At 39.9% G+C, this 72089-nt stretch overlaps 1 long non-coding RNA gene across 1 annotated transcript; it reads left to right on the top strand.

Annotated features, from left to right (window-relative positions):
- Nucleotides 1-2099: 2099 nt before the first annotated feature.
- On the top strand, nt 2100-7623 carry LOC116783003. Its single transcript, XR_004355429.1, has 3 exons — nt 2100-2184; nt 6294-6445; nt 7476-7623. It is a non-coding gene; the product is annotated as an uncharacterized LOC116783003 (long non-coding RNA).
- Nucleotides 7624-72089: the final 64466 nt, after the last annotated feature.

Raw genomic sequence — 72089 nt, forward strand, 5'->3', positions numbered from 1 at the left:
AGGCACTACGGTGATAAGCATTTTAAGTCTGCGTGAAAGAGCAGAGAAGAGGTGCATCGTAGGTAGCATCAGAAGCACGATCGGTGTGACAACTGGATACAGCTCTTTTGCTGCACCTTGCTGAAGCCTCTTGTCCCCTGGCCAAGCCGCACCATTTGTCCTGGCCGGCTGTTGGCAGTGGGACGGAGAAACATGCAGGGTGAGAGCTCTTTCACAGAATGTGTACTCTGTCTTGCGTGTCCTAGAGCACTCAAGGGATTAAACAATAGGAATCACAGGCAGAATTAGCATTTTAATGGGGAACAATGAGTTTGAAAATTCCCATAATTTGGCCTCTGAGCACCATCTAAAAAAAATGCAGGCGCAGGGGGACGGAGACAGAGAGACGGAGAATGTGCTCTGCCCAGACTTATGAGAAATCCAGCCTGTGTTTTAATGAGGGATGGGCTAAAGTAAGTCAATGCAGCTGACCTTGCTGGAGACACATTTTCCTCACGCTAAATCCTGACATTTCAGACCTGCTTTCACACGTTCCATGAATAGATGTCATTACTCATTATCACATTTATCATTACAAGTCTAAAACAATGAGGTGTCAACGAGGGGAAGGATTAAAATAGGCTTTAAAACTTTCCCCCCCACACGTTCCCAGAAAGTACCTGGCATAGGTCATCATGTGGCAATGTGTTCTCGGAGGGGAAAAAGAAGCCAAGCTTCTCACATGAGAAACTGTTGCTTAGAGGTGTTATTTTGCTGAAATCAAAACTTTCCATTGTCCTTTTTCCTTCCAGACTAACAGAAGACATTGAGCAGAGCTTGGAGAGATTATAGTCAGTCCTTCCCTGTGCTAGTGGGTTTATTCTCTACTTCACTGCAGGTAGCATCTAGCACAGAGTGCAGATCTTTCCTCCTGTTTTGGAGCAAAGTCAATACAGTATTCATTTGTGGCAACAAAGTACATTACAAATAATAACTTGACAGTCAGTTTCTGAACTTGTGGTGAACTGTCACGGGACAGCGAGGTTGAATGGAAAATGGCACAGCTACTGAGATGTGGAAAGGGTGAATACCTGTCATGCAAAACTAGAGAGGCTGGAAATATCTCCTTACATATACCGCTCACTAAGCCTGCAGACAGCCCAGACACCCTGTTTCCAGGCAGAGGTGATGCTCAGAGTGGATCACAGGAGCCCTGCCCACCCTGCCCCATGTGCCACCTTCCTCTGCTCTGCCAGAGAAGCTCCATCCATTGCCCCACAAGCACCCTGGTTCTGGGAAACAAGTTTTGCAAAGAACTCTTCCCCCTCCCCTTTTTTTCTTTATTTAATACCATTTGGGTTTTATTATTTGTTCATTTTGGGTTGGTTTTTTATGCTCAGTCAGTTCTTGTTCTTGTGGCTGCCTCACAACGTGACCAGATGCACAGTGGTGCCAGCACAAAAGGAGAAAGAAAAGAAATAAGCAGGAACTAAGAGAAAAAAATGGTGGTTAAGGAAATACAGGGAGGTGTTGCTGTTATATAGCTTGTGTAGTGACTCCTAAGACTATTCTACCATCCTAAATCTGGTGATAAACACCATGTGCTAAGAATGGGAATCATGCCTTTAGAACTGCTTTAATAATTTTCTCATTTTTAATAGAAAGAAAACTGGCCTCTCACAAATAGTAAATCCTGCTATTTGCAAATGAACTTTAAAAAAAAAAAAACAACACATCAGGTAATAGAATTCTCTGTCATTTAGCCAAGTGCAAACTCAGGTGAATAAGATTGCCAATTATCAGTATAATTTTGAAAGAAAGGTATTCAGAACTAATTGTATGCTTCACTTGGATAGCCAGTCTATCACTTTGTATTTGCAGTCCCTTCTTCTATCCAACTGACAGTATTATGGCTTCTCTTTTTTTTTATGGAATTTTCTTATTTGAAAAAATCAAAGCCTTAATAAAAGAAAATCTAGCCTTCCCAAACTAAATCACTCAGTTTTTGATGCCTCTCCATCAGGACCAGCAGAGCAGTCAGGAGGGCTGCTAAACTTAACTTTGTTGATGATGGTTGGAAACTTCTTAGTTCTCTACACATGTGTAGTCACAGAACCATGGAATGGTTTGGGTTGGAAGGGACCTTAAAGATCTTCTAGTTCAAATCCCCCCAGCCATAGACAGGGACACTTCCCACCAAACCAGGTTGCTCAGAACTCCATCCAACCTTCCCTAGTCCTGATGGTGAAATTGTTTATCATTTCTTTCAGTGATGCAAGGAGCTTGATTATGCATCACAGCGAGAGAGGAGAGAATAAGAAGAGAGAGGGACAGAGAATAACTTTGCTTTGCTCATGTACTCCTCAAGTGCAAACCTAAAATCCCCAGAGCACTGGCGGATCTATTTTGCTTCCTCCTTCCTCTAGCACTTGCATTACTCAAGTGATAAAGTGCTGTCTGCCATACTGACAGCAGAAGAGGACCTAAAATGGCTTGTGTGATCCAGCCCATGATGCAAAAAGCTTTCACTGGGAACGGATAATGCCCACACATGTGCAGAATATCATATTCACGTCTGTATATTTTACACCATAAAATGTCCAAAGCAAATGTCACTATGTAGACTAAAAGAAAAGAGACATTGCTTGATTTTGCAAACAGTTTGATTTCTGTCTACTGATCACAGAATCATAGATTTAAAAGGCCAGAGGGACCATCATGATCAGTTAGTCTGACCTCTTGTATCACACAGGCCAGAGAACCTCACCCATTAATTTCTGCCCCAAGACCATAACTCCTGCTTGTGTGAATGTAATTCTTTTGTAGACAGACTTTTTTTCAATGTCCAGTCCCATGACTGCTAGTAAACAAGACCTTGGCAAATTTGTGCTAAGGCTATAACTGTCTACTGGAGGATTTTTTTTTTCTTTTCTGGGCTTTTTAAAAACTTCTGAATGCCTTTGCCATCATCTCTGACAAATGAAGTTCTGCACTTAGTCTGTCAGCAGTTAAAAGCACAGCAATACTTGTTTCTCCAACTCCCACCTAACCCTTGATCTCTGCCAAGGTGCCAGGTTTGGTGGCAGTTTCTAAAACACAGAGAGTTTTCAGCTCCAGACTGGACAGACAAGTTAATTCCCTTCCCATGGTCCACTGAACAGCCATCAGGTGGTGATAAATTTCAGCTGCTGTTCACCTGCACTGGCTTCACTTTTGTAATTGCAACTGAAATATTGTAATGTTCTGCTCTGAGCTGTATTATTGGTGCTTTATAGCAATTAATTTCCCCCTTTTAAATTGTAGGCAGAATTTACCATGTTATGTATTAGCATAAGACACGGTATACTTAAGTTATTTCACGGAAGCAACAAAAATGCCTTTAAAAGTTTAAAATCTGAGCTGTGTAGAACATACCATGGTGAAGATCTTGTGGTATATTACCTGAAATAACTCAAGATAACTCCTATCACTACGCTTTGCTACCTTCCTTGCATTTCCTGTAAATTAATCTTTAGTTTCCAACTGTTAATCTGTGGAACTGCAATGTACAATATAAATGGGACCTTTTAAAAATAGCACAGTAATATAATGAATTAAAATGACAGTAAAGAAAAAAAAAATCTTACCATTGTGCCAGAAATCAGTTCAATATGCTGGCTTAGTCTTTTTTAAATGAAATTGAATTGATGAAGTTAAATGCAGTTCTTGCACAGAAGAAAATATGTCTGATAAATATTTATGTGGTAACATATATTCCCCATATATCCATATGATTGAAACTTGGCATATCTTTGTCATTTTTATGCAAGATACAAACAAACATAAGATTGTTGTGAATGAACAATAGAAAAATTTTGTCCCATATACAGTTATGTTTATGAGAAGTTAACAGTATGCTCTTACCCCTTCTATCTGAAAGTTACGTTAATTTTCAAGGCTGTGACTTTATTTAATTAGAAATACAGATGATCAGCAGAGTTGATATCTTTGCTGATAGTTTATTATTTGTGTATTTTGCACAAAAGAAATGCACACCGTCATACATTTCCACAGGGGAAAATGCAAACAGGTGATACTTCTTTATGTTCTCAGCCCTCTGCTGCTCAGCTCTCAGCCCAGAATTCTGTCTGAAGACTTTTCTCAAGGCCATGTTCCCAGTGCTTCTTTAAGCTCCCTCTGTATTTTCTACTGCTTCTCTTTCAGTTTCACTACAACGTTACTCAGCAAAACCTTCCTGACCATTGCTGCTTTTGTTCTGAGGAGTGGCAGGCCATAGTATTTTGCTTAACTATCTTCTTCTACTTCAGCATTTTATTTTCATGCTGGAAAGCAAAGATTTATTTCAACCACTCTTTTTTTCAGTGTTACATCTGAACATTGTCAATGAAGCATGAGAGAATCTATATTAATATTTAACCTTTGTACACCACTTTCACGTTGTGCTCACAAAAGACACTAGAGAAAAGAGAAATGAGAAACACCTCTAGAAAATATGGCATAAAACAAATACCCCATAGAACCTAACACAGCACTTTTATCCATACCTAGTAGTAGTTTCACTTTACTCACCGCTGTCCCAGTTAATTGTTATCTGGACAACATAAGCAAAAAAATAATTACTCAAATTACTCAGTACCATCTAATGTCCACGCTCACAGGCACGGATACCAGCCCTTACAAATCCTAATGCCATCTTGCACAGTAAAAGGCTGTAGGATGGAGCCTTTGTGTATGGGTAGTGTTTATATGCCTAGATGGGTTCCCTTGTTACTGGAATCTTCCCAGGGATTTCGTTTCGTTCCTGTCACAGTTGTTCAGCCCAGATGCAGATGTTGTATTTGGGCTCTGATGCTGCAATTCAAGTCCACAGTCTTTGACAGAAGCAGAGAACAGTTGAAGCAAAAAAATATGTGTGGGAGTACCTTCCTCTTGTGAACAGGTTGAGGGATTTGCCTGTGGTGGAGAGGGAGAAACCATTCATAGGAATTAGGAAGATAAGATAAATTACTGTCCAAAGATGGTGTTAATTACCTCAATCAACTAAAACTTAGTCTGTAATCTTCCATGCCTGCAAAGGTCTCATCTTGGATCACTGACACGGTAGTAACTAAATAACTGCATCTCCTAAAAGTCAATGTTGGATGGAATTAATCTAAATTTAACTGTCTAAAAATCAACTGTCTATTCTATACCCAGGCTCAGCATAAAGGAAGGTTTCCTCAGCAGTGATTGGCCATAGTTCCTGTAGCACTCTCTTACAGCCTAGACGCATGTAAGCTGGATTCCTCTGTTTAAGATGATAAGGTGAGTGGTACCTCAGCACTGGTGTATATTTACATGGCAGTCAAAGAAACCAGCTTGCATGGGTACCATGAGCAGTCTGCCAGTGGTCTGTGAGTGATGTGCATTTCTGGTGTCCTGAATTTGAACATTTAGAGGTGTAAAATTCTATTTACCTTGGATTTGAAACTTTGCACGGACGTATTGTGCTTAAACTACTGCTGTTTGTTGCAATGGCAGGGAATGATTCTGAACTCTGTATTGATTTGAACACATTGCTTTTGATTTTTGTTGCTAGTTGCTATATCTGAGGTAACAACTAGCTTAGGAATAACAGGCATCTGTAGGCAAAAGTGAGAAGGAATACTTTACATTATTTGTTGCTCTATTCATACTACTTCATGTGACTGATTGTAATTTTGCTGATATTTCAGGGTTAGTCCCTATTAAAATGCCTTATCTGCCATAAGGCTGCTCTCCATGATCTCATAACAGCTCTGAAGTTATTTGTTTGTAATCATAAGAATTGGTAAAAGGAGGAGGGCAGCAGGCACCCGAGCTGATACGTGAAGTGTCAGTCAGCTTTTGGATCACCATTTGCCACGACAGCAGTGGGAAGGAAGAAAAATGGCAGTCGCAAATTTATTTTAATGTGTCCTGCAACCCTGTGATTGATTAGAGGAAAAACAGATTGTTTCACCCTTTTTCCACAATTGGATTTTCTGGTTAAATCCAGAACTGCCGAAGTGCAATAAAACACTTTCATGAAGGCAGTAATCTCCCTAAATCTTCAAATTTCCCCCAACCCCCCTCCCCACCTCATTTCATACACAAACACAAACCAAAATGATACATAAAAGCAGCAAAACTGATTACCATCAGCAGAGTTTCCTTTTTAATATATTAGACCTTTAATCTTTTCTTAAGTGTTGGCCATTAAAATTATTAAACTACTTCCCCTCCTCCTGCCAATGTATATTTTTTGAATTAATAGACCGAGGTATTTAAAAAACCTTACTGCATTTTTTCCACAGCTCTCCTGGGGTGTTTTGTGGTGTAAATTTTGCACTGTTTAATGAAGTTATCACTTTCTGCAAAGCCAGTGGCTCCTGTAAGCTGCTGGCTCTGCTTCTTCCCTCAGTTCTTACTGGGAGCCCGGGAGGTCGAGAAGGTTCTCTGGGCAGTGGTGAACAGGCACAAAGGCCACTCTCTCTCTGCAGTCATCTTCTGGGAATGGTTACACAGGGGTTTCAGAGCTACCTTTTGCTTCTCCTTCAGGCTCATGAATTCACTGAACATTGGTCTTAAGACTACTCACTACCAGTAGGTTAGTATTGGTTAAGTAATTATTATGACAGCAAATAATATGATTATTTACACACCTCCAAAAGAATAGAGCACTGCAGGCTCCATAAGGGTGGTAGCAAACAGCAGCAGGTCAGGCAGGTCCTTTTCTTTGCAGGGTAACTAAAATGACCAGCAAAGATGCTCCAAAGTGACACAGGGTCTCAGGAGACCCTCTTGAGAAGTCTCAGGGATCCACAGGCTTTTCAGAAGGATGGAGGACCTGCTTTTGAATATCACTCTGCCTGAAGGAATCTCTGTGATGGAGCTACCCCAAATAATTTGTAACTTTTGAAAATACTAACCATTAATAAACTTAACACTACTGATCACAAAATAAGCGTTAGCCTGTATGTAAGTGAAGTCAGTGCTCTCACACTAGGCTGTAGAACAAATGACAAGCCTTTCTGCAGCTCTTCATTTAGTATAAATCTAGTGCCTATGTCTGACAGAAATTAATAATGCAGTCTTGAAATATGAATCATGGAAAATGAGCAAGATAAGTTCTTTTACTAAATAGGCCACACACTGACCACAATGACTTCTGCCCTACGCTGTCTGCTCTAGATTGTCTGCTCTCCCTGGAGAGCAGTGACTAAGAACCGGGTGCTGTGGGAAAAATGTTTGGGTGTAGCAGCTGAGTTTCAGGATGTTGTATTCTGATCTTGTGAACATTTCAGCAAATGAGTAACTACCCACACTGGAGCAGTCCCACTGTAAAGAAGTCACTTCTCCCTTATATGTTTGCAAACTCAGGGTCACATAAGTACTCGACTTTGTCTACAAACAAAACTTAGTCAGTTACTTTTCATTTGTGGCTGTCAGTTTATTTCTCATTTCACTCAAAACAAGTAATGCTCTTATTTAAACAGGAGCTGAGAGTGTTCCCCAGAAGGACGCCGACAAAGAGCCAACCCAGCTAACACAATGTCTGAGTTACAGTCAGCACACATGGAAAGTTGCCCCGGTCATTTATTTTGAGCAAGTTCAGCAACTTGGCCCATCTTTCTGAATAGTTCGCTTGTTTGATACAAGTAATGAAAGACATTTCACTTATCTTAATTGCTTTACTCGTGTCTTCCATATTCCTGTAATGGTCCCTGATTGTTCAGCCTTAGAAATTAAATGTATTGTGTGCTGTTATTTCCACAGTTACCCAGTATGAGCAGTTAGGTAGTATCACTGATAGGTAGATGCTAGCCTTTCACTTTTAAAAGTCTGAAATTCAGCTTTTGCATTAGATTAAAAGTACAAGCAATGGTAGCTGGATTAATTTAGCTCTTTGCTGACTCCTGTAACAAAGCAACCAAACCAAATGGGCAGTGTAATCAGTTGTCACTAACTGTATTGATAACTGCAGTTCTTGGCTTAACTTACAGGTAGATAACCTTGTATGTGATCAGAGAAAGTTCACTTTCAGTTAAAGCAATTGCTTTCTCTTCCCATGAACAGCTTTGGGTTAGAGATTTCTATAACAGGCATGCAGAGCTACTAAAGTTAAGTGAAGACAAAAAGACAAAGTGACAAAGATCTGGTTTCCTCCACCAGCCTACAGGAGAGTAGGTCATGCTTGTTCAGGAAAACATGCAAAAGCTAGGAAATACCAGGATCAATGTTGCCCCAGTAACCTTAATATGGCTGTCTCTATGTATGCCTCAGTTCCTTGGCCCCTGGTACCTGTATGAGGTGTGAATCAGGGTTCTGTAAGACAGGGAAATGTTGAGTTTAAAACCTTCCCCAAATAAAGGGTTGCTAGGACAGGTTCACAGGATTAAAACAAAGCATCCCTCATGCCCTTGTGTTTGGAGATGCTGGACTTACTGTAGATGAATCATTTTCAGCAGAGACATCCTTCCAGCATCTGCAGTTCTGGTCTGCGTGGTGGAAGCCTGGTGATTTTGAAAAACATCATGACATTGGGTTTTGTAATAGAAAGCATGTGGCATCTGTGGTGATACAATGATCTGGAGGAATTTCTGTGGGAGTTGTGGTCATTGGGATGTTTCTTTTTCCTTAGAGCCAGATTGCTCTAAGAGTGAGGCTCACAGAAGAGTTTTACAGCTGTTTTCTCTCTTGTGCTTCACATTAACCACAATTTTTTAACTTCTCAGTGTGCTCCATAGGTGGCTACACTTGAGAGAGTTCCTTTTTTTCCCCCAGTTTATTTAAAAAAAATTGGGTGATTTCACTGACTGGGTTCAGAGAGAGTCTTCACAAAGAGCTGCCACAGCTTGACTGGTAAATTGCAGTGGTCATTGCCATAGAGGAGGTGAAAAAGGGAGAGATCAGGAACCTGCTAAGCAGGCTTTTCTGCTGGAAAAAATTATAATGTGGAACAAACTATTCATTTTTACTTGTGCTCTCACCTGTAACTTTAATTTACATCTCCAAAGATACAGTCCTGTGCTGGTACTCAAATAGCAGCCTCTCATCTAGCTCATGAGCACATTTTACCCAGACCTCACCTTAGCAGCAGCAGTCTGGGACTTGTTACCACTACCCTGCTCCCTCAGAAAGTGGCTGCAAATTGTGAAGGCAGAGCAAAACCAGTACATTGCTTCCTGCTGATCAAATCTTAGTAAGAATTAACAGACCTTAGAAGAATTTCCCAGCAGACCTCGGTAGAAATTAATTAAGTACCCCTTCTCCACTGGATTAACCAAGACAGTCTCTTTCATTTAGTAATGAGAACTTCTTTGATATGGAGTCTGGGTGCTGCAGCCCTGTCCCTGCCTAGTCCAGGGCCCTGCTGAGCCAGCCACCACCTTCATCCCATCCCCATCCCATTCCCAGGGGATACCTTCCTGTCTGGGTTCCATGGTGTCCATGGACTGTGGGGCTGTGGCCAACTCTGGTCACCATCCCCAGCCCAGCCTGGCCCACCTTGCTGGGGTCTGCAGGATGGGGCTGGCCAGGGAGATGTCCTCATGCTGCCTCCTGGTCCAGACCAATACCCCCACAGCAAAGCCATCCGTGGAAAGATCCCTCTTATGTCAGTTTAATTAACTAATCATTTTGCTTTAAGGACAAGCCGAAGCTCTAAGAAGCACCCAGCTTCTCAAACCTCCTTCTGTGTACAGTTGATATTGCCTGTGAATGATGTTTTCTGTAAAAAAATCAGGCACAGAGCTGAAAGAGTCTGACTTCAGGACCTGTGACGGAATGTCACACTGAAAGGAGTGAGCAGGTGTCAGTTCTGTGGGTGACACTTGCCAGTCCTTGAAAGGCAACAGAAATCAAAGCATTTGGCTGCAGGACTTCCTGGAGTCATGGGAACTTCCTAGCAGCTGTACAGATACTCTGACTCCCCGTCCTCATGTCCTTGAGGCCACAGACATCGATCCTCCCCTTGATTCCCAGTGCCATGGCTGCACCTTCATCTCTCCCAGTTCTCCCCCTGGGCAGAAGCCAGGACAGAAGGCAAACTAGAGGAGCAGCATTACTGATGTCTCCCTTTTTCTACTGCATTCCTAATGAGGAACCACGCATTGCGAAACGTTTCCTTCCTAAACTCAGCTGACCCTTTCTAGCCAGGTCCGGAGCTCACAGTGTCACCACCAGGAGACTTCCGTGAGGAGGTGAAAAGAGGGCAGATGGCTTCTCTCTAGGTTTTGCCTTTCCTTTTGGCTCCTGTTCATCCTCATCTATCTTACAGTATAAGGGAACGCAAAGGTCTCTGAACAGGCTACCTGGAAAATTCACTTTGTGCACTGGAAACTGGAGAAAGGAATGCCTGATTCATCACCACACTGCTGCCAGGCCGAGGGCAATATAACACCATGAAAATCAGCTGGGATGAAGCTGGAATAGAGCTACAGTGGATCAACACAGAGAATAAACAGTCACATCATTATATTTATACCTGAGGCTCTTGCACATCAGAGGTGCTCCTTGCATCACAAAGCAGCAGCATCACACTTGAAAGTACCAATAAAACCACCTCTTGGCACAGCCTGCCCTGCCTGGAACAAAGAAATACAGCAATCCGGTGTGTGCAAACAGCCTGGTTTTCCTTTTCAGAGCTGCAGGCTTGTAATGTATCGCCACTCACTGTCTTTATTCAACAAGAATAATGTCAAATGCTCTTCTGGCAGAAAAAAAGGCAGACTTTGACCACACATTAACCCCATTAGTATGGTGTTAACTTTTGACTTTAATTCTGGCACAGTGTTAGAGATATTTAAAAGCAGAACAAAATGAAAGGAAATGTTAAACACATTCCTCTTCCTCTTGAAAATGGGAACGATAATTTCATGGTAATGTCACGAGATGGCTGAAAAGGTTTCATGTCTCTGTATCTTTATACATAGAGTGTTACCAGAGGTAACCTGGGCAACTTGCAAACAACAACTGAAAAAAAGGAACATGTAACAGAGCTTTTAAAACTTTACCCCATGAAGTCATTTCAGATGCATATCTTAGGAGGAATAAAGCTATTATTACAGTAATACATTCATTAATGAATGAAAATATACTGATGATAAGACCATATAATGAAAAAATATCATTAATTATTAAATTTCTTATATTGTAATTTATGTCAGTACTTTACATACAGAGAAATCATTCTAAGAAATATTTGTTTGGGGAGGTAAACCTCCCAAAGAGGTATAATTTTGGTCTGCGAAAGGCTACATATGCTGCATCCAGAGGTTTAATATTTGGCATAATGTTATTTGCAGCTTCAGCTGCAAAAAGTGTCTGAGAAAATTAGGGGCCATAAATTACTAATAACATAAAACTTCCAATAGCCAAACAATGGTTTCTTCCAGCAATGCGATTACTATAACCAAAGCCAATACTCTGATTTTCTAGGACTGCAAGATTGTAGATGGATAAACGTGAGGCACATGAAGAGAGATGTGCTCAGCACTCTCTTAAGGTAAGCTTGAATTTTATTTTTCGACGGTTGCATATATTTACTGAAGGAGAAATGTGGAGTCAGCGGCAATTGCATGGAGAAACCATTATATCCTATGGCTAGTAAACTTCAAATATGCCCCAGGAGACTGATTGGAAGTTACCTACAGTTCTCTCATTATCACAGCACTTTGCGTCTCTGGTGACTTTTGTCATGGTAAGCAGATTGCAGAGGAGTGAGTGCAGGATGAACAAATCAAAGCACACGAGCATATTTTATGAGATACCCACACTTCATCTGCCGCAGCGAAGCGCAGGAACAAACACTCTTAACTCTTCTGTAGCTCTCGTTGTTTGTTCTCCCTGCATTGGTGATACCTGGCTTTGACAGGATTACCCCACTGTGTCTATTTGTAAGTACTATAAAAATGAAAAAGATGATCCACACACAGCATTTTCTCATTTCCCTTAGTAATTGAACGGGCAGAGGGTGAGCTTGAATTCTTCGCGCAATGTCCACATGGTCCACACATCTAATAGAGAGACAAAAAGGCAGTCCAGCTCTCCAAGACCTTTGCTGAAGTTTGAGCATGTTCTCATAGAATACCAAGCTGGTCACATCTGTCACACCTTCTAGTCCATGCTGGAAGCTGTGCCAAGGGCATGTCCATGATGCAGGGAACTGAGGCACTGATAGCTTGTCTCTTTTCCTGCTGCTGGAGGCTCAGCTCAACTGCTTCTACAGGAAGGGCAAGTAGTCAGCATGGACATGCTGACACTGAAGGTTTTTAGGCCAGTAGGCCCTCCTTCATGTTAAAGAAGAACATCTAATCACTTTTTTTCTTTTTTTATTGTATGAAGAGGGCATTTGTTTGAAGTTTATGTGCACTAGGAGCAGATTATGTTATTTGGATGTTAAAATTAATGCAGTTTTTTTCACCGTCAGACAACATAAAATGCATTCCTTGGGATTTCTCTGAAGTTTCACATCACATTTGTTGTAAATTGCTTTAAATAACAGAGATGAGAAACGTGGTTTAATGCATCACAAGAATTTTAGCTGAGATAACACAGAAATAATGGATATTCCTTTAGAGTCCCAAAATTTGTTACAGTAGTATAATTTATGCTGCAATAAATGAAATATTAGGCTATATTCAGAATATAGACATTGTAGAGATATACTGTAACTGATTGTTTGTGTCTCAGAGCTATGATCTAAGAGCCTTAACAGAATAAAAAAGTAGCAGAAGGGAGAAAAGGGTGGCAAAAATATCTCAGCAACTAAAGTACGGTTCATAGCCAAGCATTAAAAGCAAGTGTCTCACCACTTCTGATGTTGTCCTCTCTTCATGGGCACCAGATCAAGCGATGTGGTGAGTAAGAAATCACTCTGCTCCCTGTCTCTTGGCCAGAATTGCACCAGGCAGTACCAGCCTGAGGAAGGCTGTGGCCATCTCACCGCTCAGCTGCTTTTGTGAAACACTCCTGGCTGAAAGCTGAGAGTGTTTGGTACGTGCAGAACAGCAAACTCCATTGTAGGGCTTTTTTTTTATTTTCAATAACTTCTGTTACAGTTGCTTTCAAAGACCAAACATCAAAATCTTTCACTTAATATTCCAAACACCACAAAAGAAATTTAGAAACTAAACACAGTGTGTATGCTTTTTTTTATTAGCTTGGAAATGCAGCTAGTGCAGTGTGGTGGGTTGACCCCAACTGGAAGCCAGTTGTCACCAAAGCCGCTCTGTGACTCCCCTCCTCAGCTGCACAGGGGAGAGAAAATGCAACAAGAGGTTCATAGGTTGAGATGAGGACGGGGAGAGATCACTCACCAATTATGGTCATGGGTAAAGCAGACTCAAATTGGGGAAATTAATTGAATTTATTATTGATCAAATCCGAGTAGGATAATGAGAAATAAATCTTAAAAACATCTTCTAAGTTGCTATCTGTCCTTCCTGGGCCTAAAATTATTCCTGATTCTCTACTTTATCCCCTCCACTAACATGGGGAATGGGGGCTGCAGTCAATTCATCACGAGTTGTCTCTGCTGTTCCTTTCTCCTCAGGGGGAAGACTCCTCACACTCCAATATGGGATTCCTCCCAAGGAGCAGGCTGCTCCATTGTGGGTCTCTTCCATGGGGTCACAAGTCCTGCCAGCAAACTTGCTCCAGGGTGGGCTTCTCTCACCGCAGTTCCACAGGTCCTGTCAGGAGCTTGCTCCAGCGAGGGTTTCCCTTGGGGTCACAGTCTTCTTTCAGGCACATGCTCCTGCTCTGGCGTGGGGTCCTCCATGGGCTGCAGGTGGATCTCTGCTCCACCTTGGAATTCCATGGGCTGCAGGGAGACAACCTGCCTCTTCATGGTCTGCACCAGGGGCTGCAGGGGAATTTCTGTTCTGGTGCCTGGAGCACCTCTTCCACTTCCTTCTCCACTGACCTTGGTGTCTGCAGGGCTGTTCCTCTCACGTGCTCTCACTCCTCTCTAGCTCCAATTTGCTTCTGCATAATACTTTTTTTCCTTCTTAAATAATGTTATCCCAGAGGTGCTACCACTGTTGCTGATGGGGTGGGCCTTGGCCAGTGGCAGGTCGGTTCTGGAGCCGTCTGGCATTGACTTTGTCGGACACGGGGAAGTTTCTGGCAGCTTCTCACAGAAGCCACCCCTGTAGCCCCCCTGCTACCAAAACCTTACCACGAAAACCCAAAACATCCAGCTTCTCAGTTCTTCTTTGGAAATCCCTGGACAGGAAATGTTGACTACAGAAGAAGCACTGGGGAAGCAGTTAATCCCTAACGTGGGCGCATCTCTTAAGGGCAAAGGAAAACATCTGTAGTAATTCAATATGGTAAAAACAGTAAACATGGTATAAGTTGCAGCTCCCTTTCCTGAAGTCATGAGTTTTCTGTTTATTTTCCTTGTCTTTTCTGTTACTTTCTTGCATTTAGAGGAGGAACAAGTAAATGCTATTTAGGATTCATGTATCAAATGAAAGCATTGCGGTTAAAGCCTCTAGATAAATACATGGTCTAGAAATAAGCTTCCAGACAGTTCATACATATCTTTCATATGATTGTTTAAGCCTAATATTTTTTTCCTCAATAAGGTTAATATTTTATTCCATTTTACCTCCCATAATTCTTCGGAAGCACACCATAAAAATGTGACAAGAGGTATCCAATTTCCTGCTAAGAAGTCGGGGAAGTCATTGCAGGTCCATTGAGTTAGCTCCCAAGCACTGATTTTCTAATCATACTTGGAAGCATATCTTCCTTCTCTTCATTAGTGTGAGTAATTAGTAGTTAATAGGAATATATGCAGCCTCAAAGAAGGCAGTGCAGAAGCTTTTCCATCCTAGATCCTCCTCAGTGCAAGCAGAAATACTGATTAATGCAGTTTCTCTTCTGATTCTCCTCTGCCCTCTTTCCACAAGCACTTCTCGGAATCCACATCTTCACTGTCTGGTCAGAACCATGTCCATTCTGCCACAAAAAGTAATTCACACTGACCGTGTGTCAATCCCCTCACAACAAACATGTCCCAGCCTGCTGCTGGTGGCCCAGTGCACTCTGACACAGAACCTCTCCTGGCCCCAGGAGCTGTCAAGGAGCCTCAGGCTGTGGCAGGGTACAGTGTGGTGTCACCATCATGTTTATGCTCTCACAACAGGGAACTGCTTAGTGGGGATACTGCTGATTTTTCAGCTCAGTGTGCTCTTAATCATAAAACATAGGTCCATTCACCTCTGAAATACCAATGTAGGAACATAAAGTGTAAATAAATGCAATGCAATAGGTGGAAAGCTGTGGCAGGAAATCTGCAGTATATGAGAAAACTGTGGTTTAAACCTGTTTCAAAATGGCTTTTTGTAGTCTCTTTGCTAACTCATGCTTTCTTCTTCCCAAGACCCCCCACAACAAGTGTTAGCCCATGCAGGAATGTCCTGAGAAGATATCCTGAGGTGTTCTCATTGGCCCCTTTTAACCCCTTCCTATTGGTTGTTAACCCCTTCCTGCAACCTGTAATTGGTTACTCTGTGAATCCTCCTAAGCCTATAAATGTAACACCCCCAACAATAAACTCTCTCTTGCCTCCTCTCCACACCAGTGTGCTGTCTCTGTGCCTGCCATGGGGCCACGTGAGTGGGAGGAGGGGAGAGCACCTCTCCCCTCCAGGCTCAGGACCTGAAGAAACCCCTGGCACTGGAGTTTCCCCCCCAATCCACTTAAGCCGTCGGAAATGGTTCCTCAGATGGAAATGGAACTAGAACTGGGCCGCCCCACATCACGGGGGAAAGAGATCCAGAGAAAGCAGCATTTATTTTCTGTAGTTTTTTTCCCTTTTTCCTGCTCTTTTATGACTTCTCGCCAGGTACTCCCTATTTCATCTCTACTCTCATGCTCTTTCATCTCTTTCCTATTTTCTTCCTCAAATATGCCCATTTTGTATGAAATACAAAACAAAGTGTTGACCCATAAAAATAACTTAGGGGAGTTTACTACTAGTCTGTGGATCAGTTTCCAGGGAGCAAAAACTGATCAGGGGTCAACCTACCAATACGAAAAAGGGGCTGGTAGCCATCAAAGAAAGTCTTAGAAACCATTCTAGAGAGCTGAAGCAGAAATAATAACATGTTGATTTCCCAAATGAGAGCAGATTCCAGAGGCTGATGGAGAGCCACAAGCAAGAAGGAGAGGGGAGAGGAAAGAGCCTGGAAAATTTGAGCCTCAGCCTAAAGAATTCTTCAGAAAATGAGGAAATAAAGGCATGGGGATACATAGATGATCTGCATTATTTTATCTAGATATATTGTCTCTGTCTCATGTTAGTAAAAGAAAGAACAATCAGTCCAGAGTCTCTTTTGAAAGGCCTCTATGTTATAAGATTTAATTGCTATCTAGGCATAGAGAGGTTAAAGCAAACTCAAATTGTCCATGTAACTGAGATTTGGGAAAGGGAAGTCCTCAGTTCAGGATTGCTTTACAAGACTCTTCTCACACAGGGCACCCGTACCAAGAAGCCGCACATTGGAGAAGGCAAGGAAAGAGTGGATTGGACTCCACCCAAATCAATGACAGCTTTGAAGTGGACCAGTGTAAAATTAAAACACTGACACTGACCTATCCAGACTCTCCTATTACCTACTTGCCTTCCATAACAGGCCTTGTCCAGCTTAAGGAAGAAATGAGTTGGTTATTCACCTTTTCCTTGGGGGGATCTCATATGTCTGAGTTCGCAGGCTGCACATGGATGATCATATCACTGAACTGTTTTGCCCCATGCCTGCTAATTGGAATCTACACTGAAAGTCGGGAAGTTCAGAGTGGCTGAGGTGCACTCAGATCCACTGTTGTGTGAGTGGTTGCTGGCCCTAATACAGGCAGAAGCAAAAAAGAGTCCAGGACCTATAGATCAGTTGGTAGTGTACAAATGGTACTCAAAAACTGGAACTTGCTATGGCCTCATTTAGCATTTTGATTAAGTTTCTAGTTAACAACCATTTAAACCTTTAAGCCTGTTGAAAACACCTGTTGAAAAAACCTTTGTCTCATGTCATTCTTCCCAATTGTCTCTCAGTAAGTTGCTTTCCAAGAATCTCCAACCACAAAGATCTGTTTTCCTGCTGATATTTTATAGATGAGCATTTCCTACTTTCCAGCTGATGTGAGACCCCCTCAGATGTGCCTGTGTACAGGATGGAAAGCCAAATTCTTTAACCTCAAGAGTGGTCTTGCATGAGTTAGAGGGTTGTGCTTCTGACTTTTTCTTCATTACCAGTAGGTCAAGTTGATCTATCTGATCAAAAGTAGCAACTCCTTCTCTGAGAATCTTTATGATTATAATTATGCACCACTTAATGTTTCCTCTGCCAGATTTGTCTCCGTATGATCACACTTCATGCCAGTGTGAGATATTTTGTGAAGAATTCATAAGTACTACAGCCAATACATTCCTAAATCCAGCCACACTACTTCTATGATACTTCTCTATTTAATATCCACTGTTGTATCCCATCCATATCTGAGCTCTCTTGTCATCTATGTTACCTTGATAATAATTAAATTATTAATATGCTATGGCCGTTGCTTAATATGATTTGCTTATTCTCTCTTGCCTCTATAAATTGTCTGTTGTCAGAAACTTGCCATAAACTATTTGTATCATAGATTAAATTCTTACCTGTTTTTTTGGCATATAGACCTAGGAGAATACTTTTTCCTACCCATAGAAATCAGTTACAACATCAGCACCAGTTCTGGTTTATGATTATAAAGCAGGGGCTGAAACCAATTGGTGTGGTTGGTATTAAACTGTCTTGGTGCCTGCTGGAAACTCAAGGTTCAATTACTAAGTAACATTGATATCAATTGTAGAACACCGAAGATTTTCTTATTTGTACTATCGAGCAGACCTCCTCACCATTCAGCACATCATCTTTCAAAATGAAGACATCCTTATTACATTGCATTTGGCCAGCAATTCCTGAGACATCCTGATCCTTCTTATTCATTGGCCATCACTTTATTTTCTCTCTGACAATAGTTATTTTTCATTGCTGGAACATAGCCATGCTCTAAATGTAATACACAAATTTGTTCCCGTGTTTAATTCTTAAATATTTTGCTATTTTAGTATTTTGCAAGGTACACAACAAAGCCATATCTCAATTATGATAAGGCTTTTTTTTCCCCCAACCACCCTTCTATCTAAAAGGATACTAAACTTTATGGAAACGGTCTCTTGAGAATAACTCCTGCATGAAAAGCCCTGTAAGCGGCACAAGAGCTCTAACTCCCTGGCCCTGCCTGTCAGGGGGGAAATACAAAGGCAGGAATTTATTGTGCCTTACAAGTTCTTTGCTTTGCATCACTGTTAGTAGGTCATGGGAATCAGAGCCCTTGGGTGTCTCACCTTTGTGGCACAAGCATGTCCAGTTGAGTGCAGAAACTACGAATGTTTCGCGTTGAGAAACAAACACATGTTGCCGTCGGGTCCCAAGGTAGCTGCTGCAGACATTCCTTGTTATTATTATTACTATTACTGTTATTATGGTTTTTGAAGAACTGTCATTTGTGGGGTAATTTTCATACACCTGAAACTGTCAACACAGACGTACCTGGTTTTTGTGTTCTGAAAACATGACAAGGCCTGTGTTTGTTTCTCACATTGGCTCGGTGCAGTTCATCCAAGCCATTCAGAATGCATTCAGTACACCATTATTCTCTAATACTCAACTACGGTCCTTAACGAGAAATTAAAAGCTCACGATTTAAGGTATGCCCAGGTTAGCTTCTGCCACTGCAACTGTTTTAAGGATCTGGATGTGATCTACATTTATGTTTGCTTGATTTCAAACTCTTTAATATAGAAGCACTTTTGCCAGGCTTTACAATTTGTATGGCTGTCGTGTCCTTTGCCAGCAAGCCTGGCTTGAAAGATCACCACCCTAACAAAAGAAATCTACAAATGTAACAAATTTAAGATGTAGAAATTTCTCTCGCCTGCTCCATCATATTCCCTTTGGTCCTATTTGGATTCTTTTCTAGCTGAGAACAGTACTGTCATGCATCCAGATACCATGATGGTAGGTGCATACAAATATTTTAAATGAAAATAACCAATACATCTAGTCAGTGGTAGAAAAGTATTGAATAAAGATGATATACTTTGGCCAATGATCACAGGAAAATTTCTAATGAAATGTTATGTGGTTTCTAGGATCAGTGGAAAACGGGCCTAGGGTGTTAGAATTTGGGGGTTTTTTTTGGTTTAAAATTTTGCCCAAAGGGTAGGTATGCAACAGTCAAGACAGCTTACACTCTGTGGGCAGACAAGTCAGTATGGCTGAGATTGGAACCTGTTAGTCCGTAGCACTGATTTGTTTGAAAACAATATTATTCTATCCCCCAGCAGAGTAATAATTACATATAAAAGAAGCAAACAAAAATTAAAAACCTACTTCTCTTAATCTGAACCCCCGCAATCCTACAGAGCTAGACTTGAAAATTAGGGGATGATGGAATCCCAATTTCCCAAGCAAATTCTGTTTTGATCTGTGAGCTATGTGGTGCAAGGGATGCCACTGTCAGAACAAAGATCAGCAATTCCAAACAGATTTTTACAAATAGTACTAGAACCCATACTGACTAGAGGAAACCTGTGATTGCACAGTCAACCTTGGTTGTGTCATTTTCCAACTGTTGAGTACTTTATTTTGCAGCTTCATTTTAATTATAGTTGCTATGGTTTAGTCCCAGCCAGTACCCAAGCACCAAACAGCCACTTTCTCACTCCATCACCAGCAGGGTTGGGGAGAGAATTAGAATGGTAAAAGCAAGAAGACTCGTGGGTTGAGACAAAGTTTAATAGGGAAAGCAAGAGCCACACACCCAAGCAAAACAAAACGAGGATTAATTCACTGCTTCCCATGAGCAGGCAGGTTTTCAGCCATCCCCAGGAGAGCAGGGCCCCATCATGTGTAAGGGTGACTTGGGAAGACAAACGCCATCACTCCAAACATCCCCACCTTCTTCCTTCTTCCTCCCACTTTATACACTGAGTATGATGTCATATGGTCTGGGATATCTCTTTGGTCAGTTGGGGTCACCTGTCCCAGCTTTATCTCCTTCCAAATTCCCATGCACCCCCAGTTTCCTCCTTGTCATTGTGGCAGCATGAGAAGCAGAAAAGGCCTTGGCTCTGTGCAAGCTCTGCTCAGCAATAACAAAACCATCTCTACATTATCATCACTGTGTTCAGCACAAATCCAGAACACAGTCCCACACCAGCCACTGTGAAAAAAATTAAGTCTACTCCAGCCAAAACCAGCACAATAGTGAAATTATGTAATTTGGAAGTGTTGTTTCTTGGGAATACTTTAAGGTAAGGTTAAAATTAAGTATAATTTGTATATATGATGTACATGTTCAAGAAAAGAAAATGGGTTAAGTTCTTTAATACTTTTAGCTCAGCTGTAGCAGAAGCGAGCTTTAGAGAAAAAAGACACTTGTGATGCTTGAGGGTGTTTCTTTTTGCTGGATATCAAAGGCTTACAACAAACAGTAAAGCTGTGAGAGATTTGTAATGAAAAAATCACAAGACTCCTTTACCATGGAGCGTATTAACTAACCTGACTACTAGGGAGGATACCACTTTCTCTGTAACAGTCCTGTGAAAGTTGCCTGTGTTACTAGAACAAAGAATGGCAGCCTGGTACACGTATTACAGTAATGAAAAATTACTGACAGCTTCAAAAAGTCAGGCTGCCAGTTCTGCTAGGGGCAGAAGCTCTTGCCACAGCCCTTACCAGCCATGGCTCCGTGACACAGGTGCCAGAGCCATCACCTGCTGGATCACCAGGTAAGGCAGATTTAAACCAGTTTAGAGATCAGTACGAGGAGGCACAGCCAAATTAGCAGAAGCATGCAGTAGTGATTTTCTGCCAGCACGTGTCACTGGTATTCTAGACAGCTCCCTGCTTGTCTGCCCTGTGCATACCAGGCCACCAGCCCTGCCTCACAGCAGGAATATTTTGGGGCAGTTCACTTAGACAGGGCCAGCTCTCCTTTTCCAAGGTCAACTGGTGACCCAGGAAATAGCTTCGTAAAAAGTGCCATGCCACCAGCAGGCCAAAATGCCCCGGGAATCTTGGCATTACAAGTGCCATGTGCTATTTTTGCCTCTCTCTTGAGCAACTGAAATAGCAGCAGCAGCAGCATGTGTCTGTGCCTGGCAGGGCCGGGAGAGTGATGTGGCTGCACTGAGGCTCGTCATCAGCTCCCCGTGTGCACTGTGGGCCATGTAGAGGGCAAGCACACACAGGTCTGTTCTGCAAGAACTTCTCCAAGGCAAGGGAAGGACATGTGAAGCTTTTCCCCAGCAGAGCTGATGTGCAGCAGCACATGCAGCACCATACAGCAGGTTTTGGCCTGGAGCTTGGTTCTGGCTAGGCTGCGATGGCATCTGCTGTAACTGCTGCATGTAGACGTAATGGCCAAGATCTGATGTCAGTGTCCAAAAAGAAAGAGGTGCTGCAAGGCTCTGGAGCCTGCACTGCAGGGTAGGCAAGAGCTTTGGGCAAAAAATAGATCAGGATGGAGGGGTGAAAAAGCTTGCAGCCTTGTTGTGGCCATGATGATAGGGAAAGGTAGCATGTGACTTTCTAGCATGTGTCTTTCCAGAACACTAGTCCTGCCAGAATGGATTTGAACTAGAAAGGTCTTTTCTTCTGTGATATTTTTGATATAGGTGTAGAAAACCTAAACCTGAATTTATGGCTTAGGGGAACCATACATAGCTGCATTGACCTGTCAATGCTCAACACCACTTGCCTCCTGCATGTTGTGGACTGTGAACTGCTACCAAAGGAGGACTTGAATATATTTGCTGTTGCATCCTTTGCTATAAGTGATACGTTGTCTGCAGGCTGGGGATACAGCTGGGCTGCTGTGTCTCCGATTACTGCAGCTAGACCTGGTGGATGTTACCTGTATGAGTTCTGCTCAAGAACAAATCTTCCCCTTGAGGGTAGCACATCACAGTGACACAGCTTTTTAAGGAATCTCCTCTGTGGATTTGTTCCCAGAAATATGAAAACCTAGAAAAAAGAGAGATAAGAGCTTCTCCAATTCAGCTGTTCCCACAAAAGAGTAATCAGCTCACCAGTCCTGACCATAGGATCAAAGATACACGTGTGAACTGTTAATAGCAGTATAAGTATATAGATGTTGCTGAAAACAAGCAGAGACTATTTCTCCCAGGCTTATAAAACAGAGCAGCTTTAATTCTCAGCTCTCTGAAGCCTAAGTGTCTGGAAATTCCAAAATTAGAGATGTGAAAGTGGTGTGCAAAAAGTTCAGAATTGCTGTATGAATACAACAATTAGAAGTGTTGTATGAATATCAGTGTTTGTATGTCTTATTTCTGATCTAAATAATATTTAATGATAAATCAGGGCAACACTAAGCAGGACGAGTAAGAAGGTCATTCTGGGGCCGTGGATTTTGTCCAGGTGGTACTGGTGATGAGGAGACAATGTGAAATGCTCACCTCTGCTTTACATGTTATGCCTTGTAGGAAGCCCATAATGTTATGAAAGAGTTAGTGACCCGGCAAAGCTTTTAGGAAAGGGTTAAGAGCTGTTTTCATATGCCACACAGCCAGGAGGGGACTTAAAGAAGGGACTTATTTTTCTCAAGAGTTATGAAAATCCAAGGAGGTAAGAAAATCCCTGCCAAGGTGGACAGGTGAATTTCTTTTTTGTTACCTGTGCTCAGAGCTGTCTGGATTGTTGACAGGTTTTGTTTGCTTCATGGTCATTTTCCTCTCGAGTTTCTTTGTAGATCTAGAATTATTTATTTCCAGTCAGTTATACCTTTTTTTAAAAAACTTAAACACAAATATTATAACTGTATTTCTGGTGTTGTCACAAAAAAAACCTCAAAACAGCCCCCCAACACCCACCCTCCCCCCAAACAACCAAACATAAAAATGAAAACAAAGTGAGAATTCTATAATAAAACTAGAGGGAGCAGTGGCAATCTATGGAACTATTTATAATAGTTAAAATAAGGGTATATTTCTAGCCATGTACACATGCAGTTAGGCTATTCCCTGGTCTAGAGGTGATGCAGGTTTAGATCTCTTTGCAAGCACAGGTAGTAGAACTAAGATCTTCTGTGCAGGAGCTTCTCACTAGAAGGACATAGAGTGGGTTTCTCTCAGTCTTCACTGTCCAAACTATTCCATTTTATGTGCAAAATATAGATAAGTTTTGATCAAGTTACTCATCCTTTCTCTTGGTTTTTATGTTCAAATAGGATCACACACTGAAGTTTTAGCCCACCATGACTAAATCTCCACAAGCACTGATTCTCCAGATCTGGGACTTCACTTGAGCAAGCTGAGCCCCCTTGTTGCCCTTCCGTGCACCTTCTGGAATTTCCTTCCTTATGGCATCAGGCCATGGATGCAGAGATGGGAAGCAAAATGTAACATTCCTCACCCAATACTTGGAACACATCTGTGATGCATGCCTGGAGCTGGGAAATATTTCTGAGTCCCACCAGGCTCTCAGATCACATTTCTGCACCTAATCTCAGTCCTGGACCCTGTAGATAGCAGGAGCTGATGGCACTATTGCAAGGGCAGGCACTACCTGATCTACACAGGAGAACTGAGCTCTGGATCTTCTCCTGCAGAGTCCAGGCCACTCTTGCCTCCTTAGTGGGCTCCCAGAAGGACCACATGAACCCAGAGGCAGGTGACCCCATTCCCAGTGGTAGCATGGGGGTGGGCAGGCAGCGTGCATAAGGTGGAGCAGGGGAGAGGGGGAGGTTACATCCCCCCTGGCTGTCCTGCTAAATCCACACCTGAGTTTCATTACGTTATTGCCTTACAGCTGACATCTAATTATGTATGCTCACAGAAGGCCTGGACTTTTGAACCCCAGAGCAAAGGTCAATTTTTGCCACTAAATCAAGGTGGCAGAGGAAACATATGGTCCATGGTTGATCCCTCCTCCCTGTCCCAATTTATTAGAAACCAAGGATTGATTTTTGGGAACAACTGTCTTTGCATCTATTTTCTGTGTATTTGGTATTTAGGGTCAGTTAGATCTCTCCAAAAAACCCCCAAAAAACAAACCCAAACAAAACCACACATAGAACCCTCAGCAAACCTTTATGCACAGGTTTCTATTTAGGTAGCTGATATTCTGAATTTTTTTACTTCAGAGATCATTTTAAGCTGTAGTCTCTGACATTGCCTTCTGTTGAAGCCTGTTACTGTCCTTCCTTGCAATCCCTCTACAATTTAGTAAGTTTTCATCCTCTATCCATATTCCATTGTGACTGCTTTTGGCTCAGATCCTACACTAACATGGTCAAGAAATGCGAACATGATAGGAAAAAAACCCCAGTAGGTGAGCTAAAAGTCCTTCTCTGGGTAATTTGTATGCTCTTCCCAACTAGCTGTAATAGCATCAAATCTAAGTGATAAGGATACTGCTAAAATTGCTTTAATTAACGTCAGTTTTACAATCATAAATCATTATTAATTCCCATGTTAATTTTTGGAAACGGCCTAGATTTTTTTGGCCATTGCCGCAGTTTGTCTGGAACTTTTCCCACTCACAGACCTTTGCTTGTTCTTCTTACTCCTGTCCTGATGTTTTCACTGTCAAGTTGAGCTTCCATCTGGCCTGAATGTATGCACAGTTACTTTCACTTCTTTAACCATGACCTAATTCCACCTCTCTCTGTGCCTGACCTTCTTCTAATTCCAAAGGTAGATGAGATGTTGGAAGTCATTGCTGCCCTGCCTTTCAAGATTGATTGGCAATTGTCTTCCCATATTAGTGCATTATTGCAATTCAACAATACTACTGATGTCTACAGAGAGAGCACATCACTAATACATCTACATAGATTAAGCTATTCCTTTTAAATGGAATACAGCCACCAATTTCACTGGGAGTTCCTGCTTCCAGAAGTGTTAATGAAGGTGAATAAAATATTTAAATTACTTAACAGCTCATATATTTTACTAGATGTTGACTTTCCGGTGACTATTTATCAGGCCTTTCTTTAATTCCATTTGGGAGCTTAGACTAGTTTGTCTTTGCTGTTTTATACGTATTGACAAAATTCACTTCTGCTGGAGGCAATCCATTCTTTAGGAAGGATTCTCCTATGGTTTCAATTCTGATTTCTATTTATACACTTCCCTTAGTTAACATTATTCAGCCGCCCTGTTTGCTGTGTCATTTGTATGCAGAAGATATTCGGATATCCTCTCAGTCCCTTCAGAGCCTACAGAGAAGTTTGATGTTTTGTGTAATTGCCTCTGTGATATTTAATCATGGGTAACTTCAAATTTTGTTAAACTTAACACAGACAAAACTGAGTTGCTATTGATTAGTTCACTGGCGCAGAGGTCTCAGGTGTCATCTGTGGTAGTTTCCATTTGTGGTAGTTCTTTTATCCTTCAGATAATGCTTGTGACCTTGAGGTCACTGTGGATTTGGTGCCTGCTTTTGAAGCCCACATCAATCATGTAATTAAAGTGTCTTACTACTGTCTTTGGAATCTAGCTGGGCTGAGACCTATGCTCTTTCTAGCCCACTTGCTAAAACTTTAATCCATACTTTTTTTGTCTGACTTGGCTACTGCAGCTCTTCCATATGCCCTCCACTGTTTGCATTAGGGACACGATCTAGTTATTTAAGAATATACAGTGAATTAACCATGTTCATTGAATTCCATTCTAAGCAGAGGATGTGTTTTTAAAACGTGACTGGACCCTGGGTATCACTTGGCTGCTTCTTAGCGGTGGGCTTTTAATGATATTTCATTTAACAGGATACTCTTTCCAGACGGACCAGGAGAATTTTACATGCGTCATATCAACTTGCAGTGTTGTTTTTCAACCTGTTTCTGAATATGGATGGCTTTAAAAGATTAGAATTTCGAGACTGCTGTCACTTCATGTTATTAAATGTTATCTGTTTGGCAGGTTGCAGCAGCATTGGTTATGATTCCATTACGATATTGTCTTTACTTGCTCGTCGCTTTGGGGGCTAAAGTTTTCCAGACCGGTGCCTACTAAAAGATGACTTGTTTCAGTTTCAGTAGAATTTATTGGCAACACTCCTTTTTCTCAAACAGATATTTTTGCCAATACAGTGTCATAGGCCACATTTTGCTTTCACTTATGTCTGCAGAGTTCATTGGGATTGTACAGGATTAACAGAAACCTTGAGCATCACAGAGAGTTGTAAGACTTTTAAACAATCCAGATAAACCAATACAAATACATATGTAAACACTTATCTAAGTTTAAAATTTGTTTACCTTTATTTAGTTCAAGCTGAATGACAGTAGTCTTAAGTCACACTGAAACAAATCAAAATAAGAAGTGATTCGGCCTATTTTCCTGGGATAAAAATCATGCTATGTATTTGTATTTTTAAAAAGTTTAATGTGTAAACAGAGCTTACCATCAGGCTGCTGCCACATACACTTAATTATGGTTCATATCTCTTCTAAAAAGTGAAGCACAAGAGGTGAAGTATACTCTGACACACAGTGAGTAAAGATAAAAGCTAAAATACATAATCCCTGAAGAAGCAGGACAACAGTTATATGTATCTGAGATAATTCCCCTTAAAATCTCTTGAAAGGAAGAGTAACATGGAACACCAAGTGGATTATCAACCATGTGCATGCCATGGTGTCCAAGCAACGCACCTCTGCTTCTATTACCTGACACAAAGAATGACTTCTGGGAGTGCAGGAGACAGAAAGCTGTCTAGCATTCAAAACCAATAGAACTGAAAGTGGTACAGACATTTTATTTATTTTTTTTTCAGTTAGGTTCTGTAAATAAGTGCCTGAAACTATTCATTAGCATTGCTACATGCAGTCTCAGTGTTCATAGGGCAGCCAAATGGGTGAATTTCACTGCAGCAAACTGCTACAGGAAAGATTAATTTGCGCAGAATTAAGTGGAGTAGTCCATTGTCTGCCTTTGCTGTGATGCTTTTTGTCTACATGCCCAATTGTAACCCAAGGCTGTATAGGGAATGCTTAGATGGGAAAATCAGATGTATGGGATAAACTAAATGTTTTATTTATAGCGAGAACATTAATATACAACAGGCTCTGCACTATGAGTAAGGATGGTGTAAAGGCGCTCTGGAGCGGCTTGTTCCTCCCTGAAATGTGGACTTTCATCTCTGACAAAGAAGTGCTGGAACACTCTCTGAAGTTGGATGCTCTTCCTGAGTCATTACAAAATTGTCTGGCAGTCACTGCAAGTGTTAATTGCTGCAATGAGAAGATAACTTAACCTACCTCTCTAATTAGAGAAAGCACACTGGCCCAAGCAAGGGAGGTGGCTGAAGCTTTACCTAGTTGTCTAAAATGGATCCCAAAAGTGAAGAGATTAAATTTTCAGTACTTGAACAGCACTGCCTGCTTTTCTTATGCCCATCTACAGCCTTTGTCTGGAGGGTACTGGACTTGGAGAAAAGGAGACGTGTCCTCAAACTGCGAAGAATAAAAGAAACCTGAATTTAAGTAATTTTCCAGACAAGAACTTTCATGCAAAGGTTATTCCAAAGTCTCTAGAGAAGTTCAGGCTTTGTATTGAAGTTGCAAAGCTTTATTTAAAACTTGTGTAAGCAACCAATTTTTTATAATTCACCCACAAATGCAGCTAATTGATTTTAATTTGGCACACCTTTGCTCAAGGGTATATAGCAAAAGATGAAGAATTATTCCAAAATATTATGCTAAAGATATTACTCACTTCACAAAGTGTTGCAAAATGAGCTTCTTCCCTTTCCCCATAGGCTCACAAAGTTTGCAGGAGCCATCCCAAAAATAAGAGAAGAAGCTGTCAGTCTTTTCCCACCACATAATGCAAGGGTCAAACACAAAAATAAAGGGGGTGTAACACGAAGAAATATTTATTCTGCATTATGATGTGCTGGTTTTTGGCAGCAGTGAAATTTCAAAGAGAATTACTTTATCTCTAATATGGACATGAGTAATAGATGGCAGAATGTACTGAGACTTATATAGGCAGATTTATGAGGCGTGCCAGAAAACAATGGCCTGCTGAGTTTATTTAAAGCCATAGATACTGAGCAAGTCTGCAGCAAGGACTGGAGCATTCGTTGTCCTTCTCGCAGTAAAACTGTCTCAGGCTTGCAAAGGTGAGTGTAACACCACTGACTCCTACCCAGAAGAATCTGGAGCCATTCAAACCCTTTAAAGGCTCCAACTGCAATTTGAATGTGCTTCTTTAGTGAGTAGGCAGCCCTTGGTTTTTGAAGCAGAAGTCTGTATCTGTGAGACTTCTTGACTTGGTTGTCTGTACAGTGAAACAGAGCTCTATATAACTACAAACATCATTGCAATAGATTTGGAAGATGGCTTGCTCACTTTGGTCAAATTTAAACACTTGGCCTCTAGTCTGTTGGCACACTGATGTTTATATCCTCTAGTGAGTAAAAAACCAACTTTGTGTGGCTCCAGAAAAACATGCCCTAGGAAAACATGAAAAAACTTCAGCACCCTGAGGAGGAATGCGGTGTTCAGCTGCTGCATAATGTGGAGAGGTGGAACTCATAGTGGAGTAACTGTGCAGTAAAATATTCAGAACTCATAATGTTTCATGGGGCCAATGCCCCTGGGAAGAGAAATAAACTCTTTTCTATGGCAGAGCAATAAATATTTATATATCGTATTGCCCAAAGACCTCCATCAGAAGGGGCTGAGAGGGAGCTGAGTTTGCAGAAAAGAAAGAGATGCAATCCTTCTCTTGCCTTTACGACCAGAAGATACAGACAGGCAGGGAGGAAGAGCTTTTTCCCATCACATTTAAAGAAATTAGAGCGTGGGGGAATTTGCAGGGAATTTGATAACTGTAAGTATTGCAGGAATGTTGTTTTTTACCTTTCTTTGTCTTCACACTGCTTAGGAGTGAATCACATATGATCTGTGAATCAACGCGGATGACAAATTCACAAATTTTAGATTTTGACAGAGAGAAAATTGATTGTAATTGAGGATTTTTCTTGCAGAATCTAAGTTATCCAAGTAACTGCTTAACCCCGAAGGACAGAAGTGAAGGAATCACATCTCTCTTGAGCACAGAACATAAAATTTCCCAACTTTCACAAATGCCCATTGACACAGTCTCGTCTTAGAAGATCATAATTGGTTGAGAAAAATAAGAGAATCCAAGATTGCAGGGAAATCATTCTCACCCACACAGACTGTGTTAAAGGCATTTTCCAAAAGAACAAGCCTCGTATACTTAAATGTAACACCCACAGCACCTATTCATAAGGTACCACATGAAAGAAATAAGTTTCAACTTGATTTTCTACTTTGGGGAGTTTAAGCTATCACCCTAAGACATCAAAGCCGCCCAACTACAGGCTTAAGTCAGACAAGTGAGGTCTGGAGATTCACAGAGGATCACAAACAACGCATCTCCCATTGTAGGCATGAGAAGAGACATCCTTTGCACATCTAGTGACTCTCAAGGGCTCTTCAGATGTTGATGAGGTTGAGACGTGTGATGTTCATCTAAATTGTTCACAATTTATAGATAGGGAAATTGAGGCATTATTATCATAAGCAAGTGATAGTTGTTTTCCACCATGAGCCATGAGCAATGTATAAAGATGTCTGGGAGTTTCCAGACAACTTCAGGTCTGGTTTCCTTTTCTATTAAATATGTAGAATTGTGAATAGCAGAATGTTTTTCAGAAATATATGAATTTAGATGAACCTCTGCTAGAAAAGGTGGCCACTGGAAACCACTTTGCTTCCTGCCTACAGGCTCCTAAGCAATCCAGATTTCTAGGGTCAAGATTTCCAGAATGGTCCCTCCGTATGGACTACCACAGACTTAAGATACCACAATGTTTTAAGGGCTTCACAGCATGGCTGAGAGCCCAGAAACCCAGGCTGTAGAAGAAGTTTTTCAATATCTCAGTTCTTCATTTTTTCCATAATCTGAGAGAGGTCTCACTAAAATCAGGAAGAATGAAAAGGCTCAGCTTAAACTTGAAAGGCTTTTGGTCTTCTAGGAGCATCTCTGTAATAAAAACAAGTGTTAGGAGATATTTGTTTAGGTAGTCAGGAAGTACACATTTTAGTTTTTCTTGATTATTTGTAGGGGTTGGGAATGCATTTTCTGCAGGGGACTTCAGTATGTGTAGGTTTTTTTATCACAGATTGACAAAAAAATTTGAAATACAAAAATTACTCTGCAGGACAGAAATATTCCATTCCAGCCCTCCCTTCCCTGTTCCTGCTCGGCCTTTAGGGAGATCTTGGTTCTCTGCTTTTTTTCTTTTGGTTCTCTGCTTTTCTTCTCTTGATTCTCTACTTTTTTTCTCTATATAATGATCAGCTTTGGAAAATAAAGGACACTGAGAATGCTGGATACAAAAAATACCAACCCAAATCACTAGGAGTGCCTATTTGACCACTAGAGATGTGCATGAAATCAGTGTGAGAGACAAGTCTGAGATGCCAGAGGGGACACAAGGCTGCACTGGAAGTACAAGTGTTGGGAGTTGGAGAACGGAAGACAAAAGCAGGAAAGCCCCGTCAGCCTCCCTAGTAGCCAGCAGCCTTCCCTGTTTCTAGAAGAGACACTCAAGATGGATTAATCTTCAGATTTGGGCAGGAAGAAATAGGCACACATCAGGGGCTATTTTTGAAAATGACCAAAGCTTACAAATGCCAAAAGAAATAGCCAGATGGACCCCAGTTCCAGGGATGAGGTGCCTGGCAGGACTATAGGAGGAGGGGCTGGCCATTACCTTGGGTGGCCCAGGGGAGAGCCCATCTATGGCAATTGGGGCTTTATTATATGTGTGGGAATATTTATCACTCTGAGTGAAACACTATCCACATTTCTTCCTGGCAAGATGTTATCCTTTTCTGAGGTGTAGGAGAGAGGCTTTCAGCTGGGAGGCTTTAATGATAAAGCAAGTGCAATTCAAAGGAGAATTGTAAATTGAAGTCTACTCCAAAACACTTCTTAAAACCCTGAGTCATTAGTGGCTGAATCACATTATTCCTGTCAGCAAGATCTCTTCTCTAACATCATCCCCTATTTACTGTGCATTACCTCATGGTCCTGGTCAAACTGTGCAGCTTTTACACAAACATGAAGAATCCTAGTCATTGGGATGACTAGCATTGGACATGATGCCAGCTTTATTTTCTGATGCTAGTTAGAAAGCAACAGTCTCAATGCAAGGATTTACTTAGGCTCGATCCACACACAAAAAGCTTTTCCCAACAAGCGGATTAAATAATAAGCCTCGTTTTCTGTTTTTCACATTTCACTTATTTGCTGAAGCTCATGGCTGTCTGTTACAAGGGCAGTTCTAAAAGTCAAAAGGTTACAGAATAAAGCATCACCCTTAAGAATTCATCATTTATCTGTCGAACAGTGACCTCATGGTGACTCTCTCTGGGCTACAAAGCCATTGATTGCATGGCCCTTCATTCTCCTTCTGTAAATCCTATAAACAAGCCCCTTTGAGATGCTGGAAGAAAATTTAACATTCAACTCTTGTCACATATTAAAATAATGATGCAATATTAGATTAGTTATTAGACTAATTACCAAATATTTAGCTCTTTCCAAAAGTTCATCATATAAGATTAGGTGATATATTATCAGAAAAATACATTATCTGGTTAATTTTCAAATGTTTTAAAATTTGTTTATAAAATGTACACTTATCTAAGTATATATAACTTCAGGCTTACCAATATGGCAGGTATTATGTCAAGGAGATAAGCTTCTCTGATCCAGATAGGTCTATGAATTGTAGTTCCTTTAGGCATAGAGCTCTAGATGCTGGAAAGGCATAGGATTAGGAAGTTTAAGCAAGCTGAAAGATAAGGATCAAAGTTAAATCAAAAGTTACTTCGGTTCATTTGTTTCAGTGATTAGAGAAACCATTTTATTAAAATAGTGAGTGAATTGTTTAGTGCTGTGCATGACACATCTGCTCAAAGGGCAGAATTAAGGATAAAAAGTTTAGGAGTTAAAAGTTAAGTCTTTGCTGAAAGAAAATACTCAGCCCTCTATAATCAAACATCTCTATTTACAACCTGGATGATGACAAACTTCATTGACAAGATATATCTCCTCAGCAGTACTCCTGAGGGACCTGAGAGCCAAGCTAGGCTCTTTTCTTCTCAGACATCACCTTCTGCAGAGGAAGTTCTTTAAGCAAAATAAACCTTTGCATGACAAAGGTGAGGTGCAGCCTTGTCACCATTACTGCATCCCCTCTCTTCTCCTTAATGCCTGTTATTTCTGGGCATGGGGAATAAGGGGAAGGGTTTGGGACTGAATTCCAAACTCTGATATGAGTTCATAGGATATTTGCTAACAATAGCACACAGTTCATAGTGTTGCTGAGACAAAGCCTATGTCCCAGTCCAGTTTGCAGCCACATTGCAGGCAGACCCTTAACTCTGGCCAGCCTCTTAACCAGGAAAGTTATTATTGGAATTGAACTTTTCCCTGATTGCAGTCAAAGCACTCCTGAGGCGTCTGGGAGATAAAATTGCGAAGAGTAGTCTTGCCGGATCTACAGTTTGCAAATTACAGTGCTGGAGCTACTCTATCAATTCAGACAGCAGTTGGCCTCTGGCAATATTTTTTTCCTTCAGATTAATTAACGTTTCCCCTCAGCCCCCTGGTTATAGGCATGATCATAAAATCTGTGCATGTTAGCAGGAGTTGCATCAGATACTGTTCACCTAGCCAGCTCTGTAGCTGTGATTTTCTACCTCTGCACAATCCTTAGTGATGCTTCTGAGGGGTGAGAGACTTCATTGCTGAAAATGAGAATGGTCAGATCTCAAATGACCAGGCTGAAAGCCTGTCAAAATGTTCAATTCCCCTAAAAATTTGTCCCTTCTGGGCTAATTATACTTTTATAAGAAGCAAAGCTGTCATCCTATACAGAGTCAGGTTTTCATTTTCAGAAGTCAGGCACAGCCTCCTATCAACAATACCAGGTCAGGATTTCACAGGTTGCTTAAGGGAGAGCTTACCTTCTATTTCTCCACCTCATTGACAATACAGATCTCAGCTCCTCAGGCTGAAAGCAAATTTCCTATTAGGGAAGCTTCTTGCTTCAGTAAGGCCTTGTTGGATTATGACCTCACTATTCATTAAGATTAATTTTTCTTATTAAAAAAAAACCTTTATGCTTATATTACTGAGAAATACTCTTCTTTCAGCAAAGTGTAAGATCATGATGCAAATGTATAATCTACAGAGTAATTTCCAGAGTATCTTTTAACCACCAGTTTGATAATATTAAGTAGTTCCAATAGGAATCCTCATGGACAAAACTCGCCATGACTAAGGTTTGCAATTAACAAAACTGCTGCAAAAACAGGCTTACTTTTCAAATTTCTACAGAATTACCTCCTTCAACACAAGTTTAGCTCACTCTCATACAATACTGAATCCTAAAAAATTGTAATTAAACAACTGAGAATGTTCACCATTTGAATTTTTAGTCATTGTATTGATTGAAGTTGATAACCTTGAACACATAAAGTACTTCTAGCTCAGGAGGGACGAGATATTGGACATAATGATTATATGCATTGCCTCAAATTGTATGATGATGTTCAGTCTGCCCCCAGACTTACACAACTGTTCTTTGCAGGAATCATCCTTCCCTTCCTATTACTTTCCTGGGACTTCTGGATGCATTAAATTAGTAGGAAAACCTGAAGAGTAAAACTTAGGGTGTGAAATCCAGGTACACAGATATCGTGTATCACCTATACCAGTCCTTAGTAAATCTCTTGAAGGTCCTTGATAAATAACAACCAGAGGGTTTGTAGAGAAGAAGTCACAAGACAAAGCCTGTCTCATATATTAATGAAACGTATTCACTATATAAAAAAACCAAAACACTGAGGGCAACATAAACCCTATATTCTTGAATAGGTCAATATCAAAGATCATCTGTAGATCAAAACCTGGAAAATGCAAAATGTTCAGATTAGTATGCAAAATAAAACATCAGTGTGGAGAGTGGATTTATATGATTATACTATGAATAATTCATTAGCACGAGAAATACAATTAGCTTTTAAAAATGATCTAACTACTACACTCATGTTTAGCAAATCTAACATATAGTAACATCAGGAGGTAAATGTCCATAATGTAAAAGAAATTAAAACAAATTCCTTTAGGAGTCCAGCTGCCTTATTACTAAGGGGGAAAAGGGCAGTGGATTAGACGGGTTAGATCATGCCCAGAGAGGTTAACTTGCCTGTAGTCAATACCCTTGCATTTGCAGGTGTGCCCTCAATTGACCCCATTAATATGTGCAACCCTTGCTGGAAACATTTCAGAAACATTAAGCTCTGGTTGTTTGAAGTGGCTCTGACTATGGTGAGACATTCCTTAAATTTGTAGGGGGCTTACTTGGTGGCAGGATGCAGAAATATTTTTCACGAGAGAAGCTTTTCTGCACTTCCAGTAGATAGAAATCAGAGGGCTGAATCAGACAGGAGATAATCAATGCTATAGCTGGCACACTAAATCAATACATTACTGGCAACTGGAGCTAGTTTTAGCTGAACCTCTGCTTTCCAGAGCAATCACTCCAAGTCCTGACTTAGTCATTTTCAAGATGAAATTGCAGCAGGCTCTTAATCTCTGTGGTACTGGTTTGATGTTCGCCAGCCTGATACCAACAGTGATTTCCTCGAGGTTGACTTCTGTCGACTGATGCTGCTCAAGGAGTGAGCAGAGCAAGTGCAAATGGACAGGAGCTTGGAGTTTCTTCCCCATGTCCTATTTCTGCAGAGGGTTTCTGCAAAGGAACACAGACAGTGCTCACCTACCCTTTGGTATTTTAAAAGTATTGTGTATTTGTAACAGTTGTTCTTTCAAGAACGAAGAGTGCCACCACTAAGTGACATTATGAACAGGAAGCCAAAAGCTGATACAACAATTCAAAAGCGTACAAATTAAAGTCGATTGTCAAATGGATTTTCCATTCCATTAAAAATGTCAGGATTGAAAAATTTTGACATATAAAAGATCATATTAAATATTCACATTAAATTAAGTGGAGACAAACTTAAAAAAATAATCCAAAGAGTGTGCAAAATTAAGTTCTGAAAATAATTACTTTGCCCAAAATGTTTAAATCCAAATATGTTGATATTTGGGTCCTTCCTCGGGTCCTTTTGTTTTCTACTTCAAATGTCAGATTTATTTTTTTTTTAAATAAAGCAAAACATTTTGTGCATAATATGTCAAAAGCAAGGCATTGTTTTGCTGTGGTGCTCTTTTGCTTTTCAATTGTTACCGCTATCATTATATTATTATTATTATTATATTATTATTATTTATTCAAATATTTGTTTATTTATGTTATTATTATTTATTCAAATAACATCAGTTTTTATTATCTATTCAAATGATTTGTCATAGTTGGATTTACCAAGGAAAAATATCTTTAATGAAAACTTTCAGACTACATCACTGTAAATTAGACATTACAGTTCTCCTGGCTGGATTAGTAATAGGTATAGCTATCATAATATGATCATTAAGTTCTCTTTAAAAATACTCTTGCTATCAGGTGAGTGCCTAACCTCAGATGTACCCATTTAACACAGACCTTCTTGCTGAATACCCACGGACTTTTGAGCTTGGCCTTCGAACAGTTTGGATGCTTCTGCACACTCAAGGAAAGGAGAGCCAGGGGACAGTACCTGGCACAAAAGGTTGAGCAGCACTGACTGGCTTGCTCCTGAACTCATTAGGGCTGTTGGCCCGCCACAGCAGACTGGCTGTTCCATCACCACATGGTGCTTGGTCCTTTGTCTCACGCCCTGTGGGTGCCTCTGGTGCCTAGTGCGGGTTGGGACTGGGGACACTAATTCAGAGCATGTGAAGCAGTGCCACAGACTACCCAAGTGCTGCCTTTATCTTGGGGCTGGGAGGGTGCTTTGAGTGCCACAGGGTGGTTGTATGTGAGTGTGTAAAGTTGCAGCAGAGGGTGGAAGAACTCAGACTTGGTGCAGTGTGGTCCTTGCCATCTGTTAGCCGAGGTCACTGAGGTGAGCTACCTCCCAAAGAGAATCCAAACTGTCCCTCGGGCACCAGTCTGAGGCCTGTGCTTAGCTGCTGCCTGGCCCTCTTTTACTCAGCAATATAAATCTTGTACTCTGGGCAAGGCCCAGGTCTTAGGAAGCGCGACAACTTAATTAGCAGGAAGAAGTGTCTACATTTCTTCCTTTTAAAGAACATAGATGAGGGCAACTGTACCACTACATGCACATCACACTGTGCCTTTATTGCCCAAATTTTGTCCCTCTGTATTAGAAAGCTCTGTAGACAGAAAAGCAGCCAATACAGTGTTGGTGGCAATATTTGTTTGGCACACGATGTTCACTGTTGCCTGTTGATGTTGATGTTTTGTTCTCACTCAGCCATGAGAAGGTGTTTCCATGTTTGCTGCACTGTGTCCCATACTGTCATTTTGCTGTATTCAGCGCTGTAAACAGCTCTCTCTGCATCCTCTTACCAAAGAACAATTGCAAATGGCATTTTTGAGCCACATTTGCAGCAGCTCCATCTTTTTCCATCCCAGAGGCTACTCCTGTTCACACCATTTTAAGACTCTGCTGCAAGAACAGATATAGCAATTGTATGTCTGTCCAATTTAAAGAATGCTGCGTACCAAAGCACGTGATAATCAAGTTGAACTCCAGGAGCAGAATGCCTTTTCTGATTCTGCATCTACTTCAGTGGGTGTGACCCATAACTGTACACTGCAGCTGTGACTTTGCCTTCTACAGGCACATCCTAACAACCTATTTGCAGATGGAGTTGTAGGTGCCTGTGAACTCACCTGAAATGTGTTTTCTTTTAAGATTAATAGGGCGTTATTCATGACAAGTTTTTACTAGAGCTGCTGATGTAGCAGTTTAGGAAAAGTAGCTGAAGACACAGGATGAAGTTATCCTTAAACCCTGCATAGTAACTTCAAGACTGGAAGAAGGACACAAAATTCTATGACCCAGATTTTGCATTTGGAGACATAAAGACAGCTAGGTAACATAGATATAATGAAGAGAATGCACTGCAAGGCGAATTTAGGCAATTTGATCATAATTCACGATCACCCACACAAGGAAGCAATTTCTGATAGCAAAGCTCTTTTATCTAGTAGGAAAAAAAGAAACATCAAGGCATGCAGTCACTGGAAGCTGAAGCTTGGTAAACATGGGCTGTAAGTAGGAGGCATTTTATTTTATTTATTTTATTGTATTGTAACAGAGCATTAATCACTGGTAGAGTTTACACAGGGACATTGTGGATTGTTTGGTGAGTCTGTCCTGGCAGTGACTCATACCATGGTCCTTTCCTCCTGACACAGTTTTCCACATCCAAGCTCCTGCCTTTCCTGCACTCTGATATGTAAACAATAACTCAACATTTATCCAGTAACTGTGCTCCACATATATGAATTTTAATCAACCACTGACACACTTACTTGAAGTGAAACAAATGAGCAGAGTTGACAAATGAGGTTTTTCCTTAGAAAGGATTTCAGATTAATATTAATATTCAGTTCCTCTCTAGGATTCTTGACATCAGCTGTGTTTAAACACTTGTATGGCTGACTTGAGCCTACAGGACTGCTTTCTATAGCCCAAACAGGGAGCCTATTGTGCTAAGCATAAAATAAAGAGACAGCCGCTGCTTTTGAGAGCTCACAGTCTAAGGCAGAGAGAACAAATGGCTGGTAAATGAGGCTAAACTAAGTTTGAACTGCATTCAGCAAGGTAAGAAGCATTGTTGATATACCAGTTAACTAGCTCGCTGTTGGGGCCACATAATTGGAACCTATTCCAAAGATGTGGCAGATTTCTGTATATAATGTAGTTCTCTCAATTTGGATCAGATTTTCTTAAAAGCTATGCCTGGTTTGTCAGCTAATGCAATTTTCCCTCTTTTCCCCCTGCTGCCCTGGATCACTTCCTCACTAAGCTCCCCTCAGGTAAAGGGCTTTGTGCCTTTGATATTTTATGGCATTTGCTGTAGCCCAGTTTTCATCAGAAGTCCTTCCCAGCAGACTAACAGCCCCATGAATGAAATCAGCAGGGAGGCTCTTCATTATCACAATTCTGGCAGTGAAGTCTCTGTACTTTTATCACTGTACTGGTATCAATTATTTGGAGCCACATTAAATAAATGAAGTCAGTAACATGAATATGTCATGCCCAATTCATACAGAGGCTCCTGAACTCTCTTTAAAAAAAAATCTCTTTTTTGCCTGCTGCTTCCCTTATGAATTTTTTGTAAGCTCTGACCTTAGACATTTCTCAATCATTGCAAGCATGCTTGGTTCAAGATTGAATACACATCCATTTTATATGGGTTGAGGGGGGCAAAAATCATGAGAAAAGCAGATGGCATTAGAAAAAAATGACTTTTTAAAGAAGGTTCAACGACCTCCATATAGATATGACATGTTAAAGTCACTGACTTCTTTTTAACTCAGCGCTTGCGTATATATATTTAGTATTATACAATGTACTTGTAAGGGCAAAGACTCTTCAGCATTCGATCTACAATATTTATTGTAGAGTTCTGACTCACCTTCCTTGGGTGTTGCCCAGAGTCACCATAATACCAGTAATGACAATGAAATGGGACTGAATTGGCCAGTGCCCTTTGGTTGCTCGATGGGTCACAGCAGCACACTGATTGAAGTTTTCTGCAACTTAAAGACAGTCTTATTTATTTATTGATCCTGCCGAATCAGAATGGCAAAGCCTATTCTAAAAAAAAAAAATAAAAAAATTTGGAGAGTATTTTTTCTAAAACATTTCTAACCAAAATTAACAAATTTTGGTCTTAAGTAATAAAAGAAATTTAAATCTCTGATGCATGGACTATCAAATTCAGACACCCTAAAGCCAGTTCATTTGGCTTGTAATTTAACTGGTCTGTTTAAACAGAGTAGGAAAAACACAGAACTGTGATGGGAAAGGAGACTTGTTGAATATTGCTTTGCACACACTCAGAATAAAAAAGCCCTAGAACCTTTGAGCTTACTGAGAGTAGAATTATGCAAGGAGTAATAGGTAAAAGATTTGTGGGAGTGTTTGCAAACTCTGAAACCCCAATTCAGCCACATTCAAACGTGTTTCAGCCTCTTCTCTGCTAACATTAATCAGAGGGGCTATTGTTCAAGGGAATGTTGGAGAAAGTGTATTCTAAACTCTGATACTCTTCATTCAAACCTGCCTGAGATGTGTTTTCTCTGCTTATAATTCAGTCAACCTGGCAGCTGAAAGGATGGCATGTTTCTTAGGTGGCCAATTACACACCCAAAATAAGGAAGAGTGAATAGGTAGAAAACATAATTAAAATAAATACAGCTTGTAAATAAACCCAGTCAGAATACAGTCTGGTGAAATGGTTATGCAGTCTGTGCCCCATGTTATAATTTGCATAGATGTCTAATTCTTATGAGCTCTACCGCTGAAATTTACAGTGAAAAATCACTGTAAATTTGCTGTTACAAACCGAGACAAAAAGCATTGGCATCAGCATTTTGGAGAGAGTGCACGGAGTTATATCTGTGGCTTCTCTAGGACTATAAGTGGTGTGCAAATCTGAGCAGATGTTTACATCCTCGCAAAACTAAAGCAAATCTCATTAAAAACCCCTCAATGACCTACAAAGAAACAAAAAAGATTCCCAGTTTTTGGAAATTTATCAGAAAAAAAAGGAGTGTGAGGGGTGGAATTCAGATTAGAAACATGAAATCAATGATGAGTAAAAAGAAGAAAATTAGTTCTCTCTTGGAACCCTTGAGTTTGAATGCTTTCTTGTTTTACTTTTAACCAATTTCTTAAACATAAATTGAACCAGGAAACCAACTGTTCAGGTATCACCTCTGAAAAAAACTTGACTGCCAAGTCAGCAGTCAGAATAATCTGGAAGTTAGTATTACCTGAGAATTTCCAAACAGACCATACCAGATGTCAGTGTTCTTTGATCAGAAAGCAGAACCAAAGCACAGAGAGGCTCTTAATCTCAGTCTCATGTCATATAACAACGAACTGGAAGAGTTTGAAATAAGAGGCAGCAATCCTGTATCCCAATTTACCATTCTCCTCTCTCTCCTGTAATGTAAATGTACAATACTTTCACAATGAGCATTTCATCATGAGTTAAGCCATTTCTGATTGTCTTTATCCTGTAAAAGTTGCCCAGCCACACTGAAGACATCAATGGAAAGCTTTTCTGGTTTGGTGGGTTTTTTTGACATTTTCTTTCATGTGTTGTCCAGCAAGATGGGCATGGGAGATGCAGCAGTCCTTCATCTAATGTGCATTCCTGGCATCATGTTATTTCATGAAGACTGTCAGGTTTATAACCACAATGACAGAAGAAAATGGTATTGTGCTGCTGTTCAGCAAAAGAGAAAGCAAAAGACAGATGGGTCAAGTATGCAGCTCACTCATCAGAAATTGTCTCTCAGTTTGGACATATTTCCACACATTCCTAAACTGTTCATTATCATTTTCCTGTATGGTTGCCCTGCAAGTGCTTGTCATCACTGCAGAGGCAACCCTGAAATCAACCTGTTTTGAAATTTGTGAATTAAAACAAACAATCAGATAAATGCAATGCTATGTATTAAACATGAAATGACACATCTAACTGTTGGTATAGGCAAAAAGAATTTCCAGAAGACCTTACTGCAATGCAGGCTGCCACCTCCATTTGTTTCTGATTGCTATCACACTGCACAGATGCAATGATTGAGAATGAAACTCGAATTTGGTGCTAGAAGTCCACTGTAACATCAATCACTTGAAATAAAAATGTCATGCTTATGATTCTTTGGAAAATGCTGCACTTAACTTCCAAACTGTTGCTTTCAGAAAAGGCTAATTCAGGGTTGGGTACATTAATGTCAATGTCCTATAAAAGTGCCAGCTTAAAAAAAAAAAAATGTCAGCAAAGACATTTTTTAAGTCTGTGTCAGCACAAAAGGGTGCCTCAGTTGTTTCATCTCACAACAGCTGCATGCTTTCATTGACATTTGTTGCCCTTTCTTTGTGCACTCATCCTAACCTCATAGGTTATTTCCTGGCCTCCCTTCCATGACCTATGACCGATGATGACCTTTAGCTGGAGAATGTGACATTTTGTTCTCCTCTGGCTGACATGTGATGCCCTCATTATTCAAAGGTATGTGAAAATAATGACCTGTACTGACCTCTCAGTTTCCTTTCGTTTATTGGTCTACACTAGGTGCTTGTTCAGCAGATTGCTATGACTAGGTGGTGGGGTGTACAATTTCTTTTGAAGAAGGAAGCTCATGAATTTCACCAACATTTTAGCTCTTTGTGTCTGTTGCTCCATTTGAGGAGCAGGAGATGGGGTGGTGCAGCTGGGGGAAGAGGGTTCAGGGTTTGCAGTTCAGTTCAGTGTGGGTGTCGGGAGCATCTTGCAAGGCTGGCAGATCCGGCCAAAAACTGGAAGTCTTATGGAGAGGCACTTGAGTCCCAGGCTGGATACCTACCTTAGGGCATCTCAAGTGGTACAGAATACCAGTGCAGGGGGTACTGGTTCAAGTCCTCAATTCTCAGGCATCAGAAAGAATGGATGACTGAGTAACCTTAGGAATTCCAAACAGGAGTGAATGTAGCTTTCTCATCACGGAGATTTCTACACCTTCCCAATTGTGACCACCATGGCAACACTGTCACAGTTACAGGAAGTACAATATTAGTGTAACATGCTAACAGTTCTTCTTCGGTGTGTTGCTTTTTGCATTTCAAATGGTGGAAGTTTTGGTGGTCTTTGCAAGCCTGAATACCTGAAATTTTTTCCAAGAAGTAGATTTTATCTCCTGTGAGGTGAGACATGCCCTCATTGACTGTAGTAAATATTTCAAATGCTGAAAGTCTAAGGGAGGAATAAACCACTTCTGTCTAGGAGACTGTGATACCAATTAAGAGTTTGTTCAAGACCTAGTCAGCATGAATATTTAAACCCCCCTTCCTTGAAGAAAAGATAGTTACTTCAGGTTAGGGATGAGGATATGTATGGAGCAGCATAAGGAACAGATGGCTGCTAAAGACAATTTCTGGTTATAAATAGTCCCTATTAAGAATATAGAAATAATCAATTAGAGAATAAGCTCTACTTCCTCTTGCACAGGAACAGAGCAGCAGCAAAAATATGTTAACATATATGTCAGTGTGTGTTGCTGACAGGGGAAGAGTGTCAAGCCCTTTCCCGCTGAAAGGTGGGAAGCTGCACTAGGTCTGTAGGCTAGGATAGAAGATTATCAACAGCTGTTTGGAAAAGGTTTTAGGCATTTGATATGCAGACCAGGAAATATATTGAAAATCAGGATCGAGACTTTGACCTCGTCTCAGCACTCTGTGCAAACTAACACAGAAACTGGTGGAAAGGTCCTGGTAACAGCCTTTATGGGCAAAGAGAGAGCATTCCCCACCACCCACAGGTTGTGAAGAACTTTATGTTGGAACATGTCCACTAAAGATGCAAAACGTATTAATAACTGATGCTCAGACATCAACTTGCAAACTTTGAGGTTCGACCTGGACATCTGGGGCAAACATTCATTCTGAACTACAATCCTGCTAAATTACCCACTGAAAGTTCAGGCTGACACTTAGAAGATGCAGTGTGGCAGGAAAGGGACTCTAGGTTCAGATTAGAGATAGACTGGATTTGGGTTGAACTTGAAGTGTTAGTATACCTTGATGGAGAAGAGTATTTTATCTATCCTGGTAGAAAATGCTACATAAATGACCTAACTATGGATATGATTTACTGGCCATACATATGTCTTCATCCAAAGGAAGGATAGCTGAAAATTTTTGAGTACTGTCCTCTGTCCACTAATATCATCTTTGTCCTGCTTGGACTCAGCTTTGCTGAATCAGTCTCAGCAGCAGGTCTGGGCAGAAGGCTGAAACTCAAGAATGGCAGAAAGAAATTGCATCTGTGATACATCACCACATCTATTCTGCTGGTCATTTCGTGAATGCCCCTGGTATTATATTTCTGAGGGCCAGCTACTGATGGATTAATTGAAGGAAAAATAAGAACATATAAGTGGATCATAGCTGGTGCCGGGCAGTCCTCCTGTCAGTGACCTGACAGTGCTCCAAACCCTGTCACCAAGCAGGGCTGGTACATGAATCCCTCTGTTCCCCTTTGGCTGACAGTAATTTTCAAATAGCTCTCACATGGAATGCTTTTAAAGGATTCAGCTAAGGAATGGACACGCTTTTACGCGTGACCCAAGCCCAGAACAGACATCAGATTGCTTACTAGCCATCATATAAATGAACTAACCCACCGTGGCAACATAACTCTGGAGGGTCTTGCAGAAATCTTGTAGAAACACATTTATCAGGCACCCAAAATTGTGACATGGGAAATCACGCCTTGTTTTTGACTGTTTTGTCCAAGAAAGGCAACTTTTTTGTATAGCAAAAATAGGAGTTTAAGAGATAGCACTACAGTAAATGTTTAAACCAAGACCATGTTTAGACTTTGTTGTCTTTGTTTTTCCTCATAAGCACGGCCTCAGAATTATTCTATTTTTCTTCCTCTCTGTCTCATTTGCCTCTCATTGTTCAGGAGCTCATAGGGTTTCACTCCTCCCAAGATCCATAAATCAGATGATTAACTTTCAGTCCAAGCCTGTTTTATATGAGCAGAAGAAATCTAATTGGAATACAATCACCCTCCTACTGCTTTTCACAGCTTTCTTTGCATCTCAATGTGATCTGAATTTCAGATATCTCTTTCTGTGAGATATTTATTTTTCCCCATCATGCACTGAACCCAATTGTACTGCTATCTTTTTCTGCCCTTTTAAGCTCTGGCTGTAAATTAACCATTATCCAACTGAAAGAAGTTCCTTTAGAGTTCATAAACAGTATTTCAGCATGAAAGCTTCCAGACTAGTCAGGAATAAACTACCCCAACACCCTGAATATGAGGGTTTAATACCAGTTTCATTTTCTCCTGTCTCAACAGGGGTGCTTAGGGAAGAAGCTCTTCTGTAAGATGGGATATTGGATAGACTGAAGGAAGAGGGAGCCTGGAAATGCAGAACTCCATTTATAGGTGATGGATGAACTCCAGGTTGGGGAATCTTCACCTTATGCTTATGATTACTTGTTTTGATTAATGGTGTTAGAGATTTAGTACAACTGAAAAATCCTGCTGACTATAGACCAATTCTTGCCCTGCAATTTACTGGCTTATATTTCTCTTTAAAAAAAAAGAAAAGCCAAATCCTTTTGGTTTTCACTTAGCATTTAAGGAACCTGGAAGCACAAGAGTCCTGAATACTGAGATACTTCCTTTAACCATGCAACTCACAAGCAACACAAACTTTTCTTTAGTTTCTTCCCTCCTGCACACCAAGCCTTCTGCAGACCAAACAGGGCATGCCTATGGGAAAAGTTAATACTCATGAAATACTTGCATTTGTTCTCAGTCACTGCTGTTGCAGTGATTTGTTTGTGTGTGTATGTGCTACAGGTATTAGCCCACCCAAAAGAAAATAAACTTTAAATCTAACCACTTTTACACATCCAGATATTAAATGAAAGCAACTTAATAACTGCCACAAGACCATGAATGGAGACTGGACACAACAGTTCAATCTACATCTCTATGAAACCTGCAGGATGATGCATCTTTCTGTCCATATCCCGAGTGCTTCACACCAGGGACCGGTCAGAAAGCATCCCAGCTTCCAGCTTCTCTCTTCCAACAGGCACCAGGGTGCTGCTCAGACTGAGGCAGAAAGTTACACACCTGGTTTTCATCCTGATGTGAAGTCCAGACATAGACACCAGCTCCACATGCCGCAGTTTATACATAGCCTATCAACCCATTAAGCAACTGAATGTCATTTAAATAACTATATATAAAGCCCAGTTTCTCCTATTTTTGGCAGTCCCACCTGCCTCAACAGAGCTACTTGACAAGCATCTTGGGGAATCTGACCTCTGAGGCGTGAGAACAAAACCTTTCAATCTGTTACTTCTGAGTCTGAAGTGTAATGTGGACATTGAATTAGATTTTTAATCTAAAGTAAAATTAATCATTAAAATTATTAAGCCATTAAATAAATATATCTCAATTCACAGCCGGTTGTGAATCACCGACACACCAATTATTCAAAACGAAATGGACATTTCATTTTCTGGGCCTTCACGTGCATTGTTTTACAGTGGAGGAACTTTTCTCAGTTTGTCAGCAGTCTGAGGGAAAGAAGGATCTGAGTTAATGCAGCAATCCCACTGACGTGATATGACACTTTATGCCTCTTTTTGTTTGAAACAGCTTCTTTGTCTCTGAATTTTTGGGTAGTTATATTCTAACATAGCATTAGGGACTAAGTATTTATTAGATTTTAGGTATCTCTAGTTTAAATATTTAAATCTGAACCGACCTGTAAAGGCTTCCCTTATAATTTTCTTTAATGGGAAATTTATCTGGCCAAATCAAAACTCATGGTTTCCCCACTACTAAATGGAGCCAAAGTCGATTAACTCAGAGGCAGAGATCTCCACTTCATCAGACTAATCCCATCCATGGGTCTTTTTTCAAATCTTTCTTCCCTGCTGACCATGGTAGTGCTCTGTGACAACGTCCGCACTGGTGCTCCTCTAGCTGTACTGGGAGGGACTTTTTGTTCAATATTCTCTTGGTCCTTAGTAATTCATTAAATGGGGTTGTCATGGGGATACAGTCCTGGGGTGGCCTTACTTCCTTTCTCTCATCCACTCATGCACAGTGTGCACTGTACACTACTTCATGCAAATAAGTTCCAAGCAGAGTCGTTTGTCATTAGCACAGACAGCTCTAGAGGCAAAAACAAACAGAATTTGTCAGGGAGAACTCTGTCATTAAGGAATTTTGTTTGCACCCCTGCAGTGATTCATAGTGCACTTGACTGTTTTCTACCTACCTCTTCACATCTTTTTTTTTTTGTTCACAAAGGGAAAAAATGTCATTTTTGATACCTTTTCTCCAATTACGGGTTTTACTGATATCATACCAGAAAGCTGGTTTCAGCTCCTGGCAAACTGGTAGCAAAGAGAAGGATTTCCTGAATGTCATCTTCGTTCAAACACTGATAAAGTGCAGACAAAGCAGGGAAGACAAACAAAAGATTTAATGCATTGCTGGAGAAGGAAAAAAATTAAACGAGAAACCACAGGCTGGTTGTAATGAAGAAGTAAATCTGGACAACAAGAAGTAAATCAGCACTTATGCCATGTTTTCACAGTGAAAATATATATATACATATGTGACTTTAGTATGTCCTGTTTGAATACGAGTTTATGTGACACAATGTGGAAAGATATTTGAGTTACTGTGGGCACCCCTTGCATCTTAGATGAACGTTTTCCCAGAAGTACCAGGAGAGCATTTGGATGCACTTGTCCTTGCCTGGTATTTCAACTAACCCAGGTACCTCTCTACTAAGCTGCTGCACACAACTACACATGCTGTGACTGTCTATCAGGTCCCACTATCTTTGTTGCAATTGAGGTCTGTTTAATAATTCACTGGTGCAAGCACTGACCACCCAGCCAACACCAACTTAAACAAAGCCACCAGTGAAGCTCTCACAAAGCCTAGTCCCTGTCACGTCTGCTGCTTGAAATGCCCAAATTTTTAAACTGTGAGCAGTACAAAATCTTTGGTTTACTTTCCACTGCTGAAGAAAAGAAAATAACCTACCATCCATGAAATATTCAAACACAGCTTTAAAAACATTAGCCCCACAGAAATACTTGTGTTATATAAAGTGTTCCTCATGAAACAGTGGGAGATCTGTCTGAAATTAGCAAGAATTACAAAACCTCCCACTCTGAGGTGAAAGGATGAAGCAAGGTTATAATTATATAAATGACTATGGGGGAAACAGTTGCTCTGTATAGAGTGTGGGATCCAAGCAGTGTCAAACAGTCTTTGGAGGCAGCTTTCCTGAAGCCATGAATTTTTTTCCTCTTTTTTTTTTTTTTTTTTTTTAAGCTCCTTTTGTCTCTTAAAGCTCCAGTCACTTCCCCAGGGAGATTTCTGCCCCAGGGATACACCCTGCCTGTGCTCCCAGAGCGAGGAATTCAGTTACTCTCTAGTCTGAATCTCATTTGATGGCATCACTCTTTTTCACCCTCTCTCTACATCCTCACTCTCTTTCTTCCTCCCTTCACTGATGGGGTTCTTAGTATGGACCTGTAACACCTGCAGAAGAACTGAACTACAGGGTTTAGATATTTTTAGGCTCCACAACAATGTTTACCCAGGATAAACTGGGATTACAGTCCATTCCTCTGGGACATGTAGCAACAGAAACAAACAGAAATATGACCTCTGAAGGGTTTTAAACTCCAGTTGTATCTTACATCAGCTTGCCTCAAGAAACATACAAACACATAAAAATATGGCACCTGTACACATTATTGATTAAATTTCCTAATCCTTCTGAAGTAATCCCTGAATGTGAACCAACAGCAAGGTTTTTCTCTTACACATGGCTTCCCCTCTGTGTCAAACAGTGTCTATTGCCTTGGCTTTCTCTTCTACAATATCTGCATTTACAACTTGTTTCCATTTTCTCAGCAGCCCCCAGAAAGGGCATCTATTACAGAACCATTTCCCACTTCTGTCTTCTCTCCCCATTTGCACACATCCCTTTCCCTAATCAGTTTGCAGTCAGATCAGCTAACCAAACTCATTTTGTGGCCAAGACATTCCTAGAGCCACATGAACTGTGGGGACATGGGACCTGGGCTGCACCAAGGCAACTCTTCCTCTTTCTGCATGGCTGGCTTCAGCTTAAATTGAACAGAAAACCACACCAAGGTTGTGTAAGATTCTGCTTCCCACTGTATACCTGCACATCTTTGCCATAGACTTATACATGGTAGCAATTACAATTGCTATTGGGAAAAAAAAACCACAGAAACCCCCCCCAAAACGACAACCCACAAGCCAAGCCAAAACATGGGGGTTTTTGTGTTTTTTCTTTTGTTTGTTTGTTTGTTTTTTCCTTTCTGGTTTTCCCTCTTCCTTTTTGTACATTTGACAATTCAACAGCACGATGCTAGCAAACATCAAATTCACACACCTATGACCGCTGCACATCCAAAAGAAACTGTTAGGTACCTGCAGTCTTAGTCCTCAATAAACATTTCAAAGGACAGACCGGAGCAGAAGTATCCTTATTGTAAGGGAAAAGAAGTACAGGCCCCTAATACTGCTGTAATAACGAATGCTGACATTTAAACAGCAACCAAAACAAGACTTGACCCTGCAGTGTCCCCCCAAATATCACTAGTCGCTTACTCAAACCCACTAAAATCAAATGGAGTTGCTCTCTCATGACTGCAGGTTTTAGGATCAAGTCCTTGGTGGGAAAAAACAATCTTTCTTGAAGTAACATCCTGCTCCACTCATGCTAATGGGCATATTCAATTGTAGCATGACAGAGCTTGTAGTATAAATATGAAGTCTGTAATTTTAAGGCACTGAACTGTTATTAAGCCAAATATCTAAGGTATTTTAATTTTAAACTTCAAAGAATACCTAGTTGGGCAGTAGGCATTCTTGCCATTAATTAAAATACAGTTGATGAAAAAAAAAAACAGTCCATGAAACCATGCAACTGAAAACCCAGCAGTGGTGACCCAGCACTCCAGTACAGTGGAATTAGAGGAAACCAAAAAAACTATAAAGCCACAGCTTTCAATCTGAAAAATCCTTAAAGTTAATTCTGTGTCACACCCTGCCCCCCTCACCATCCTAGAACTTGTCAAAAGTGCTTATCATCAGAGATGGCTTGTCACCAGCTCGGTGAAGTTTGGTGGCATGAATTTCTTCTAGTTTTAAGGGATTTAAATAATGCAAAAATCCTTCATTCAGTTGCACAAGACTGGGAGTAGAGGACCTTAACAATTTTAAGGGAGATTTTAAGCTTTCTGATGCAAATATACATTACCTGATCTTTTCTATAACGTGGAATACATAAATTTGAATTAAGTGACTTTTAAGAACATTGACTATTGATCTGATAAACTATAATGGCAAGCCATCAGGAATTATTGTGTAAATAACCATTTTTCAAAATTTGTTATGTCATAGAAACTCTTATGAAAAGTACTTATGGTACTTTACATGCTGAGTAACCACTTTTCAACATTGAGTACCTCAGCCAAAGATACATTCTTAAATTAAGCAGCTTTTAATTTATATATGATTTAAAAAGAATGCTTTTAAACCACTCAGCATATACTTTTTTGTACTTGTATAATTTTAAAATAGCTAAGCCAATGTTTGTTTTTTTTTTTACTCCTTGAGAACGAAGATAATCATAAAATAAGTGATCAAGTGGATGTACAATGGCTCATATATATGGCTTTTTGTGACCATACAGCTTTTGTGACCATATGTACTAACAAAATGTGCATAGGTCCAAAGAAGTGTCTTTCAGCTCAAACCCCATTAAGAACTTCCTTTGAAAATTTGTTTGTGTCAGTTGATTTCCAGCAAAGATGGAGATACCAGCTATCTATGCTCAAATCTAGAAAGGTCTTGTTGAGTGGGCTTTATACCATGTACTAATAGAAGTATGGGAGTTCTCTTCTAATGCAAGTGTTCTGCCATGTCCTACTAAGAGGAAAAAAAAAACACAAACAAACAAAAAAGGAAACAAACCAGCAATGGAAAAAGTGGAGTGATTTGGAATGAAAGGCTCTGACGTAGAAGAGCCTGCGTGTACTGGAGCTGTTAAAGGCAAGCAGAATGGGGAGCAAGGGAGAGTACATACAAATGGTGCTAAAATAAAGCATCACATTCAAGCAAACAGTCATGCAGTGAGGAAGAATGATGCCCACAGCTGGAATGCAGTGGATCAGGAGTGGAGCCCACAGAGGAGAAAACAGAGGTAAAAGGGCAATGCAAATCCCACCCACACAAATTTCTCTGCTGGTTCATTCAATGGAACAGCAGCACACTGCTGTTATGGCGATATGGTCACTTTGTTATAGTGACTCACCTAAACAGCCTAAATGTTGTGCAGGAAAGTGTTCACAGTACCAACAATGTAACAGGGAAATTATTTTAGAAAAGACACTGGCATGGAAAAACAAACAAACAAACAAGCACACAGAAATGGTCACATTTCTGTCACATAGGGATTTTCTCTGTGTGTTTTGGATGCTGTTGCCCTAACTGGAGCCTTACAGCTGCGTGTACTCATGTGCCTCCCCACTCCTTGTGAGGGCAAGAGTCCAGACTGTGACCCAAGGCTACCTCGTGTTTCAGTGGAGACCTCTGTCCTTTGGCAGTGGGACATTCCTATACTTGTGTGTTTGTGCAATGTACCTACTCTTCCCTCCAATGGCATGGCATGTGGTTCTCTTTCAACAAGACACTGTGCCACAGCACTGCAGGAACTACAGTGAGTATGGCTCCAAGGCTCAGAAATTATGGGAAAGATCTCTGGGAACTGGAACTGACCCCAGCCTTACCCGTGTTCCTCTCTGGCTTTACATAAAGCTGGCTTGACCCTCAGCGAGCACAAACAAGAATGACAGGGAAGGATAATTGCACGGTAAATGCCCCACAGATCACTGCAGGGAGGAGTTTCTTTGGGATAACAAACTGCAGTTTGTAGAAAGCTGTTTATTGCCGGGGCCAGCATGTACAGAATTAAAAGGAAATTCAAGCAGAAGCAGCATTGTCTCAACTCTCTGCTTTTATTCCTGTTTTATCAACAGGTATTTAGTGTTGCTTCTCTCTGTGATGCCACCCATTACCAGGCATGACATTTGGAGCCAGAATACATATATTTGCAAGGAGAACGTACTTCAGGGTAGCTTAGCACTGCCTCTCTCGTGCCTCTCTCACCACACTTTATTTTTTAATCTTTGGCATACTGGGAACATGCACCAAACAGCATGTGTACTGTTCAGAGGTAACCTGGAGTCAAGGTGTCTCACCAAGAGTCCCTAGCACAAGCAACATGAGCTTAGGCCTCACATGTCCCTCTCCCATTTGCCCACGCTAAGGCCTCGTGTTCCCACAGCAGATGCCAGTGCCTTGTGTTTGCTGGCTGCACAGATACTCCGAGGGAGTACTTAGGTATGCAGTTACAGACATATTTGCTTTTGCTCAGCTGCTGGGTTTTTTTGTGGGATTTTTGTGTGTGTGCCTGTGAAGTTATGGAACTTCCACTTGTAATTTTGGTGAGAGTTTAAAGTTTCGGGGATATCTCCCAGCGTGCAATACCATGATGTTTCAAACTCTCAGGGTAGTAAAAGGTTGAGAATGTGACTGATTAAACAGAGGTGAATATGTCAGAAACTGCTCTGTAGGTATTTGGGCAAAAAGATAAATGTTCCATCTGTCTTGACTACATATGTGCTTTTTCTGTTTTTAATTTCCCTGAATGTGCTAGGAAACAGCTTAGCAAGACCTGAAATTGCTATTTTTAATGTTTTTGCAAAAATTATATAAAGTATGAATGAACAGTAAAGTGAACCTACTTTTACGCTAGCTAGATTCAAAAGACTTGTACATAACCACTCAGGAAGCAAAACCCAGCTCCCTGGTCCTTCTGTCCAGAAGATTTAAATGCCACACACTCACAGAATCATAGAATATGCCGAGTTGGCTCATGACAGATGTCTGGAGAACAATCAAATGACCAATACTTATTTGCAGCAACCTAATGCATGATTTCAAGTGAGGTATAAATTTTTTTAAAAGTGATTGGATCAGTAAAATAAAAGCTCCTGTTTGTCAAAGAAATTATTCCCTATGAACTGTTCAGCCATTTGTCATAATAGCATAACTTTTTTCTGTGCATTTTAACAGTTGTTCAGGAATATTATTCAATACTGTTTAAATGTCTGGTGGATAAGGGTCCTGTACAGTAAAAGCATGTTTGATGTCAGCAGGGGTTCATGAGCAACCTAGGGAAAGGTCATCTTGGTGTCAAAGGCTGTAAGAAATGTCACATGCTTTCTCTTAATTAATGCAGGCTAGGAGAGAACCCTCAGGGAGGACACAAGATCAGAAGGAGGAAACAGACATTGTTGTACCAATTACCACTGCCTATTTGAGTGTCTCCCTCTTTGTGATTACCCCAATTTAACCAAACATATAATTTCTAGGCTGCATCAGTTTATCATAAGTGAATCCACTTGGATGAGTGTTCGTTTCGTATTTAAATATAGATAGACCCATCCTTGCCAGGTGCTGAGTTTGCTCAACTCCTACTGAAATTAGCAGGGGCTCAGCATTTTGCAAGAATCACTTAGCAGTGCCCAGAATTGGGTTCTTTATGTGTCTTATACATCAAACCAAAATCTGTGCTCCTCTAACGTCCATTTGCACAGTAACCCATATTTCTTTTGCTTCATTTATTAACAAACAGACATCCACTTGGTGTTTCTCCTAAACAAATGTTAGTGGCTGTCACTACTAGATACTTAGGCAAATTGAATGTATTCCTATTCCCTTCTGCACCATAGCAATATTATGCAGTGTACTTTAGCTTTCAGCTTTTCCTTATGTGCAGAATATTTATGGTCCATTTTGGGGTTGTCATCCAAGCGCTTGGGGTCATTTTCTTATTAAACAGTACAATATTAAAGCCATGGAGCACAGCAGGTGGTGTGTTTCTGTCTATTTTGTCATGCTTCAGGCTGAGTTATCATCCTCCACCCAAAATAATGTCATATTGAATATTAGCACAAGAAAAAAAAACCCCAGTAAAAACAGATCATTAAAAGGAAAAAAAAAAAAAAAGTTGCATTGTAAGTTTCAAACTTACATGGGGGAATTTTGCATGTGGGAGCTCTTCAGAGAGATAAAGTGATTGATTTTTATAGAAGCTGGCATGCATGACCAAGGGCAGATGGTACATAAATTTGGGCCCCGGTCTTACATTCTGCTCCGTGTAGGTGGACCACTGAACTGCTGTGATTGAGAAAAAATAATACAACCGTGAACAGATGCAAGACTCTTGGGTGTGATGATCAGCCTGTAGGACCAGGACCCAAACTTGCAGTGCAATAATAATTTTTAAAGACAGCTTTTGGCAATACATTCAAGCATATAAGCTATAATTTATATGCTGCTGATTGATCGTGTCAAATGTGTGAGATGTCTCTGCTTAAGATACACTTTGTGCTGTTATAGATTGTGTGATAGATGCTTGCTCACACACCCTGCTAAAGAGTAGGTGCCAGCTATCATTGCAACCAAGATGATATGAAATAACCTCCCTAGACAAACTTATTGCAGTCATGAGTAGAGGGATGACAGAAAGGTGAAGAAATGGAGATCTGGACATTTTAACAACACAAAGGAACTGTTAAAGGCCAATCCACGTCTCCCTGAGTCAGAAGGCTGCTAGTGGATCTCATGTCCTCTCTTTTTTACATTTGTTGTGTTCAGCTGATTTTCTATCACTGTAGCAATCTAACACATTAGTTCACTGTTGTTTCATGCCTGATGACACTGAAAATATAGCATTGTCTCAGAATTGCCCCCAAACTGATGAACCACATGAGCTGAATGTACACTGTTTCTTTATCATTTCGTTGTATGTTTGCATATGTAAAGCATGCACTGTCTTCATAGGGCAACAAGCCTAGAAGGCTTCAGTTTGTTTGGCATTTTCCACACTGGAAAATGCCCAACATTCATATCTTTTTCCCTATGAGCCTCCAGAAGGTGTGCAAGGGTGAAGAAAGAGCACAAGATGGCCACAAGGAAAGGAACGAACAGATGGGCAAAGCTTAACGGGAAAATCCAGTGCCCTTAGAGAAAGCAAATCAGGGAATGTTAAAGAATTAATTCAGCAGTCTGGGGAAATGAGGGACAACATATACTGCAGATTGAGGCTCTCACCATTTACAAGCTTTTTTTAACACCTGCAGTAACCAATCTACTTTTCCAAACTGTAACAGCAGATACCTTTCTTTCTTGTCTAACTACCTGGGGATTATCACAATGCCTCTCTCAGAGACAAATTCTCCATTGAATACTGGGGGACAGCAGAAGCACACAAAATTAGACAGAGATATACTGCATCCATTGCCTATACTTTGCAATTTCTTCAGTTTGTTATGCCATGGGCAGATTTACAAAGCAGCTTCAATCTGTATTTCAGTTTCACATGATCCTTCAGCAATTCCAGAACTGCTGGGAACCTGGACCATTCCCATGAAGTGGGATGGTAGAAGGGATTCCCAACATTTAGCTCGTAAATGAATGGGTTTAGCTGCTGGTTCTAGAGCAGATGGACCAGGTAATTGTATAGAGTAAAGGAAACACCTGGTGAAGACTCCACATATTCCTATTTCCTTCTTAGTTTTACCCGGCTTATGAAAATTTCAGTGAACAGATTTTGACTCACACTGGGAGACTCTCTCTTGTAGAAATATCTATGGTAACATAGCAACAAGGGATTTTGTGTACAAGACCAGTTTTCCAACTAATTTCTCTTGATTTCTAACATGATAAGCTCTGGAGGAAAAAAAAAATTAAATTAGTTTGTCATTGAAACCTAAGCTCCTAATTTCTTGAGTATTTTCAGGACTGGTTCAACACAATATTTATTACAACTACATTTAGTTACAGATGCCTTGAGGATATTTTGCATTTGGCTTTTTATTGACACAATACCATTGCTAAGATGATCTTCAGGTGGCCATTCTACAACAAGTCTTTTTCCAGAATTTGCATTCTAAAATCAATCATGAAGCCTTTCTACCATATATTAAATAGGTGAGATAAAGTGTAAAAACAAGGGCTGTACCTGATACTTGAAAGTTGCTATTGCTGACAGCACTTCATCTTTTTCATACTCATATTGGCTTTTATCCCGGCCCATCTATTCCTTAATGTAAGTGTTATAAATTGTTGTAAAGTGCCATAAAATATAATAAACATGAATCAATATTTCTTGGTTAAAAAACTTAGAAATGCTGATGAAGCCCGAGTTTATTATAGATGTCCTGAACCCACAATGTCCCTTTATTTTTTTTACCTTCATCATTTTTTCAGGTCTTGAGTTCATGTGTGCACACACATTCATTTTTCACAAATCAAAGGGGCAGTGAAAATTAAAATAACCAATGCAGAGCTAATGAAGCATCTAACATTTTAACCAGCTGTTTTAAGCAAGATATCCTGTATATATGGAGTAGCTATATTTGGTGTGTATGACCCACTACAAGCAAATTCCTTATAGGTTTAGGGGACACTAAACATATGCATGGCACCAGAAAGTTTGGGGATTACTCAGGTACTTAAATTTAAGCATACATTTATTTGCTGTGCTGAATCAGGGCTTTAATGAAGAGGCATGGCACAGTAGTGCTATTTGCCATAAAAATTCATCATTGCCATGGATCTCTGCTCATTAAAGAAGATGATATGATTTGTGTTTAAAGTATGAAAGAAATATGATGCCTGCATGGTGCATTAAATACCAAAGAATACACATGCATTTAAATTCTTGCTATCTTTTTAAGGATATTGTTGTGAATTATGTTCTTGTATATCCAAGAGCATCCTTCATAGTGAAGTGACAGTTCGTTTCCACATCCACCTGATGCTCTTTACATATTATTAGTATTATTTATTCTCGGTCTGAAGCTAATGATGGATTTTTTTTTGTCCTCAGTTGGGTCTGTGGTTTCTCCACAGGAACCACCAAGGGCTGTGGTGCTTCCAGAGGCACTGGAAGGCTGTTGGTGATACAGCCTTGGAGAAGGGATACATCTCCACTCTGTCCCTAAAGGGATTTAAGACCCCTTTAGAGCTGATCTGGCAGCTGAGAGGATAAACACTGTGACAGTGCCAGGACACTCTTTGTCCAGGTCCCTCACCCACAGTGCTGGGGAGGTGGCACTGAGTACAATCTCAGCCGTGGCCCCAGCAGCTCTGAGGGAGCAGCAGGACAGAGGTCTCCTCAGGATGACCAGGTTGGTGCCATCCCTGGTCAGGACCATCATCCCTGGTCCCTGGCCCAGCCCATTTCCCCTCACTGGAGGCTCCAGGACAGTACTGGTATGGGGGGGAGGGCACCACAAAGCCCTGTGACCCCACAGCCCCCTCCACACCAGACTTCTGCTCTAATCAAACAGACAGAAATCCTGACAGAAATGTATGGTAGAAGATCCCCATCCTGGTAAAACAATAGAGCTCCTTTATGCTATGACAATAAACACGGCTGAGTTTTCCTCGGGCAGGGAGGCTGGCAAGGATCAGGATGGCAACTGCAGGCCTGGTGCCACACATTGTGACATGCCTGCACTGCCTGGATGTTCCCACTGAGCATCCACGACTGGAAATGAGGCCATTAAAGTGGAAGAAAGATAACATGTCTCTAAACTGCGTGTTGTTGTGTGTTGTTTTTTTTTTTCAATACAGCTATTTATAAATGTGATAGACCTCTGTTTCTTCTGCCTCTTTCAGCACCCCAGTGAAGAATGTGTGAAAAGCACTGATTTCCCTTGAGGAAAAGAGTTAGTATCTTGTGATTTCAGTGAAAAGCTGTGTACACACTGTGGTCAATAAATTCCTATAGACAACTTTTCCCCCTTGGAATTCTCCTATCTTGTTGTTCTGTTAATGCTTGAGATGAATATTCCAGCTCAGCAAAGATGTGGTGGAAAGCCGTCCAATTTCTTGTGGGTCATCTTCAGAAGGAGGATGTCAGAGCTCTAACAGACTCTCCTGGCATCAGGTTTTGCTTTTCTTTCATGAAAACTTAAATACTTTTGGTTTCCTTCTGACTTGGAGCAAGATCAAATTTCAAAATATCCAAATCCTCCATGAAACAGCATTAAGCTTTTCTCTAGAGTCCCAGTTGTTACTTCTTGCAATGATAAATCCCACTAGTATCATAAAAAGAAATTCTTTTTTTTTTGTTGAGAAAAGGTTGAAACATCTCTCTAGACCCAATCCTCAACTTTCTTTTTTGTAGGAAAAAAAATATAGCTTGAAATATTTGAGCTGAAAAGTTCCTGCCTCGGTGGTTAAACTGCTTCTGCGTTCACACCCCGGATCTCAGTGAATTCCCTGATGAAAAGAGGCAGACTTCAGGGATAACTGCAAAGGCATAGCTCCAAACCAAGTGTCCCTTGAACCCATGTGCCAAACTGCTATGTGGTAATTCCAAAGTCATGGGAAGATCCTGCACTAAGTCCAGGGATCACTCTGAGCTTAACCCCATCAATAAACTCTAGTGAAAGACTACGTGCAAAATTTGAATTATTGCCTTTAGATATTCCATCCTCATAATATTATATTTGAATACTGTATTCTTTCTAAAAAGACCAACAAAAAAAGTGTTTGACAATACTATTATCTCTGATGATACTATTTTTCTCCATGTTTTGGAGAGCATTGCATATATGCCTCTTTTTTTTTGCTTTAAGATTTTTTTTTCCTGTAAGATTTGTCCTGTTAGTTAAGGGGTGTCACTTTACACTGTTAGACTTCTTATTTTCCAACAGTTAGTTTGGTTTTCATAAGGTAAACATAACTGTCAGCACTATATCACAGCAGGGCTGTACAGAACACCACAGCAGTGCTGCCAATTTGACTGACAGCACATGATGAGATGGAAAGAAAGGCAAAAGAAAAGTGATTCAGCCTGATGAAAAGCTGCACTCAGGTCTTAGCAGAAAATTCAGAGCAGGAACTGCAGATAGGGTGATTAACAAGGAGTTTCCAGAAGTTAATATACTGGGCAAAAGGCTTGCTCCTTTGGAAGTTGAGCACTGGAGAGTGGAAGTTAAAATGACTTGTGCACCATTGAGCTGGAACATGCTGCTCCTGGGTCATTGATCTGCTCTGCTCTGGCAGGGCACCTCTTTGGTATTGTTAATTTTCAATGACATAAAGACTTGTATTAGTACAGGAAGCAGAATTGAAAGGCCTGAGACTAAAGGGAAGACAAAAGAGAGGCCAGCGGTAAACATGAAGGCTTCCAAAGACTGTGATGCAAAACCAGAAACAAATAAAGTCCCTGAACAATAAGAAATTCATTACTTCGTAGATCAAATGGACCAGGACAGATCCTCAGCAGTCATAGGATAGAATTCTTTCTTCCACATCAGGGCAACTAGGCTTACATGAACTGGAAGAGTAGGTGATCCATAGTTTACATAGGCAGTGAAGCTGTATTTAAGGATGACATTCTTTCCCCTAAAAGGTGAGCGCACACAGAATTGTACAATGCATTTTTTATAAATATTTAACATCTAAAGCACACTGCCACCACAATCCCTTTTTATAACCCCTACTATAAGTATGAAAAGGTGCATAAACCTCAAAGAGCTATTCATTTATCAGGAAGAGATATGCTCATTCTAAAAACTAGGGGTAATAATTTATTGTTTGGATCTTCTGTAATAAACTTGAAATAATGCTCTTAAATTTGAGAATTTTACTGTCAGTGAGACAGTCATTAGTTCTTATGACTGAATTTCCACTCCATAACCTTCATCAGCATCTCCAAACAGTCCTTTCCCCCAAGCTTCATATTGCAGTGGGCCCACTGCCCTGGGGTCTCAGTGGCACAGGCACACTCACAACTTCCATACCTTTTTAACAGCCAAGGCGCTGTAAATGTAGATATTTTACTTTTTTCTCTGATGTAAGTGAAAGTTCTACTGTGCCTTCACCTCAGCCAGCTTGAAAAAGCAGCCATCCCTTTGCCAGTGTTGCATAATAGCTTTGATGTACACAAAGAAATGGATGGCTAGGAAACAAATTAAGCTGGCTAAGTGAGCTTTTGGCTACTTATTTTCTGAAGTTCTCTATTTACAAAGCAGAGAAGATTGTCTACTTCCTTCAACATTCCTTTGACATAACAAATGGAGAAAATAAGCTGGCACATAGCAGAGCTGGGCGGTGGAGGGGGAATATGTGTCTGGTGTCTGGGCTTAATATAAAGTACCAATTATAGAAAATGTTTATTTAAAATATCAACAGTCTTCAATTAACTAGGGTAGATGAAGAAAAAACAGTCAAATGGCAGCATGAGAACAACAGGCACAGTCAGACACACAGGAAGGAAGCAAGAATTGCTGCCTGGATGAACTCAGTGGATATAGTGGTATCTCTGATTACATCAGTTGACTGAGACCAGAAGCAAAACTGGGTATTTAAAAGGACACAGCACTTAGTATTTAAATAATATCAGATTTTGTTCACAAAGAGAATTTCTAATTCAAACCTTTACAAAAATTATTTTTGTCCCCCTTACTCTCACTCAGCGCTTCCTAACTCGGAGGTTGATTCAATGAAAAAAAATAATCAAGCATTAAGGTATTGCTCCTTTTTTGTTTTTGTTGCTGTTGTTGTTGTTGTTTGAACAGTTTAATAACTTACATGGTGTCAGGAACAGTGTAAGTCACTAACATCAGCTCAACTCAACAATAACCTGGCAATGCAGAGTATATCTCAATTCTAATAGATAAAAAGGAAGCATCTGAATCTTCAAGACCATCTGTAAGATGTCTCAGATCTTAAATACTTTCCTGTCCTAGGCTTGAGGGTGATCTTTTACTTGCTCTACAATGAATCACTCAGTGATGCATAATGAAAAAATAAAGAGATTTTACATTAGGAAATGACAGCTTTTCTTCATAGATTTATATGTAAAGCATATGCAGTTGCTGAAATAGAGCCAGTTTTACTGAGATTCTTTTTGTCTTCCTTTGTATTATTATAGCAAAAAAAAGAATGTACTGGATTTCTCTGTGTGAAAATCACAGAGCATCATCGATTTGGTTTGTATTCTATTGAAAAGTTATACTAGTACTGTGGATTTAAAGTGGTTGAATATTTTTAAAAACACAGGCAAAAAAAACCCCCACCCTACATATAATTTATGGCAGTATCAAGAATAGTAATTTAAGTAGTGCCCAGTCACTGAAACTCAACTGCTTATATAGTTAAATAGTTTGAATGTGGCTTGATTTTTTTTCTAGGCCACCTTACACTGTCCCAGAGAATTCCCAAGGAGATTCTGAGGGTTGGTGTGGGACCATTTGTGTTACAGACTGACATATCTCGCTGACCAGTGTAAATGCAGCCATCCTCTTTTGAAAACCATTGAGAGTATAATAATACAGACAGGCACAATCTCTGCTCGTTGTTGGCAGTAACAGAAAACTAGAAGTGACCTTTCTGGCCATGGGACTCCTGAAATTGTGAGACTTCACTGGACAACCACTGTAGGCTTTGGTATTCACTGACAAGTTATGACTGGTACTTTATAGGTAAGCAATTGTCCCTCATTCTTTCTCATGTTCCACTGTACCTCCATAAATCTGAAAGCCTATGTTTCAGGTCACCAGCTGGAATAGGGCACTCCTGTGAGTATGTTCTCCAGACAGTAGAAGAAACAAGCAAATCCTCACTAATTGTTATAATAACACATTGGGTTTTTAGCTCATTCTTTTCTTTGTCATCAGCACCATACTTAAAGTTTTTCAAGACCAAGCTTGGCATATTAAAACAAATATTCTTAAGCTCTGTATTAGGAAAGGAGTCTATTAGCAGCTTCACAACCTAACTTATTGCAGTATTTTCTTTAGATCCAAGAAAGCAAAGTCAGTCCCCTCAAATCCTTGATCTTTCCCAGATATGCAGAGTCGAAGATAAGATTATTAATAAACTGCAATCTCAAAAGAAAATTAGAATCCACTGCTGGCTAGAATTTCCTAGGGTTGCCTGGTGTTGTCCTTCTCGGCTTCCAGCTATGACTCCAGAAAGAAGCAAGTCTCCTGTACATCCTCTCTCATTTCTGCCAGTCCTGTAAAGGAAATCTTGGATATCCTTGGGTATCTCAAGGGGTGCTTCAAGCTTGTGTTTAATCCTCAGTTAGAAACAACTCATATATTGGTCTACAAGACTGGCATACTCATTTTAGGGTAGGTTTCAAAGTCTGATGCTGAACAGATCTCATTCAGATCTCCCTGAGGATGTGCTGGTCCTCATGAAGGATAATGACAAAATAAGACAGTTCATACTGCAGCAGATTTGTTGCTTGGATACTTGAAAATGGCAGATACTTGGTAAGATACACCTGCTGTCACATGTGTTTCCAAAGGATGTTTCTTGTGACTACAGTAAACAGCTATGCATAGGTTTGGGTTGTTTCAAGTACCAGCACAATGCTGCAAGTTTCTTAGACTCTTGGTAAATACTATGAACCAATGCACACAAGGGTTTCTAACATTGGCTTCTTTTACTTGAGATTTACAGGCTTACCTCTGATCTGCCAAGGTGCTTATTTTTGTGGTTACTGCAGAGCTAACTCTGTATCTTTATAATTCTGGACCCTATTTTTTCCATTCCTAAATCACCCAAACACTCTACTAGCCCAGCAAGTAAGCAAGGCTGAATGATTAAATATGTAGATGTTCAAATACTCCAACAAAATGAAAGGAAAGGAGGAAGAGAGGAAGGAAGGAAGGCAGGCAGGCAGGCAGGAAGGAAGGAAGAAAGGAAGAAAGAAAAGAAAGAGAGAAAGAGTGAAAGGAAGGAAGGAAGAAAGGAAGGAAGAAAGAAAGAAAGGAAAAAGAAAAAAGAAAGAAAGAAGGAAGGAAGGAAAGGAAAGAAAGGAAGAAAGAAAGAAAGGAAAAAGAAAAAAGAAAGAAAGAAGGAAAGAAAGGAAGAAAGAAAGAAAGGAAAAAGAAAAAAGAAAGAAGGAAAGAAAGCAAGGAAGGAAAGGAAGAAAGAAAGAAAGGAAAGAAAGGAAGAAAGAAAGAAAGGAAAAAGAAAAAAGAAAGAAGGAAAGAAAGCAAGGAAGGAAAGGAAGAAAGAAAGAAAGGAAAGAAAGGAAGAAAGAAAGAAAGGAAAAAGAAAAAAGAAAGAAAGAAGGAAAGAAAGGAAAGGAAAGAAAGGAAGAAAGAAAGGAAAAAGGAAAAAGAAAGAAAGAAGGACAGAAAGGAAAGAAAAGAAGAAAGAAAGAAGAAAGAAAAAAAAGAAAAAAGAAAGAAAGAAAAAAAGAAAGGAAAAAGAAAAAAAGAAAAAAGAAAGAAAAAAGAAAGAGAGAAAGAAAGAAAGAAAAAGAAAGAAAGAAAGAGAGAAAGAAAAAGAAGGTGCCTTGGGAGTTTATTACTCTTTTTCAGTGAGATAGCTAATCTCAGTGTCAGGGGAGTGGGACAGGGACTTCGCTCCTTAGCTGAGATCATTCTTCAAGGACATTTGAATTATCCAGCCATCAGAGTGCAAAGTCTTTGGGATGCAGACTATTTTACTCTATCTTTATCAATGGCACAGAAAAGATTGTCAGAGCTTAACTGACTATGAGTAATTCCCAAAATGCTGCACTCAGAGATGGTATTACTCCTGATCATTGGCATCTCCATAAGGTGCAGCTTTCCATTGCATCAGAGGGAATAAAAAAGTAGTCTGGACCTAAAGACAGGAATTTTATCTGTGTGCCTGGTGCCAGGAAGCCATTGCCAAATTAGGCATATTCACTTTTATTTTGAGATCCTTTGGATGGAATAAAAAATGGGTTTTCATGGTAAGGTGGTCCTACCAATTTATATCAGATGAGATTTTAGTGAAGTTATAGGTTAAGAATGCCTGTGAGAACTCTTTAGACTAAAGTTCAAAAAACTAGCAAGGATTGGAAATTGGTCACAGTTCAAAAGACTGCGTAAAACACATTATCACAAAAAAAAAAAAGGAAAAAAGAATAACAAAACAAACAAACAAAACCAGGTTGAATGGCAACAATATAATCAAATACTGTCTTCTACGTAGTTTGAAAGTCATATGATTACTCAAACAACTTCTTGCATTTATTTCTTATCTTCCTTTTAATAAGTCTTTTTCTCTCCTATGTGCAACTTCACCTAGGAAGAATCTCAGACTGATATTATCTAGCAATTCATAAATACATTTATATTTTTATTGTTTTAAGTGGATAAGGCCTACTCAAACATTAATTTCTTTTTTGGAATTTTCAAGCACATAAAAGAGTAGCAGATTCTGATAAGGCCCTATTGTAGTTATCATGTGATATAACTACAGCTGAGGTCATGTCGACCTGCTCTTGTTAGAGTACATCATCTACTTAGCAGAAAAGAAAACAAATTGTGTCACATTTTATTCCATCAATGGCTCTAAGTGAAAAGGATATTTTGAGAAACTGAATTAATAATATGTTAAAATAACTAGAAAGAAGGGTTGATAATTAAACACGCCCTACAATTCAATCCCAGCCTGAACAATGAATCTACTCTTTTGGTAACAGTTCTTTTTAATTATAGAAGATGCAATTCTGGATGACTCAAACCTCTGTCATGTTGCACACAGACAAAGGCAATTAAGGTGAGACCAAAGCAAAAATATACTTCATTCATTTTGCACCCAGTTTACCCAATCACTTCACTTCTCTACAAAATGCAGAAAGGAAGCAAGACCCAAATGTGGTATACATGTGATGTTTTTGTTCGTTTTTTTGTTTTCAGATGGCTTTTTTAAAAGGTCAAGGATGTTCAGCAGCATGGCTTTCTAAATGTGTTACAGAATGATCAGCATGTTCCTTCAAATCACTTCAGGTATTCTTGGAATAACAAACTGCTCTACACAAACAAAGCAGGTAAAATAAGCTTGAATGATAGTTATGGTAACTTATCAGAAGCAATTAAAAAATCTGCAGCTATCTGGATTAATTTAACACGGAAGCATTGTGAGACATGGAAGCATTGTATCCTAGAGACAAATAACATTTACTAGAAGGATTTTTATTCCAGGTTTCTAACAAATTTTCATTCAAAAAGTCAAGAAAACCCCTTTTTTGTCTCCAGAAACTATTGAAATAAAACACAATTCTCAGTGCAACTCAATACAGATATATCTGCATTGATGATGTTGCATGAAATTACACTGCCAGCAGGTATGGTTCAAAGAATATCAAGGAGAGAAAAAAACAAACCAAAAAGGTACCCTTACTGCTCTCTGGTTGGTGTTCACTGATAGCCATCTATACCCATGTGCATGATCATGTTTGGATCATCATTCTGCTTTTCAATGCATGCATGTACTAAGGTGGATAGGATTTGACAGCAAATTCCGAATTCTTAAAATCCTTTCACAAGGACTGTGCTTGCTGATTGCTGTTTTACTGTCTGGCCAAAGAGCATTCCTTCTAGCTGAGGGCTTTGTGGTAAAAGGGTGGAACCAAGCTGAAGAAGGGACAGAGATGCTGAGAAGCTGTACCAAGTTCATAGTTCAACTTTCTCTCTTGTATTTGCTCAGGTAGGGGAAATCTGAATAAAGTCTTGCTGTAGAACATGCCTAAACTAGACTGACACCTCAAAAAGATGAAAAGAATACATCAAACTGACTGTCTCAGATAATCTGCATCATTATCATATCACATGATTTTGTCCTGTAAAGAGTGGCATATTACTTGGGAAAGCAGTAGCAATTGCTTCTTCCTCAATGTGTCTTGTCTGCAATGCTAAGGCACTCTTCACAGAGCTGGGTGATGCCTGTTTCTTTTGTGGATTATAGAAATAAATAGCAGACTGCAGATGAAAGCCTGCTCTTCCTGCAGAACTCAGGAAAAGTGTCACTTCTGTCTTGTGAATAATGTGACTTGCCTGAATTATATCTTTCAGCATAGTTGTGCAAATGATCTTGGTTTGGAGGGATAAAAACACTCACATATTCTTTCTTTTTTTAATTTTGTTTCAAGAGCAAGAGAAAATTTGGAATGTAATAATTTGGAAGTCTGCTCTTACTGTATTGGTCACGGACAAGTCCTGTGTTCTCAAGTGATCTGTACTAAGAAGTTGTGGAATACTTGATGTTTGGTTTTTTTACACTGTGAACATCATAAAAGATTAAACTGCAAGAAAAATTCCACTTTTCTTCTAGGTAAATTGACACTAATGATAATTAAAAAAAAAAAAAAAAAAAAAGAAAGAAAAGAAAAAAGAAGGGGTTTGTAACCAAAAAGCTTGATTTTTATGAGGTTTAGTAGAGGAAAGTGCCACTGTCATAAACAGCTATTTGACATAGACCATGTGAAGTGGATATTTTATTGCCAGGGAGCAGAAGGGCACTCACACCTTTGGAATACAGACAATATGCTTTACTATGAAGCTGTGCTGAGCCATATCCTTCTAGAAACTCTTCATGACCTACTAATTGATCCCAAACCACAATTTTGGAAGTAGATTGTAGCAATAACCATTTCTTGCTATGCACATATTCCTGATATAAAGAAAATCAATCAAGCTTTTAAGAAAGGTCAAGAATAATCCATTCCAGCTATGGTTTGGAGATACAGTTCAAGCCCAACAAAGAGTAAGAATTCCTCTATCAACATCATGGATTTCTTGCTGAAACACTCTACTTCCTACCCTGCACTTGTCACTAAGAGGACTCATGTTACTGCATCCTGCAAGACATTTCATTTACTGAGATCAAGTGAAGCTATTTAAGCCGCTGAAAGGTGTAAGAGTATCTCCCTATGAGGAAAGGCAGGATTCACTGCACACATAGAGTTGGTACCATCATGTTCAGAGAGTGAAGAACTGCCAGGATCACACAAATTTTTTGTTTAAGGCTTCCCCAAAAATCCAGCCAGGAGCTTTACCAAAGGTGATTTCTTTAAAGACAGACAAGTGCCTATTAATATTCACTGCATTTGAAGGAGAGCCATTGATCTGAAGGAGATCATTAGGACCTGGTTCAGCTTTCTTAGTAAGATTCAGTGGGTGATGATGTCACTGCCTATAATGAACCTCTGTGAATCAGAACATCTCAATTCAATGTAAGTTCAATGTTTATGCACAAACTAGACATCCTGAACTTCTATTCTACTGACTTTTAGTATAAATATAGACCATAGTTTGTAGCTGAGAGTCAGGTAGAACAGTCTTATCTTTGTAAGTGGAGCCATACAATATGTCCTATATGGTCAGGGATGTGCCACAGTATCTTGAACAGTTCAGAAATATTCATGTCCAGCTACTGCAATCTAAGAAAATGTGATTTAATGAAAAACTAGGCTTTTTATGTAGTGGTGCTTCTGATTTGTCCTGTATTCAGTGCTTTCCTAAAGTTAAGGAGAACATGATAAAATATATCAATTATCACTTTAGCTACTAGGATTTCTTGTATTACTTATCTTTAAAACTCTGAAAATAAAGTGGGAAAGTTAAAAGGGTAAAGGACAGGAAGAATCAAGTTAGCTAGATTCTAATAGACAAGATAAATAAATTTTATTTATTTATTTTATTAACTATTATTTAGGTTAACAAATGGATGACTGATTCGGGGTCAAACTTTTCAACAATACAAAAAGAAGTAAAGGACATCAGGAAAGATGCAGCTTTCTACTTTTAGATCATGCAATGAAACATAAATAATAGATACAATATAGACAATGCCTATTTAAGCTAATTGGTACAGTGCATCATTACATTGACTACTCAGTACTGAAAGAATGATAAGCAACAGAATATGCAATATAATCTACAACAAATATTACACTTGTGTGGTTGATCAGTGAAGATAAAAACCCAAGGAATTATATAACCTTACATCTTGAACTGAAACATTTAAAGTGCTTTATGAGGGAAGTTAAATGGCCAAGCACAAGCATTTAGCAAAAGAGTAAAAGCACAGAAGAAGAGTAGGCTTACAAAAGCAGGAGAATGCATTTCCACAGATGTAGCTACAGGCAGATCAAGAGGAAAATCTTCATTGCCTAGAGAAGGCTTCCTAAATCCCCACCTAAACCGAGCTGCTTCAATAATTTATCCACTGAAGAGAATAATTTCCTGACAGAAACTGTATATTTTAAGCTAAGAAAAAGAGTTTAGCCCCTTACATGCAAGATCAACATGTTCAGGGTGGGAATTTAAAGTCCCAACCAATGCTTTCACTATGCAATCACTCTTCCCAGCAGCAGAATCACCCCTAGATATGCCATAAATATTCAGTTGGTACTGTCAAAAAGCTGCTTTCAAGATTTCAGTAGTAATCTAAAATGGCTGTGTTAATGGATTTGATTGCAAATATGTGCCCCCTCTCCTCCCTGCTCTGTTTCACCTGTCCCATCCTTTGAGTGCACTGGACCTCACAGCTGGAAATTGTGACAGGGCAGGCTCCCTCCTCCAGGGATAGTGACTGTGCTGTCGCCTCATCCTGCTATGCAGGTGGCTACAAAGAGGCATGATCCCCTCTAGGCAGCAACTCCACCTCTCCAGAACATGTGCATGTTTTTAGTGCTGCAGTTGGAGGGGAAAAAAGGAGCTGCTACTGGGTGACTTAGCTCTGCAGTCTGGAAACAACGCCAGCCTGTGAACTGCTGTACAAACGCTGCAGCAAAACTGAGCTGGGTGGCCACTTCCCAAATGTCTGTGATGTGGTTCACCACTCTCAGAGCTTCTGTAGCTCTTCCTCTTTACAGGGAGCAAAAAGTAAAGCTGCTGTTTCCAACTTGGTGCATTTGGAAAGTGTAACTTAACAGAAAGGGAAAGAAATTTGAGCAGTCACAAGATACTCATAGAGGATGAAACTTCCTTCTATTAACAGTGGATGAAACCCCTTGGCTATATTTCCATATTAAAATCCACATTTTTTTGCTATTTGTTGCTATTCCACTTTGTACTTCGTATCTTTTACTGCTCGTCTTGTACTGAAGTTGTATTTCCATGCTCCAGGTTTGTAAGTGCCTTTTGCCAAGAGGCTCGTAGTTAAAAGGTGACAGTACTTGACCCCAGGGGCTTCTATTGAACACACAAGCCAATCTCATAAATAAAAATCTTCAGAAGTTGCATGTAAAGTGAATTTCTACTCCTAAGAAGTTAATTTGTGTGTGTGTATATATATTGACTCTGTACTCCAACGATATTTCATAGAAAAAATGACGGTAACACCTCAAAACTGGCAGAAGCTTGAGGGTCCTCTTTTAAAATATAAGAAACCTTAGAACTGAACCCTTGGAGTGCTAAGGCCTCACGTTCTGGTGTGCTTTTTGTTACTCTAAGCCCTATTTCTACTCTTGACCAAATGTTCTTCCCCACTATAAACTGAGAAACGTTTCCTGAACAAACTGTCATTGAAACAGATACTTCTTGGCACAAATTTCTATGACTAGGCACTTTCTAATGAAAAAAGTCAGTCAAAAATTCTCGGTAAGTTTCATACAAATAATCATCGAAATTAGACAAGAAGTAAATGGACTTGGCATGTTAAATCAGCATTGTTTCCAAGCACAAAGCATGGAAAACAGAAGCTCCTAGAGTGGTTTTAAAGTGAAAGTGTAATTGAATTGCATGTGTATTAATCCAAAGAGTATTTTTTTTGCTTTTAATTCAGTGGAAATGGCAATTTATATGCGCAAGCAGTTCTGCCCAAATAACCAACCTTAAAATACCTTTATATTTAAATAGAGTGACATCTGACATTTCTGTGTCCATGTGTTATCAGACCTCTGTTTACCCTCTGGAAAGTGCCAGCATAAGGGCACAATAAGGTGAAGTGAGAATTTGCCTGCTGGTTCGGGGACAGCTGGAACTCTGACTTACTATGAAAGTTCAGGATGTCCCAATTAAATCAGGACAACTGAGGGATATGAAGACTTAAATGTCCCCCCAAAGCTTTGGTCTAATATGATTGAGCTGGCTGGTTTTGCTAATGATAGGCACATTCCAAACTGCAGAAAAATACTAATGGGGTTATACTGTTGTGTACTTACAAGATTATGCCCCAAAAAAAGGTTCCTATTCCCTGCTTCCATTTTCTATTGAATGCCAATCATTTATCACTTTTGGCACCCATAATACAATCCTCCTTAAGACACATGGTGCCCTTAGCTCTCGGGAACATCATGAGCTTTTATTTTTACCCCTTTACTCCTTGCTACCTTTTCTTTTTTAAATTTTGATTGTTGATTTTTAGATTGAGATGCCTTTATGAGATGCCTATGACTTCTCCTGTATGTGAGAAACACTGTTTATACAGTGAGGACTAACTGACCACAAATTGTGAAGAAAATGTACTGCACTATATGGCATAATACTGCACAAGTGTGCAGTTCAGCTGGAGTTTTGAATAGGTAAAAAACATTAAGCCCTAAATATCTGAATAGCATTGAGTTGGGAGTTGCTTTCAGCTGTTTTCTCGAGAATTATTGGGGAATTTTAAGCAAATATAAATTTATTGCTTAACTTCCACAAAGACAAATATTCTCCAAGAATCGAAAGGGCAAGTAAAGGAAATGTGTGTTCTGCACTGCCAAAACAGCCTAAAAAGGAATGAATAATAGAAAGGAAATCCACTTACAAGCTCATAATTTTTAAATTTCTGTAATTGTCTAATGTTATTTAAACACCACACACACACGTTTTAAGTCAGTGATAAGTTACCATTCATCATAAAATGTCTTTCTTTAGCATGATTGCCTCCTTCTCCCCCCACCATGACACATTGTATTTAATTGAGCAGTTGCTGGTTTAGAACTGTCATTAAAAATGCATATATTCAAATAGTCTTAGTACAGCGTATTGCCCTTTCAGTTCATTTCCTCCTTTTATGTAGCAGTAAATATCCTTTTGTGTTCTGGTTCTAATTTATTTAGAAATAATGTGCTTCTTACTAGAGTGCAAAGGATTTGTTTTTTTTAAAGATAGACTAAACTTGTTAAGTTTCTTCCTAATATATTTTTTATTGACCTAATCTCTTTCAGTCCTTGTCCCGTTGCACTCCAAGGTCTTTGTAGAGAGGATACACTTAGATGAAAAACTTGGGTCTAGCTCTTCCTTTTTTCCAAGATGGTTTTAAAAGCAAATTCATGCTATGAAAATAACTCAGGACTTACATGAGAGAGAAATCTTGGACTTCGACCAGACTGTGCAGATCCCCGACTGCAGGTAAACAGAGGATAGAGATCTACCTAATTGGAGTTTTGCCAGAAGGAAGAACTAGGGTGCTTTAGCAACATCCAGACACATATGCTTAAACCATATCCATGCACATGGTGACTGACTGAAGAACAGGTTTTTGGCTCCCCTCTCTCTCTGTACAGTCTGAGTCGTCCTTTAAATACAACCACACAGCAAGTCAGAGAGTGAGCTGGTCACACAGGTGCTTTCAACAACATGTATATCCATCCTTCACTAAAAACCTGGGATGGAACCAGCAGGACATATTTACTATTAAACATTATCGCCTGCCCTGCAGCATTCACTACTTAAATCCTAAACGTCTTTTCTTTCTCTTTTATTTGTTGGAGGGATGAATCTAGGTACACAGCAAGTTAAAATTAGATTAGCTAATTCTATAAAATCAAATAACTGTGAAATGTCGTCATCCTGGAAGCAATGGGCCAGGCCTGTGGCTGCTGTGAGCTGTAAAGCTTCATTAGCATAAATGGAGCTGCGACAAACCGAGATCTACTGAGGGTCTGGCCCACTGTTTGCTGGTGATAAAATCTCACAAATACCTGTGACTTTTATGTGATACGTGTGGAGGTTCCTCTGAAAGTTTCATAGACTACAGAAGAAAGGAATAGTTATCACCAGTGACAAATCTAATGCTTGGAGAGCTCTGATGTTGCTCATTCTTCAACTGTCTAAATGAGGTTTTACTTTTTTTTTGCGATTTTTCCAGTAATACTGTTATGTACAGAGAAAATAAAGTTAACACCTCATTACTATTCATCATATAGCACTGGAGACAAACTTGAGAAAATATACATAATTTACCATCAGCAAACTAACATTATTTGAAATGAATTAAAAACAATAAAATAAATAATTAAAAAAGTATCACTACACTACTCACTAAGCATTAGTCCAAGACACAATCTAGTAAAGCAGTTGGTTGAGACATAACATTAATTAAGTAAACGTAAAATCCATCACAATTAGGATGAAAATTAGGAACAAAAAATAGAGCAATACGAGACAGAAAAATTCTTTACACTAGAATTTCTCAAAAATGTTGAGTTACCAACTGTGGGAACAGAGTATTTAGAATTAGAAAGATTCATGATCACAGATAAAATTTGCATGAGAGAGAGGTATTTTTGCGAACAGAGTTGATTTTATTGCCATGGACAAATTCTAGGACGATTTTCCAGGCAAATATAGGAAAGTGCCAGCTAACCCTCTGTCAAACCAAGCTTTTACATGCCTGCAGAGCTATGGCAAAAAGATAACACATATAGGCAGAGACCACCATCTCAGTGTCAAACCTGTTAAAATCTTTGCTGAAAGGATTGTATCCCGTATGTATACTAATGAAATATTAAATAGAAGTTGCAAGGGCATGTTTCTCAGTTGTCAAGCAGATATACAATGTGTGTCTTCATTTAGATTTTACATGGATACATAATGAAACACACGTACACCCTTTCTTAAACTGATGCCCAAAATTTTTATATTAATGAGGATTAGAACCTGGTTGATAGGCACTGGTGCTCACAGTCTAAGCAAATGGAAGGACATCAGTGCTTCCATGAAACTAATGACCGAAAGAAAAAATCAGAAAAGAAAGAAACGACTCAAAGGGTTACACCTGGTAACGCAATTGTTGTGTAACAACAGAATCATAGAAGGTGCCAATGACTTGTTAAGCAGCTGTAATGACATGCTAACACGGGCTCTGTAAGTATAATTATTGGTCAAGGACAGATTATTGTAAAAATGGTAATAAAAGACAATTTTAGATTCCTTTGCAATGAGCCTTCACAAAACCAATATTAGTCATACGTGCTATATAAGCATATTTTGTACAAAGCCAATTAACCTCTTTATTTGAAAACAAGAGCTTCGTTATTGTTGAATACAGCAGCTAATCCTTTGCAGCAGATAACTTTCAGCAAGTATGAGTAGAATGAGTTGTACTTGCTATGCCCATGTTCACCCACAATTGAAAGATTAAATATTTAATTTGCTAAACACTG

Source organism: Chiroxiphia lanceolata, chromosome 2, assembly GCF_009829145.1.
Source record: "Chiroxiphia lanceolata isolate bChiLan1 chromosome 2, bChiLan1.pri, whole genome shotgun sequence".
Lineage (NCBI taxonomy): Eukaryota > Metazoa > Chordata > Aves > Passeriformes > Pipridae > Chiroxiphia > Chiroxiphia lanceolata.